This window comes from Oryctolagus cuniculus, chromosome 5 (genome assembly GCF_051225735.1).
Source record: "Oryctolagus cuniculus isolate XC-2025 breed Fujian yellow rabbit chromosome 5, ASM5122573v1, whole genome shotgun sequence".
In the NCBI taxonomy this organism is placed as follows: Eukaryota; Metazoa; Chordata; class Mammalia; order Lagomorpha; family Leporidae; genus Oryctolagus; species Oryctolagus cuniculus.
This window is the reverse complement of record NC_142871.1, coordinates 147,003,985-147,076,073: the sequence shown is the minus strand read 5'-3', so window position 1 is coordinate 147,076,073 and position 72,089 is coordinate 147,003,985. Positions and strand designations below refer to the sequence as shown.

General features: G+C 38.6%; 1 long non-coding RNA gene across 2 annotated transcripts; it reads left to right on the top strand.

Moving 5' to 3' along the window:
* The first annotated feature begins 20,305 nt into the window (after positions 1-20,305).
* Positions 20,306-70,953, top strand: LOC149126781 (uncharacterized). Of its 2 annotated transcripts, none has more exons than XR_016233481.1 (4): positions 20,306-20,888; positions 22,351-22,386; positions 60,608-60,701; positions 70,869-70,953. It is a non-coding gene; the product is annotated as an uncharacterized LOC149126781 (long non-coding RNA). The 2 variants fall into 2 exon arrangements; XR_016233480.1 differs by lacking the exon at positions 20,306-20,888 and adding an exon at positions 20,942-21,611.
* Positions 70,954-72,089: the final 1,136 nt, after the last annotated feature.

The window sequence follows — 72,089 nt, the reverse complement described above, 5'->3', positions numbered from 1 at the left end:
AGTTTTAAGTTTTGCCAAACCGACAGTAGGAAAATATTATATCATTTTGGTTTTTATTTTTCTTGTCCTTGATTTTTAATGAGATTTATCCCTTTTCATATTTATTGAATCTTCATGTTTTTCTACAACTTCCTGCTCTATCAAGTTGTCTTGGTTCCCCCCTAATTATTAGGCATATTCTCATACTAATCCTCTGATGACTAAATGCTTTGCAAGTCATCTTCTATGGCTGGGATTTTCATTCTCTTTTAGATAAGCTCCAAGAAACAGAACTTTTTAGCATTTAATGACATATGTCATTTTCCTTATGGTTTTACTTTTTCTGCCTTAAGGAACCCTTCGATGTGTCAAAAAGACATCTTCACATTCTTTTTCTAAAAGAATCTGAAATTGCTTTTTCTATAAAATGTGAACAAGAGATCAAATTCTACTTTTCCTTTTTCTATAGGTTGACCAGTTATCCCAGCATGAATTATTAAGTGGGCACTGATATGCTCAAGCTGTCTTGTGGATCTCACTTGCGCTCCATTCAACTGACTGGATAATTACTAATTTTAAAACATCAATTAAAAATAGGCTTTTTGTCTTTGTATCCAGCAGAGGGTGGGTTCTCACTTGATTCTTCCTCAGGAGTGTCCTGACTATTCTTGGTCCCTTCGCTCTTTCAAATATATTTTAGAATCAGCTGTACAGATTCCATGTGAAGTCCTTTCTGTATCTTGGTTCCAATTGCCCTGGGTCTAAAGCTCAGTTTGGGGAAAGTTGACATATTTGTCAATGTTTCAATTTTGAAATTTTTTTTTTATTTGACAGATAGAGTTAGACAGTGAGAGAGAGACAGAGAGAAAGGTCTTCCTTCCATTGGTTCGCCCCCCAAATGGCCGCCACAGCTGGTGCACCGTGCTGATCCGAAGCCAGGAGCCAGGTGCTTCTCCTGGTCTCCCATGCGGGTGCAGGGCCCAAGGACCTGGGCCATCCTACACTGCCTTCCCGGGCCACAGCAGAGAGCTGGACTGGAAGAGGAGCAACAGGGACTAGAACCCAGCACCCATATGCGAGAATTAACCAAGTGAGCCACGGCGCCGGCCCCTCAATTTTGAAATTTTGAATACACGAATGTGATAAATTTGTTGATAAATTTTTACCTTCTTGAATTTCTTTAATTGATAATTTTATTCATAAAGATTTCATATGGTTTTTGCTCTGGATACTCACATACTGATAATATTATGAATAGCATGTTTCAAATCTGTTCAATGCTCTATTTGTTACTGTTGTACAGAAATGCAAATGTATATCAACCATATTTACTAACTTGGCTGAATTGTCATTCCATTTCATAATTTATCAATGTATTAATTTAGCTTACTTTTCAAAATGCATCACATGAAGTCAAAAAATAGTAGTTTTATTTTTTCTTTTCCTTATGCCTTTAATTTTTCTTTCCTTTTTCTTCTTTCTGTTTCTCACCCTCACTCCCCATTACTGTTTTCTTCCTCCTTTGGCTCTTTTTCCCATCTCCTTCTCATCTTGCTCTGACATCATCTTTCTGTACTAGTAGGACCTTCAGAATACTGTTAAAATAGAAGTGGTGATAGGGGCTGGCATGGTGGTGATGCAGGTTAAGCACCACCTCTGACATCCCATTTGAGCATTGGTTCAAGATCTGGCTGCTCCACTTCCTACCCAGCTTCCTGCTAATACACCTGGGAAAACAATGGAAGATTGCCCAAGTGCTCGGGCCCCTGCCACCCAGATTCTTGGCTTTGGCCAGCCCAGCCCCAGCCATTGCAGCCATAAATAAAATAAATAAATAAAATTTCTGATAACTAAAATAAATCTTTAAGGAAAACAGAAGGGTGAGAAGTACAACTGTACTCCTAAATGTGTATAAATTAAATCCATGACATTTTTTCACCTTATATAAATTTTAAAAATTGAAAGAAAAATAAAAGAAGAGGTGATAGAAGGCAATACCTTATTTGCAATTTTGAAAGGCGTCTTCTTAGTATCTTGCCATTAAGTATCATGCTTGTTAAGTTGTGTGTAGTGTGTGTGTGTGTGTAAATATTTAAATTGATACAGTGAATATACACATACAAACACACAATGGCCTTTAAAAAATCAGGAATGGATCTTTTATTAATGTTTTCTATCTTTAAATAAATAATCATGTTTACTTTTTAAGGTGGTGAGTTAATTTATTTTTTGAAATTGCAGAAACTTGTTTATTTCTGGGCTAGCTTAAAATTGGTATTTATAAACTTTTGTGATGATGAAAAACGTAACATAAAATTTATCATCTAAATGACTTCTAAGTATACAGCTCAGTAGTGTTAAATAAACTTATTTTTGGGGTGGAAATTTGACCTAGTAGTTAAGACTTCCAGGTCCCACTTAAGAGTACCTGAGTTTGAGTCCTGCCTCGATTCCAGTTCTGGCCTCTTGCTAAAGCAGACAGCAGGCAGCAGAATTGGCGTAAGTAGTTGAGTTCCTGTCACCTGTGGGGGAGACCTGGACTGAGTATGGAGCTCCTGGTTTTGCCTGACCTTTGCTGGCGTTTAGGGAGTGAAACAGAGGCTGGCGACTTTCTCTCTGTTTCTTCTCATTCTTTTATCTATCTTTCTGCCTCTAAAGAATGAAAAAAAAAGTATGTTTTTTTTTTGTGTGTGTGTGTATATTCACTTTTTTGTGCAACCAATTTCCAAAAACTTGATCGTCTTGCAAAACTGCACCTCTGTACCTGTTAAACAACAATTCCCTGTTCTCCCTGTTCCCCTGCCCCAGCCCCTGTAACCAGCACTCCACTTTTTGTTTTTATAAATTTGTCTACTCTAGGTAGTTCATTTGAGCACAATCAACAGTATTTGTCTTTTGTGACTGCCTTAATCCTTTAGCATAACGTTGTCAAGGTTCATTTAGGTTGTAGTATGTGTTGAAATTCCCTTCTTTCATAAGGCTGAATACAATTCCATTGTATGTTTTATTTATCCAGTTTCCATCAATGGGCATTTGGATTGCTTGCACCTCCTGATTGTTGTGAATAGTGTTGCTATGAACATGAATGTGCAAAATCTCTTTGAAATCCCATCTTCCATTCTTTTAGACATACACTCAAGTATGTATCTAATCACTTGATCACATGGAAATTCTAACTTTAATTATTTGAAGAATCTCTATACTGTTTTCCACAGTGGCTGTACCATTTCACATTCCTTTTGAGAATGCTCAAGGGGTCCTATTTTTTTCACACACTTACTCAATTTTCTACTTTCTGTTTCTTTGATAGTAGCCATCCAAATAGGTATGAGGTGATGTCTCATTTTGGCTTTGCTTTGTATTTCTCTAAAGATCCATCATGTAGCATTTTCATATGCTTATTGGCCATTTGTATATTCTTTTTATGAAAAATCTATTCAAGTTGTTTTTTCATTTGCAAAATTAGGTTATTTGTCTTATTGTTGACTTGTAGGAGCTCTTTATATATTCTGGATATTAATTTATTTCAAATAATATTTTGTTTATTTCAAATAAATGATTTTAAATATTTTCTCCCACTTATAATTTGTCTTTTTATTCTGTTAATTATGCTTCTGATGCAGATAAGTTTTAAATTATGACATAGTCCCATTTGCCTATTTTTACTTTTTAATACATGTAGTCTTATTGTAAAATTGGTGTTTTTAAATTGTTGTCATTGTCTTGTTAAGGAATATTATGTATATGCCTTTTTCCCCAGAAACCTTTTATTTAAGGAATACAAACTTCATGCTTTTCATAAATACAATTTTAGTAATATAGTGATTCTTCCCACTGTACCCAGCTTCCAATACACACTCCCACCCCTCTTCCTCCTCCTTCTCCTATTCCCATTCTTGTTTTTTATCAAGATCTATTTTCAATTAAGTTTTTACACATACAATTAACTCTATACTAAGTAAAGAGTTCAGCAAATTGTATGGGAAAAATATTTTCAAACAGTCAAGATAAGGGCTTTTGAAAATCATTGCATCTTGAAGTGTTAATTTCATTTCTGTAGATTACCTTTTAGGTGCTGTATTAGTTGGGAGAACATATGGTATTTGCCCTTTGGGGATTGGCTTATTTCACTGAGTGGAGCAGCCAGGACTCGAACTGGCATTCATTTGGGATACCACACTGCAGGTGGAAGCTTTACCCGCTATACCACACACTGGCCCTGTCCTTTCCAGGATTTGTATCAAAATTATACTAGCTTCATAGAATGAGTTGAGAATGTTTTTCCTTTAAACTTCCTGAAACATTAGGGAGTATTTCAAAGAGTTTATGTAAAAAAATGAAATTAAAAGGTAAACTTATTTTGAGACAAAAATATTTTTGAAATCCATGGGTAATTTTTTTATAATGCATATTTTTTCGTGAACGTTTTGAAGGCCCCTTGTGTGCATGGGTTGATTTTTTTTATCACTGAACATTAAAAAATGCAAATTAAAGCCACAGGGAGAAACCATCTCACATCTCTAGATTGTCTTTGGTGAAAAAGATGAAAGATCACAAGTGCTGGGCAAGATGGGGAAAAAAAGAATTCTTGTGCACTCTTGACGAGACTGTCAGCACAGCCATTATGGGAAAAAATGAGGAGCCACTCCAAAACACATATAATAAACATAAACAAGTTTTGCCAATGAAAAATAAACATTTGAAAACAATTAAAAGAGAAAAGTAAAGAGAACATGACAGTTATAATTGCCTACTTCATCCCATCCCTCTAAAGATGGAAGGGACCAAAGTCTACCAACAAGGTTATCAGCCTGCCCAGTCCATCTTCTAGCCCTCAGATCTATTTATGGATTTTATTTGGGTCTGATTCTGTGGAGGGGACATGAGGGGAAAATCATGTTTGCTACTTTCCACCCCAGTGCAAAGATCAGTGTTACTTCTAATGCCCATATGTGAAAGAGTTGGGTTCCCGTGCATTTCATTAATTTCTGTTCTTGTTTTTATTATTTCAATCTTTAATTTACATTAATTAGGTCCATTCTCCTTTTTTCTTAACATCTTAAGTTTTCTGCCTAGTTCAGTATTTTCAGTCTTTCCTTACGTGTCATATAAACATGTACTACATAATTTTCTGCCTAAATATAATTTTATCAGCATTCCTGAGTTACCTAGGATCATATTTTAAATTTCCAGGTGACTGAGCATTTTAACAGGGTTTCTGTTACTATTGATTTTTGCAATCATTCTGTTTCCATGAAATGGTATTTTATATTTTTGCAAATGATCTACATGTGATTTAAGAAAATATTTTCCTGTTATTAGTAATAATTGTATATAATCATAAGGATATCAATTGTGTCCTGTATTCCTATTCCTATTAATTGCTTTTGTTTTCAGCTTTCTCTTTCTGGCTATTTAATAAACTTATTTAGTTTTATATTTAATTACTAAATATTTTATTTGTAGCATAATCATATGATTATTTTAAAAATATACTTCATTTTGATAGACCCCCACTCTTTTTTTTTTTTTTTGAAAGTCAGAGTTACACAGAGAGAGGAGAGAGATAGAGATAGAGATAGAAATAGAGAGAGAGAGAGAGAGAAAGAGAAAGAGAGGGGTCCTCCATCTGCTGGTTCACTTCACAATTGGCCGCAACGGCTGGAGCTGTGCTGATCCGAAGCCAGGAGCCAGGAGCCAGGAGCCAGGAGCCAGGAGCTTCTTCCAGGTCTTCCACGTGGGTGCAGTGGCCCAAGTGCAGGGGCCCATCCTCTACTGCTTTCCCAGGCTATAGCAGAGAGCTGGATCGGAAGTGGAGCAGCCGGGACTTGAACTGGCGCTCACATGGGATGCCTGCACTTCAGGCCAGGGAGTTAATCCACTGTGCCACAGCGCTGGCCCCTACACCCACTCTTTTGAAACAGTTTCAATACCCTTCTATTATTTAAATGTATTAGATGTAATTAATTTATTCTATTACCTGTCTTAAAGTTCCAAAGTCTATAGTTTTTTTATCTTTTCAGAATAGATTTTTTTTTTTTTTTTGACAGGCAGAGTGGACAGTGAGAGAGAGAGACAGAGAGAAAGGTCTTCCTTTGCCGTTGGTTCACCCTCCAATGGCCGCCGCGGCCGGCGTGCTGTGGCCGGCGCACCGCGCTGATCCGATGGCAGGAGCCAGGAACCAGGTGCTTTTCCTGGTCTCAGAATAGATTTTTAAAACATTTTTATTTGTATAAAGTGAACAAATTTCATGTATTTTACATATACAGTCTTAAGAGCATAATGATACCTCCCATGGTGCCCGCACTTCCTCCTTCACTCAATATCTGTAGTTTTTTTGTGGACTTGATTTGCCATTCTTTTCTCTCCTAGCTGCAGTGAATGGTGAATACAATGTTCATTTTTCTTTTAACTGTAGACATTTAATTTTTGATTGTGGGTGTTCTTGAAGACCTGGTCTGAAAGTTGTTCCTCTAAATGTGAATTCACTTTCGTTTTTGCCAGATTCCTGGAGTCACTACCAGTGAGGGGCCAATTAAAAATCATTCTCACCTCAGAATTTCTAGGAGCATACAAACGACCTCTAGTGCCAACATTATATGAACACTGGTTTAGGATTATGAAATCCTGATGGAGACTCTCCCGTTTTATCCCAAGTGAAGGAAGAAATGGGCAAATTTCTACATCTCCCTCTATATGCTTGTGTGTGTTTCCCTGTTTCACACTTTTTCTCCTATTCACAAGAGAAGTCAATTTGGCTTCTATTCTGGGACCAACTCTAGGCTGGATCTCCTTAACCACCACGAGAAAATGGGCCATTAGTACTGACACTGTGTGATGTCATGGTTTGGCAGGTATTCTCAAGATCACTGCTGATTTCAAGATGTGTAAATGTTTACAGCTCTCAGCAATATCTACTACGCGCACACACATGGACAGACATGATTTGGAAGCTCAGTTATATATTCAAATACGTAGAAATGTATCACAGTTCTTCAGCATCTACAGTGTTTTTCATGACATTTAATTCTACCATACTTTCACACAAAATTTACTTTTTTTTCATTAAAGATTTATTTGAAAGGCAGAGTGACAGAAAGTAATAGTGAGAGTAAGAGCAAGAACAAGCGAGAGAGTGAGAGAGTGAGAGAGTGAGGGAGAGAGTTCCTCTACCCACTGGTTCACTCTCCAAGTGCCCACAACAGTCAGGGCTATGCCATGTTGAAGCCAGGAGCCTGAAACTCCATCCAGGTCTCCTACATGGTTGAAAGGGACTCAAATACTCGAGCCATCATCTGCTGCTTCCCAACCCATTATCACGGGACTGGATCATAAGTGCAGCAGCCAGGAACTGTGATACAGGATTTGTGTGTTCCAAGCAGCAGCATAACCTGCTGTCCCAAAATCTCACCCCTTGTTTTGCTTTTTAATGCAATGGCCACAAAATAAAACAAAAACAAACAAACAAACAAAACCCCAAAAAACAGTGTTAAGGCTTGTATTTGGTTGTGTTATATTATTTTTTTTCTTCTTCTTTAAAGATTTATTTATTTGAAAGGCCGAGTTACAGAGAGGCAGAGGCAGAGAGAGAGAGAGAGAGAGGTCTTCCATCTGCTGTTTCACTCTCCAGATGGCTCCAACAGTCGGAGCTAGGCTGATCCAAAGCCAGGAGCCAGGAGCTTCTTCCTGGTCTCCCACGTGGGTGCAGGGGCCCAAGGACTTTGGGCCATCTTCTATTGCTTTCCCAGGCCATAGCAGCGAGCTGGCTCGGAAGTGGAGCAGCTAGGACTCAAACTTGCGCCCATATGGGATGCTGGCACTGCAGGTGGTGGCTTTACCCACCACGCCACAGTGCCGGCCCCCAGGTTGTGTTATATTATTCAAAGAAATTTACTGGCTCCCAGCTACTAGTTTATACAATCATACAAGGACAAAAACATTTTATTGTAAGATGAAGACTATTTTATAAACACTGCTATTATTTCCATTTAGGGGTATAAAGAAGTATGACAAATTGTTTTCAAGTATTTTAAAGAAAACCCTTAAGAATCCCAAATATAGCTGGAAAAAAAGTTTTTCCAATTTGCTGACAACAAGGTAGACCATGTACTTAGTGTTCTAAATTGGCTAGAGGAAATCAAGTCCGTGTTCTCATTCTGAGAATCAATTTGTTTTATCTTGAGTTTTTTTGACCTCTTAAAATGGCTTGGATTTAGTATATTTAATACATGCAACAGGGAAAGGGCATGAAATTGACTTCCTGTAAACTTAAATGGGTTGTTTCTTTAAAAGTGATATTATTTACTACAAAGCGTGTGTATTGGTGCACTTGTTTGTGCATATTTCCAAGTGTTTCTATTTATTTCTCTATTGTGATAAAGGGCTTTGACAATAAAGAAGTCAGATTTTATCCTGGGGAAATGTGTAGATCTTGAAAATTCCTTTCAAGCAATTTTAGATTACTGGATATATGTATAATGGGTGGCGATTTTTAATCATTGAGGGTAATAACCTCATGTTTTCTAATAATTCCTTGGCTTTAATAGGCCATTCAAATAGAGCTCTAGTTAATAGTTTTGTTGTTTTCAGTGGGAAGGAAACAACATTTTGTTATTATTCAAGAAAAGCACATTGCCTCTTAATGATCTATTATCAATGAATTTCTCATGTTCTTATTCTGCATAGTATCTGTCATTTAGCATTCAGAAGATTAATTATTATTATTATTATAGAATTGATCATACAGTTCTAGTTTGGTTATATGGCAATTATTTGATGCTTTGTTTTTTATAGTCTTTTAGAATGGCCATTTTAGCTCATGCTAATTTAATAAAAACTGCCATTTGGTCTAGTAGGAAATATTTATAGTTATTATTTGAAAAGTAAGGGGCAAAGTTATAGTGCATTACATTATAGTTCAAATCTAGAAGTTTGTTTTTCTTATTACTACATCTTTAGCACTGGAAATATCTTTGCCCATCTTCGAGTGCTTAGGCTGGGGTTGAGATGGACAAGACAGAGGATCATTGTTATGCTCTGGGTTAGTCTTGCCAGTATGTCTGGAAGTCACTGAGTCTTGGTTGTTTTGAATAAAGTGTGTAACTTGGATTCCAATTTTACTTTGCTTGGTAACAAATATTGATTGTCTCTCCTAGCCAAATTTTGATAATTTTCAGGGCTGCTAAAATATGCAGACTTTTATTTAAATTTCTTTCTTGCACTATTCCAGTTTTAGTAGAGCATACAGTAATATTTTTCTTAAAGAAGTATGTCAAAATTTATTGTGGTTTTGGAAAAACTAACATTTGACCAATTTCGTTCCTCAGTTCTTTCACCTTTTTGAGTGCACAGATGCTTGTATATAATGGCGAAAACAGAATAAAATTGTAACAAAGTATGTGGGGCCCAGTTAATATTCCCTCACAAATAAGGTCCCACACATTCCAGGAAAGGGCACGGTGAGCTCAACTGAAATGCAGTCCCTGTGAACAGATATAGGATTCAGAGAGACAAGATCATGATCATATTTTCTTTTTCTTTCTTTTTTTTATTATTTATTTGCCAGGTAGAGTTGCAGACAGTGAAAGAGAGAGACAGAGAGAAAGGTCTTCCCTCTGTTGGTTCACGCCCCAAAGGGCCGCCATGGCAGGAGCTGCGCCAATCCCAAGCCAGGAGCCAGGTGCTTCCTCCTGGTCTCCCACGTGGATGCAGGGGTCCAAGCACTTGGGCCAGCCTCCACTGCCCTCCCGGGCCACAGCAGAGAGCTGGACTGGAAGAGGAGCAATCAGGACTAGAACCTGGTGCCCATATGGGATGCTGGCATGGCAGGTGGAGGATTAACCAAATGAGCCAAGTGCCGGCCCCGTATTTTCTTATTATAGTGATTGAGAAGGGAAGAGAGGCGACAGGAGAACCCTAGATGTACCATACCAGGAATTTGACATAGTCCAATAGGAATAACCTTCAAAAATATCTCAAGTGTGAGATTGGTCATGTTGACATTTTATTTTTTTGAGTTTCTTCTTCCTCCTTATTTCTTTATTATTATTATTATTATTGACAGGCAGAGTAAGAGAGAGAGACAGAGAGAAAGGTCTTCCTTTGCCGTTGGTTCACCCTCCATTGGCCACTGCGGCCGGCGTGCTGTGGCCAGCGTACCACAGCTGGCAGGAGCCAGGTGCTTCTCCTGGTCGCCCATGGAGGTGCAGGGCCCAAGGACTTGGGCCATCCTCCACTGCATTTCCCTGGCCACAGCAAAGAGCTGGCCTGGAAGAGGGGCAACTGGGACAGAATCCGGCGCCCCAACCGGGACTAGAACCCGGTGTGCCGGTGCCATAGGCGGAGGATTAGCTTCCTCCTTATTTCATTGATTGTTAACATTGACTAGGGTTTTGAATTACCAGGGTAGTTTTTAAAAATATACATGATACTCCAGTACTATGGGACCAAAATTTTTAGCATATCCTTATTTTAAAAAATCCATTAGGTGAATATAATAATTACAAACCACCGGCCCATCTCCTATTATTGCCATCTAAGACCTTTTCCTTGTATTTGTAAATAAGTTCCTGTGAGAAAAGCAATATATTCAAAATATTTTCTCTCCCACTTAACTATTGATGCAACATATGCATTGTAGAATCTTGTGAAAGAAATGAAATACACAATAGTAAGTAATTGCCAAAAGAATAAATAATTTTTTATTTCTTCTGATGTCTAACTAGACTTAGGTCAGGAAATACATGGTTCTGTTTTGGAAAGCCTGTAATTCAAATACTTCATCTAGGATTACAGTGGTATCCATTGGTGATATCAAGTTTCTATGCCTCTTCATGAAAACTGTTCCTTTCAGTTTTCTAACTAGAAACAAGGGAAGTGTTTAGGAAATGTGTTTGGAATGCATGTAGAGCCCTGTTCAACAAAACCTTGTGATGAAAATGCCCATTTGGGGTACAGTTTTCTTTATATGGAATTCAGTCACATGAGAATTATGTTCTTGGAAAAATACTAACTCACTCACATTCAAATAATTTTCAGTTTTCTTTTTTAGTATATTCAACTGGAACTTGTCAGCGTTTTAAGAAAAAGAAGTCACTCACTAAATAGTGCTGGAGGTGCTGAGTGTGTGTGTGTATGTGTGCGTGTGTTGAAGATGGAAATTGAGGGAGAGTACACTTTTCCTTTCAATTCTCACATTCCCACACTTTTCTCAGATTTATTTTTCTTTGTAATTAACTTTATGAGACACAATAATATTTTTGTATAATTGCATATTTATTTGATTTATAGATAACACAGAATTGCTTTGCTCTTTTCTTATCTTAGTGATAGGTCTACTGGATTGTTGATAAATTTAGTCTCTTTTCTCTGGATTTTTTTCTCCAAAATTAGCTATATTTTTTTTAAAAAGATTTATTTATTTATTTATTTTAAAGATTTATTTATTTATTTGAGAGGCAGAGTTTCAGACAGAGAGAGGGAGAGATAGAGAGAGAAGTCTTCCATCCATTGATTTACTCCCCAAATGACCACAGTAGCTGGAGCTGGACCAATCTGAAGCCAGGAGCCAGAGGCTTCTTCTGGGTCTCCCATGTGAGTTCAGGGGCCCAAGCACTTGGGCCATCTTCTACTGCTTTCCCAGGCCATTAGCAGGGAGCTGGATAGGAAGTAGAGCAGTAGAGGCTCAAGTTGGCCCCCATATAGGATGCTGGCACCATAGGAGGAGGCTTAATTTACTATGCCGCAGCACCAGGCCCCTATTTATTTTATTTGAAAAGCATAGTTAAGAGAGAGGGAGAGACAGAGAAATCTTCTTTAGGCTGGTTCACTCCTCAAATGATTTCAACATACAAGGCTGCACCAGGCCAAAGCCAGGAGCCAGGAGCTCCATCTGGATCTCCCAACATGGTTGACTGGCCTAAGTACTTGGACCACTGCCTTCTCAGATGTATTAGCAGAGACCTGAATTGGAAGCCAAGGAGCTGGGGCTCAAGCCAGCACTCTGATATGAGCTGCTGCATCACATGTGTTGGTCTTAGCCATTGTGCCATACTGCTAACGCCTTTCCCCATATCTGGTAAATCATAATAGTTTCTTTGGAATTAACATAATGTATGATAAGTGCACACTTAGCAAGATATGAGAAGTCTAGATGGCCTTTAGGATGGGTTGGGTCAGTGATTGTGGATTATAAAAGGTTCAGAAGGCCCAAGGACGGCTTCCACTCAGTCTGTTCTGCTCAAAAAGGAACAAGGCACCAGCCAGGTCAGCAGAAAACTTGGAAAGGACTAAACACACCAAGAAAAAAAAAACCACAACTCTAAATGTTGTTGGGAGGGTGAAGTAACAAGCATTCCCAGGCATCACTTGTGGGTTGGAAATAGGGACAGTTTAGCAGCGTCTTGTAAAGCTAAACATGTTTCCCTATAAAAAAGATTTATTTATTGATATATTTGAAAGACAGAGTGGAGGCACAGAGAAAGGAAGTGTCAGGGAGAGAGAGAGAGAGAAAGAATGAGAGAGAGAGAGAGAGAGATCTTTCATCTGCTGGTTTACTCCCTAAATGGCTACGGCAACCAGGTCTGGGCCAGGACAACATCAGGAGCCTGGAACTTCATCCTGGTCTTCCACTTGGGTGGCAGGGGCCCAAGTACTTGCACTATCCTCTGCTGCCTTTGAAGCCGCATTGGCAGGAAGCTGGACTGGAAGCTAAGCAACTGGGCCTTGAAACTGCATTCCAATACGGGATGCTAGTGTTGCAAGATGTGGCTTAATAGGCCACACCGCAACATTGCCCCCTAAACATACTTTGTGTATGGTCCAGTGATTCTTCTGTATATGTCCACTATAAATTCCTGCTGAAATATACCAGAGCATATCTAAGACTTGTCTAAGCATCATTGCAATAGAATATAATGTGTGTGCATGAAAAATTGGTCCAGATGCCCATCGACAATAATGTAAATAAGTCGATTTTTCATACTCATGTATTGGAATAATATGCAACAATAAAATGAGCAAGTGCAAGTGCACAAAAGAATATGGATTAATCTTAAAATCATCATGCCAGACATGATGGAATATACTCCAAGTGGATTGAATTACATCATTAAAAGACATCATTCAACCACATTGTAGGTGTGCATAATTGTATAATAAAACCTTAGAAAGGTATAATGTGCTTCATGGACACTGTGTACAGCTGCAGGAAGGGAGGCATTTCTTTTCAAGAAGTGGCAAGTCTGGGATTGTGTTATATTATGTCTTGCCACAAGTGCAGGCTATGCTTCTGTTCAGGTCAATAGTTCATTAAGGTGTCTTTGTTTCATGCTGTTTTCTCTGTGCATTGTATTTCGTAATTTAAAATAAAGCACTTGGACTATTTTTACAGAGGAAATTAAGACACAATCCCAGGTGTTGACTTAAGGGAGTTTCAAGGTCTGACTTAAATTTGCAAAAGCAAGGATAGCCTCTGCTAATTGCATTTTGTTCCTCACTCATCCTACTGCACCTTGTTACTGGGGGCACAAGAGGCGAGCTGTGGCAAGCAGAGTGCCCCTGCCACGGTTTCAGGGGATGAAATAGGGTTGGAGTGGAAGCTGTACATCTGAATCTCATTACTTGGGTGAGGTTAAGTCAGACACTCCATATTACTATAGCATAGCTTTGTGTGTGTGTGTGGGGGGGGGGGCACACACGTTCATATGTTAATTCCATTCTCATGTAATGAGGGAAGTGCTGGAATTCAGCACCAGCCAAGTACCCAGTGGAGCCTTCAACCCTTGACCATAATGAACACAAAATGCTGATAGTAATAGATTGAAATGAAACACCCCTTCATCTTGGCATGTGAGAGATCTTGCAATCACATTTGGATTCTCAAAGTGCTGCTTGATTGGAGATTAACCTGTGGGTGGACTGACCTTTCTTGCAGGAGCTGTTGTTTTTGCACTAAATGTGTGAAAAACAAATTTCAAATAGCTGCCCTGTTGCACTTCTCTTGTGATTCATATTATCACCCTTTTAGATTTCTCAGCAATAATGGCACTTCCTCAACTCGCTGGTGCTTTTCTTCCTTACCCCTCACCTAACACCTTTCTTTTTCCTTCATGGGGGTGGAATTTTCTACCAACAGGAAGGTTAGTTTTTTCACATCTCTTACATTGTCAACAAAGAATTTCTTGATTGATTCTGTTTGAATCCCAAGAATGTTCTAGACAGTAAAGAAAACTGGTGTGTACTTTGTAGAGAAGTCGTTCACTAATTCCTTGGGGAATTATTTTCTCAGCTTTAGGATTTATTGGTTATACATTTTCTATATATAGATCTTCCTCCAGTCTTGGTTTTTCTGCCTGACAAATGTTTCCTCTGTGTTGCCTTGTACATGAGTATGGCAGTTTTTCTCGTTGAAACTGCCAGCAGACTAGATCTGGGTTCTTGTCAAATTTTCATTAGTTACAAAAACAAAACCAGTGATCAAAACCTATCTATACGTTTAGAATCTCTGAGGAAAATGATGATCTGAAACTGCTTTTTACTTTCTCGTATGTTCCCAGCATGCTTACTTTATTGTGCACTGTTTTGAGTTGGGGCGGGACAGGGGTTTGGGAAAGGAAATAGTCTCTCAAATCAGGGGCAAGTAATTATACCACTCTATGTTATTGTACTGCTCTTTATGTTATAACACTCCTTATGTTCTGGTCTTTATATGGAGCCTAGGATGTAAGTAATTCTAATTTCATCACATGCACTGTTTTTGATCACACATACAATTTTTGTACTTGAACATATTTTAAATATTTGGAAGATATTTAGAGAGTATTGGAAGCTTCTACTCAATAATAATGAATACCAACACATAAATATAAATAAGAAATCTTTTACCTAATCTACTTAATCAATAAATAATAAAACAAAGGGGCATCAAAGCATTCATGAAAAATTGGATTAAAAGATAAATTTAAGGATGAGCATTTAGCCTAGCAGTTGAAACACCTGCTTTCCACATCAGAGCATTTTGGATCAACGTCTGGCTGCAGCTCCTGACTCCAGTTTCCTGTTGGTATAGAAGCTGAGAGGCAGCAATGAAGGCTCAGATGGGAAAGCTGGATTGAGTTCCCAAAACGAGGTTTCACTCTGGTCCTGCCCCGTCCCCACCATTGCAGGCATTTGGTAAGTGAATCAGTGAATGAGAGCGTCTCTCTCTTTCTCTCTCTGTCTCTCTCCTCTTGAAATAAATAAAAATTTTAAAAACACAAGTTTATTTAGTGCAAGAAATTTTGAAATATATGCATAGTTTTTTCAAAATACACATTTCCATGAACTTTTTATGATTTATTTTATGTATTTGAAAACAGAGTTACACACACATACACACACAGACAGAAAGACAGAGACGGAGTGTAGTCTTCCATCCCCAGGTTCACTCCCCATATGGCTGCAGAAACCAGTACTGGGCTGAGCTGAAGCCAGGAGACTGGAACTCCATCTGGTTCTCTCTTGTGGGTGTCAGAGACCAAGCACTTGGGCCATCTTCAACTACATTCACAGGTGTGTCAGCAGGGAGCTGGATCAGAAGTGGAGCAGCTGGACTCAAACCGTTGTTCAAGTGGGATATCTCCATTGAAGGGTGGCAACTTAACCTGCTGTGCCACAGTGCCAGTTCCTCCATGAACTTTTTGAAGATACATTGTATATCTCTTAGAGTCAATTTAGACTTTTTTTTTAATGGTAAATGGTATCTTTTGTCTTTTTTGAAGATTGGATTAGGGCAGAAGGAAATGTAAAAGGCATCAGCATTTTAACTCTGGGATTCCAAGTTCTTAAACTGCATTCACAAAGGAAGGCTTCCTGTGTAATGTTTGTCTGTATTAGTCATATCATTTAAGAAGCACACTACAAAATGTGTCATTTCAATATCTATGTAGTGAGTTTATTTGAGGAGAAACTTTATTTTTGAGAATGAATGTGCTTGGTCTTGTTTTCCTAAAGCTAAAAGGGAATATTCCCTTATTTGATTCTCTTTCTTTCATATGCCACTTGGGAAGAGATTCTATGAGTCACTTTGCATTGAAAAATGACCCCATGTTTCTAAAGAGTCTTATGGATGTGAGCACATACTGACTTCTTAGGAGCAGATTGAAGGTGTATTGATATCATTGGAAGCTGTCTCACTGGGATATGTAGAGCCTCTTATTCAGAAAGCAAGAAGAAGTATTCATATCCTCCCTGGTCATTGGGGAGTCAAATTAAAATATCATCCAACCAGCCAGGGGTTGCCAGGGGCAATCCACTCTGTTGCCATCTGGTAGAGGATGAGACAAAGCTGAAGAGACCAGCTTCCTGTGCTCCTCTTGCTGCCGTCAAAAAGTGACTCCCCTTTCGTTGCAGTCTTTGTCATCTGTAAATACGGTTTACTGGGGAGAGGTGACCTGCCACTAACATCAGGTTGGAGTTCATCCTGGCTTCATCAAGACTTTTTAAAGTCAAAAGTTACATGCTGAATGATGTACTCGAAATAGTCTCAGCAGAAACAAGAAGGGTAAAATTTGGAGGAACAAGATCAAAGAGAATCCATGTGCATTTTATTATCAATTGAACCACATCTGAAATGTATACAAAACCCTAGTCCTAGGCTGAATGAACACCAGACAATGGCGATGTGAAGTGATATGTTGGGTAGAGTGCGGAGTTAAGAGGGACGTAGGGAGAGAATCATCTTCTCACCCTGCTAACATCAGCTTTCTTACTGGGAGCTTAAAGGTGGCCATGATGCCTCCTGTGGCTTGCTTCAGTCTGGCTTCTGTAGGCACTGATGTGGATGTTCAAGATGCTAAAGACAAACGGGCAGAAAATACATTCTACTTCCTATTTGTCTGTGGTAGGTTTCCCAAGGTGCTGGGGCTGCTCTACTCCTGGATGCACTTTGCGTGGTCTTTCTGAGGTGAGAGGCGGGGGTTGACCATCCCAGCCTGTGTTGCTGACTAAGAAGCAATTGTCTTCTAACCAGGTGTTGAATTCCATCCAAGTCTTCAGAAGGCCAGCCCATATGCCCTCCAGCATTCAAGGCTCAGACAAGTTTCCTTTTGCTTTCTATGATGCATAAAGGCATTAAAAATATAAAGCAATTCTGAGAGCTTATTGGCACCTTTATCTGGAAGGAGATGTAGCAGGTTTTTAGGAAGATGCTTTCTCTCTCATGTTCTCTGTGAAGGTGAGAGATCTGGCTCAGCAGAGGGGCAGTGTGGCACGAAAGGGAGCTTTGGCAATGTGGGTGTCAATGATTGGATGGAGATTATATGTCTTGATCCCTCTGTCACATGCCTGGTCTCCCTGCTAGCATTTCCAGAATGTCTTTTTTCTCTTGTTCTGTGGCTGCAAAACTAAGAATGGGAGCAGTCCCATTCTTTCCCCTACTTTTAAGACTAGCAGGAGAAAGTTGAGCATGCCTACTGGGGCTCCTTGGATGGTGTTTTTTTTTTTTTTTTGAGGAATGCTTTTTTTTTTTATTTTTATTTTTTTTTGACAGGCAGAGTGGATAGTGAGAGAGAGAGACAGAGAGGAAGGTCTTCCTTTTGCCGTTGGTTCACCCCCCAGTGGCCGCCACGGCTGGTGTGCTGCGGCCGGCGCACCGCGCTGATCTGAAGCCAGGAGCCAGGTGCTTCTCCTGGTCTCCCATGGGGTGCAGGGCCCAAGCACTTGGGCCATCCTCCACTGCCTTCCTGGGCCACAGCAGAGAGCTGGCCTGGAAGAGGGGCAACCGGGACAGAATCCGGCGCCCCGACCGGGACTAGCACCCAGTGTGCCGGTGCCGCTAGGTAGAGGATTAGCCTATTGAGCCGCGGTGCCGGCCTGGATGGTGTTTTACATGAGGCTGTAGAAGGTGCTTTATTTCCAGTCCTGAATATTCAAGCACTGGATCTGTAGAACAACCCAGGGTTAACCAGTTTTAAGCAAAATCTTAAAGTGAATGACTTTTGTTTTTGGAGCTGGCTGCTCCCTTTCATGTTTTAATTTTTAAGATGCCTTTTACTCTACTTGGTGCCACAGCAATTTTCTGTATCACTAATCATTCTATATAGCCAGGGATCACTCCTCTGAGAGGTCGAAAATATCAGATAACAAAACCATAGATATTTTTAGTATGTGAAAATAGCTGAATTTCTTGATAAAATCCAGAGGCATCTGTATTTCAAAAATGGAGCTGTGGTTGCTGAGAAATCTAGAGGAATAGACTTTCAATGACAGATTGTTGGATATTTTTATGTCTGGGCAAGGGAGATATTTGGGGGCAAGGAAAGCTTCTGGAATTACACCACTCTGGCACACTGCCGTTATCTACTTATAAGATTAGTTGTAGTCGGGGATGGGATATCTCAAAATGAGGGTATTGAACATGTCTGCGATTTTTCCTTGGTAAGATGAAAGTTACTCTTAATCATTTAATTTTACTTTTCATTTTATCAGCAGCCTCCAAAGTGCTTTCCAGAATTACTCAAAATGATGATGAATTAAAACACAGGTTAATGAGGGTTGGAAAGTGCTTGGACCTCAGTGAGGCAGACTGTTCCAGCTAAGGGGTTTCTGCACTGTCATCTGCATCACCACCAGCACCCTGGGTAATGGCAGTTTGAGGTTTAATGGTAACTCTTTCCAGAGCTGTCAGCGTCTGGCAGATCATTTGTCTGCTCTCACAATACCTTTGATGACAGAGGGTGGTTGTGGGTTAAGAAAGCATGGTGATCAACACTGTGGATTCTGGTTCTCCCTCTGTGACTTCTCTGTCCACTGGAGCAGGGTAGCGACAGTTCAGTGAAGGGGAAGGACCGTGTTCCCTGAGTGCTGGGTGAGCGGAACTGCACGTCCTCCCTCAGCTGCCACTCCCGCTCATCTAGGGAACATTCCGCTTGATTTCAGCTCACTGGGCCCGTCTGCTGCCTCAGGAATTCTTTTTCTCTTTCTCTTTTCTAGCATTCTACTGCCTACCCATCTCGATTTTCTATTTTCTTTCTGTGTTCATAGGCCAGTTCTGATCTCCACTGTTACTTAGTTTGTCTTGTCAGTTTATACAAGATAACCCTGGGGACCTAGATATGCATGTGCTTCAGGGAGTTCTTGGAACATGGAATTAGGGGCATGTGTTCAGCCTAGTGGTTAAGACACTAGGCTGACAGATGCATCCATATTACAGTGCCTGGGTATGATATCTATCCCTTGTTCCTGATGTCAGCCTCTGTCCCAGCCAAATCCCCAAGCTTTTGGGGTGTGAACCAGAAGATGAGAGCCACCTGTCTCTCTCTCACTGCCTCTCAAATAAAATGAAAAGGAAATTGGAATTAAGTTGATTATGGTGTAAAAAAAGAAACACATTAAATCCATACCTACAAAAGTCTTCAAAAAGTTCATGGAGAATACATATTATGGAAAAACTATAACAGATTTCATTTTTTTCACCAAAATATTTCAAAAATATTTATTTATTTACTTGAAAGGCAGAGTGATGGAGAGAGAGAGAGGGAGAGGTGGACATTCTCCCGACATTGGCAACAGCTGAGTCTGGACCAGGTCAAGGCAAGAATCCAGGTCTTTCACTGGAGTGGAAGGAGCCCAAGAACTTGGGCCATCTCCCACTGCTTTCTCAGGCACCTTAGCAGAAAGTTGGATCAGAAGTGGAGTAGCCAGGACTCAAACTGGCACTGTGATATGAGATGCCAGTGTTGCAAGCAATGGCTTAATAAACTGTGACAGAATGCCAGACTCTAAACTTACCTTTGAATTCCATTCTTCCAAAAAGAAATTCTGAGGTATCAGTGTACATGTAGGAAAACATGCTCTTTATCAAAAGCAGAAGAAGGAGCATCTGCTGGGTTTCTAGTGCATGTACTTTTTTATGCTGTGGCTCTGTGCCTTCGGTGACCATTGGCATGTGATTAGTCATTCTGTGCATGGAAATAACTGATTTCGTTCATATTTTAGTTCCCTTGTTCTCTTTCCATTAAGATTCCAAAGAAATTGGCGTGAGAGGAGATTGTGAGGGCTTCAAAGCAGAGCTTCTGGGGCGCAGGCACTCGAGTGGGTAGTGTGGAGCGAGGGTCAGTGTGAATCAAAGTCAAAAGAACAGCAGCCAATACATTGCTCATACTCGCTGAGCACATGCTATTTGCCAAGCATTGTAGTAAGCTCCTTCCATATACTGTGTGATTAAATTACCTGTATCAACTCCTTAGATCCCACTTTCTTGTATTTGTTTGATTTTCTCCTGGGTTCATGCTAAGAATTTCTTTTCCATAATTTTTTCAAAGATTTATTTATTTATTTGAAAGAGTTACACACAGAGAGAAGACAGAGAGAGGTCTTCCATCCACTGGTTCACTCCCCAATTAGCCACAAAGGCTGGAGCTGCACCGATCCGAAGCCAGGAGCCAGGAGCTTCTTCAGGGTCTTCCCACCCAGGTGCAGGGGCCCAAGGACTCCGGTCATCTTCCATTCCTTTCCTAGGCCATAGCAGAGAGCTTGATCGGAACTGGAGCCCCTGGGACTCGAACCGGCACCCTTATGGGATGCTGGCACTGCAGTTGGTGGCTTTATTCACTACGCCTCAGGAATGGCTCCTCTTTTCCATAATTTTTAACTCATCTCACCAGAAATATAAGGATGATGTTGCCTCATCCTCACCTGTGGTGGGATGGAGGCAGTCACTCAGGGCAGTGTGATTATCAGCTTGGGAAGGGCAGCGTAACTGCAGCAGGAACCAATTAAATTCAGAAATAAAAACAAGCTTTTCTCTATTCAAAGTTTTTTTTGTAGTTGATCGTTTCTGTATTTCTGAAGTTGTAAAAAGAATCTTTTTTTTTTGGAAAAAACTGAATTTATCTAAGCTCTGATAGCCCCAGAGAAAGTAGGAAGAATCGGTAAGTCATTCTGGCAGCGTGCTTTCTAGAGCTTTCTTAATGGGGGTGCTGGAGGGAGGGTATAGATAATCAAATAGCTCTGCTCTTGGCTGGCTTATTGTGGCCACTTTCAAACCAAACTACTTCTCTTTATGCATGTATTTTGTAGGTAGATTCATTTGTGAGGAAGAAAAACATTTTTTGAGATGGTCAGAAGTTGTAACAACCTCCTGTTTTAGAGATGTGACATAAAATACAAAGCAAAACATCCAGACACTGAGGTGCCTTTAAAAACGAGAATTTTTTTTTTCCCGTGATAGAAACTTGTTGTCTTGGCCTCTACTGGGGAGATGTTTTGATGTTCCCCTCTTTACTTCTTTTTAAAAATAACCTTTTATATTCTGGTGCTTGTAAAAAATACCTTTGATTCTCACTTGGCCTGTTCCACTGAATTGGAAAATTTGGTTCCATTCTCTTAGCAGGTAAATAGCCTTAAAACCATTCATGGCTTTGTCAGGGTAGAGGAGAGATGAAAAGCATTACATATGTTCCAAGTTAAGAGAGGCCAATCGTTTGCTGTTTTCAAGTGGTTCCTTCCCCTCCCTTCTTCTATTAAGGGCTCAACCACAATGGAGCTTTAATCAGCTTCATTGATTTAAAGCTAATTTGCACTTGGCTTCAAGGTTAAGGTCCATAGCACAAGCTGAAGACCTTTAAATCAGAAGTCAGAATGAAAGGACTTAGGTATATCATATTGTCTGCTGTGCATAGGAATGACAGCTCTTGATGGCTGTGAATTAACTACTGGGAAAAAAGGCACAAAGCCAGTTTCTCTTCTGTGTTAATATAACCTCTGCTAGCCGAGTTGCACAGCACTGCTATCAACATTTCTGCTTCATCATGTAAATTGATGGAGTTGGCTGAAAATACTTTGGTATTGTGATGTTTGTAGCTGTCAATTTCTGCTTGGTTTCAGTTGGATTTCGATCTAATTGCCAAACTGATTCCATCTGTAATAACTTTTAACATTTATTTTTCCCAAAGGGAAAAAATGTCTTGTCTGAATTCTGCAATTAAGAAGGTGATGAAATATTCAGTGTATGCCTCTACTCTGACTAAATTCTTTTGTTAACTTTATCAGATAAACTATAAAATATTAACCAGGCTCACTGTTTGAGCATGTGCAGATGGCATAATATTTACCAGGCATATTTTAATACACATTTAATTTTATAAATTGAATTAACTATTGCATGGCTAATTCTTTCCCTTCTTTTCCAAATTGATGCAACAAGCGTCCATGGTGTTGGCTATATGTGCTACACTAGAACATTTGGGGATAATTACATAAGCTTAGCTGTGTATATAATAAATAACATTTCCTCCATACTTAACCACATGAAATCAAATCAAGCAGAAATAATGCTATTTTCTAAGCAAAATTATGCTGAGTAGTAATGTGTGGGTTCTTTTTTTTTGACAGCTCAGTTTTCCACATTCTTCTGGAACATTTAAATAGGTAAGTTAATTTCACCCACCTCTGGCATCCTTCATACAATTTACCTTAAATATTCATGGCCATATCCTCTCTGCCATTTCCCAAATATGCTAATTTAATAGCCACATAATGCTTCACTTTAAGCAAATTTCCTCAGAATATGGTTTGGACTAACTCAAGGTCAAATTCTAAATCATAATATAAAGCTCATTTTAATTAAGAGACATAAATACATTTTTTGTTGTTGGTTTGTTGATTATTGGTGAGCTGCTAAAATGCATACAACAGTCTGTCCCTCAGACTCTCAGAAGACTGCTCTTTAGAAAGCCATGGTGGGAATCAGCTACCACCCCGTAGGATGTGTGCTGTATTGGAGGTAAACGGTAGGATTGGAGATGGGGCTATTGTTAGGGAGGAGAGAGCAATTCATCAGAGGTTTAAATGGTGGCCAAAGGGTATTCAGAGCAGGAAGGACATTCTAGCAGAGGGAACAGCATATGTGAAGAGAAGATGTGAATGCCATGGCAGAAATGGGTAGAGTATGAAGCAGGTGGGAGAGCTGAAGGGGATGGTTCCAGCCTAGACCCCAGAGGTGTGATGAGTGGGATGGGCTACTGTCGTGGTTCAGTGATCCACGCAGCCACAGGAGCGAGGTGTGCTGGAAACGATGTGATAGGGGACAAGTGGGCAAGCTGTGGAAAGGGCAGAGCCAGGAAAGATGACTGACTTCCTTGAGGTTCCCCTAAACTACTGAGAACATTGCATTTTGGAAAAGAGTGGAATTTAGCTGGGGGCACGACAGGGAAGTTTGAGTATTCCAATTAATTCCCTTTGAATACGGGAACTTATCTTGTACTACAAGTTGGTTAGCAGAAGCTCATGTGTCATATTCAAGTTTACACGGTCGTCAAAGTTGTGGGATCTGATTGAATCTTGCTTCGCTATGCTCTCAAAAGTGGTTTTGAGAGTCCCTCATCATCTCATTGATTGATTATAAACAATTACTTGCAGTATCATGCAATGTAAAATCACCAGTCCCTAAAAAGAGGGGGCAATTACACCCACAATGACTTGTGTAGGGAAGCCCCAAAAATATGAGTCTTGTCCTCCATCAAGAGACCCCTGTTGGGTGTAGAGGGGTAGAGGACAATGAAGCTTCTAAGAGTTTTTGCTGGCATTGAGAACAGAGAGCAAAGCTATCTCACATTCTAAATAATAAGTATTACATTATTCGAAAGAACACAATTCAGCATGACATGGGATGGCTGCAGATACAGTCAGGATGGTTACAACACTGAGGCATTATCACAAAATCTACCTAGTTTAGTAGCAGTCATAGTAATGTTGATGACCTGTTCAGATAAGTTAACATAAAACATGTTTCATGGATAAGCTGAGACATCATGATGGGCTATGTCAAGTAAAGGAGGCCAGACCATATGACACTAAGCATGCTTAGGAGACATTTGTGTAATGGAAGTCCAGGGTCAAGGTGATTTTAAAGTGTGTTCACACAAAGGGACAGTGGCATGCGCAATGGTTGAAATCCCCTGAAAGGCAAAAGAGTGAGTTTGGGAAAATATTGTTTTTTATTTGTTTGGATTTTGAAAGATTTATTCATTTGAAATGCAGAGAGACAGAGAGAGATTGTGTGTGTGTGTGAGAGAGAGAGAGAGAGAATCTTCCATCCATTAGTCCCTTCCTTAGGTGGCCACTATAGCCATGTCAGGGCCAGTCCGAAGCCAGGAGCCAGGAGCTCCATCTGGGTCTTCCACATGGGTGGCAGGTGCCCAAGCATCTGGGTCATTTTCCACTGCCTTCCCAGGCACATCAGCTGAAAACTGAATAGGAAGTGAACCTATAGGACTCAAACTGGCCCTTAGATATGGGATGCCAGCATTGCAAGCACAGCTTAATCTGCTTGGCCACAATACCCACCCCAGAAACATTGTTTTAACATCACCATTGATTTACATCACCTAAACATCAAAACATTAGTTTCTACTTCCCAGAGTAAGTAATATACTCTCCTTGTGCCACATTTACGTATTCGGAGCTTATTGGCACTACCATTATTATCAACCATGAGGGCATACCCAGGCAAAACTGTGAGGGACATCAGTGTCATCTTCCGATGCCTTTCTCTGCCTTAGAGATGGCTGTCACCCACTTAAGGCCTCAGAGCTCTTCCTACCTACCTGACAATGCCCCTGGACATTGGCCTTAAGAATAATAAACAAGCAAATGTGTTTACATTGAAGTACTAACATGTGAGAAGTTTAACACTCTATGGGGCATTTCCATTATTGCTATGGACAGGGCCTTCAGCCACAGGCAGGGCGTTGACTTGTGTTCTGGGTGGGCGTCCAGCTAGCAGGTGTTGTGTCTCCTTCACCCCTGAGCTCCCATGATGCACACAGTCACCTGCTGCACCTACCACCTCCTGGCCTCTTCCCTGTTTTTTGATAACAGCCTTGTGTTTGGGCTCTTTGTTTTTAAAAGACTTTTCCTATAATAGGACCTAGTGAGCTAACACACTATACAAGCAGGTGTTGGGGCTCAGGACACACTAATCTCATAGGTTTAACACTGGAAGAATTTGAGAAACCACAAAAGCAGGAAAGACTCTTGCCTTCTCCTCCCCTTCTCTCCTAACCTACCCCTAGAGCAGGCCATAAGACCCTCAAGTGAGAGGTGCTCTCCCTACACTCAGAGGAAAGGAGCAACCTTGTTTCTGAAACTCAGATCACAGAGAAGAATCTGAGCACACAGGCCTTGCGAGGTTTCTCCCAGTGCATTACCATTATATCATATCACCTTTGCTCTATCCTATTTCTCCCCAACTGTCCATTCTTCATCAAATCCGGAATACAATACACAGATTTAGCCATTTCTTAAGGTCTTCATTTCCTTATGAAGATTCCTGTGCCATCAAAGCTTAAATAAATTTATATGCTTTTCTCTTATTAATATTCTTTAAAGAAAGATTTATTTATTTGTTTGAAAGAGCTACAGAGAGAGAGACAGACAGAGAAAGAAGACTGTCTTCCATACGCTGGTTCACTCCCCAGATGACCACAATACTCTGGGCTGAAAGCCAAAGCTTCATCCAGGTCCCCCATGTGGGTGCAGAGGGCCCAAACACTTGGGCTCTCTTCCCCTGCTTTCCTAGGCCATTAGCAGGTTGCTGGACTGGGAGTGTAACAGTCAGGACATACACCAGCGCCCATAGGGGATACTAGCATTGTAGGCAGAAGCTTTAACTTCTGTAATGTCAGCCCCGCCTGTTAATCTTGGGTTAGAATATGCTCAACCAGGACTAGATGGGTGAGGAAAAGATATTTTTCCTCTTTGATATGTGTCAGAATGATAGTCAAATTATTGCCTTACTCCATGGTTCACTTAACCATCTTTTCTTTCTAAGCCTGCTTACCTTGATTTCTCGTCTTCTCTATACAGTAATATTATTTTTTTTAAGTTTAATGGCTTTTAGCTAGGCATTTCCTGCTGTGTTTATTCAGAGGTACAATTTATTTTAAATATTACTGTTGGGTTGTTGTTCGTGGTGAACAAGGAATAAAGAACATCGTCATCACACTTCTGTTTACCTACATGGTAGATATTATTCACATTTTATTAAACATCTCACCAGGCAGGGATTCCTCCCACTTTGTAGATGAGGAAACTAAGGCCAAGAGAAGTTCAGAAACTTGACCAAGTTTAGCCAGTCAGTGACAGAACCATGGCTGGGACTCCTGCACTCCATATCAGAGGTCAAGTCCTGGCTCTGCTTTTAACTTTGGTTTCCTGCTACGCACACCCTAGGAGACAACAGATGTTGGTGCAAGCAGTTGGGTCCCTTTCACCCATGTGGGAGACATAAACGGAGTACCAGGCTGCTAGCTTCAGCCTGCCCCAGACCTGTTAACAGGCTTTTGGGAAATGAATGAGCAGATGGAAGATCTCTGTCTGTCTCTTACCCTTTCAAATAAACAAAAATAAACATAAAAATTTTAAATAAAAATTCACATGACAGAATAGGTATTTTTGTCCCATGTCTTTCTTGAAACATTGCCCGTCACTATCATTTTATGCATCTTGTACTGGGCTACATGGAGAGATGCTTACTTTTGTTGTCAAAGCTTTCTTCTGTGAGACTTGAAAGCCTAGTAAACATGACTTTCGTTGGATCTGCCCTTTAAAACTAAAGACAGAAGATTTAGGTACTTTTAATGTGACAGGCATTTGCAAGCACTGCTTAATTCACCTCACTCCAGTCCCTGGTCACATGACAGTAATATAATTTCAGCCGATTACAGCCGCGCGAGAAACTGACAACCTGATGCCCTGGGAACAGAGTCTACAGTTAAATTCCCCAACCCCCATTTTGTAGATTGATGTTATAATATGAAAATTTATCCCATAGCATCAAAATAAAGAAATTGTTTGCAGTAGTTATAATATACTTCTATCCATTGATCACATATTGACATACAGTCAGACTTGTCTGGGTTAAACCAAGGATAGACTGGGAGATGAAATTAAAAGGAATAAAATATAACACTTTAATTGCATTTGTGGCCAAGGGACCTGCATTATACAGCAACCAGCGTGTAACAGTGTACTTCATGTTCCATGATTTACCTTGCTGATAATTGCTTTGCACTCCTAATAAATTAACCCACAGAAAATCCATTCATCTGCATCTTCTTTTTATGCAGAGCTGGAGGAAAAAGGACCAGTATAGCAATTTGAGTGGCAATCATGCACTGATTGTAGCAAAGAAAGTAGCATGGTGAGAGTCTTAAGTATTCTGAAAGCATTTCTTTCTAAGAAAAGAGGAAGGAAAAAAGGAGAGAAGGCTTTTTCTAATTAAGTTCTGTTTTTGGTCTTATTTGCTATGGAGAATATCTTATATTCTACATCAAAAATCCTTAATATCGTGTATTTCTGGTCAGATATTTTATTTTAATATCATTAATTTATTTCCTTTAAATATTCATAGAAAATTCTCATTGTCATGCTTAAAATTCCTGGAAAGGAGGGATGTGTAAATATGTTACTGTAGTCTTACAAGTTCCTTCCATAAATATGTTTCCATAGTGAATCTCACGTTATAAGCTGCCCATTTTTTGTTAACTCTGTAATCAAAATAATTTTTATGCTTTACTTTTATTCTACTGTTGCATGTACATTTAATGCTTTATGTTCTGCCTCCTGCTGTGATCTCGTTTAGCTTTATTTGATCCTCACAGACATCATGGTAGAGTGGCAAAATGAGGAGTGAGTGAGTGAGGAGGCAGGATTTCTTGGCCACAAAACTGGGTGTAATATTGACCTTATTATTTTACTTATCTGAGCCTCGATGTTTTTAAATTTATTTTTAACATAAGATCCTTTCCAAATTCTAGGATACAGAGATAAAATATTGTGGGTACTGATGTTCCAGAGGAAAGTGATGTCCGCAGTTTCACAAGCTGAGCGAGGGACAGGGGAAGGGCACGCATGTGTCTGCTTCCAGCAACCTGCAAACTTGATCTTCTGACAGCCCCCCTGCAGAAAACAACTAGAAATGCTCTTTAATATGGTTTTTAAGGGGATCCTTACATACATCATTCCTTGACACAGTGTTGACAGAAAAAAAAAAAAAAACTACAGGAAATTAAATCAAATTTGAGTTTCAGATAAGGAAAGGATAATTTTTTAAACAAAATATTTATTTATTTATTTGAAAGGCAGAGTTACAGAGAGGCAAGGCACAGAGAGAGAGAGAGGGGTCTTTCATCTGCTGGTTCACTCCCCAGATGGCCTCAATGGCTGGAGCTGCGCCAATCCAAAGCCAGGAACCAGGAGCTTCTTTCTGGGTCTCCCACAGAGTGCAGGAGCCCAAGCATGTGGGTCATCTTCTACTGCTTTCCCAGGCTATAGCAGAGACCTGAATGGAAGTAGAGCAGCCAGGGCTCGAATCAGCACCCATATGTGATGGCGGCACTGCAGGTGGCGCTTTTACCTGCTATGCTCAGTGCCGGCTCCAGGCAATGATACTTTTTTTAAAAAAAGATTTATTTATATTTTTACTTGAAGTCTGAGTTACACACACACACACACACACAGAGAGGGAGAGAGAGAGAGAGAGAGAGAGAGGTCTTCCATCTGCTGGTTCCCTCCCCACTTGGCTGCAATGGCTGGAGCTGTGCTGATCCAAAGCTAGGAGCCAGGAGCTTCTTCCAGGTCTCCCACATGATTGCAGGGGCCCAAGAACTTGGGCCATCTTCCACTGCTTTCCCAGGCCATAGCAAAGAGCTGGATTGGAAGTGGAGCAGCCAAGACTTGAACCGGTGACCATATGGGATGCCGGCACTACAAGGCGGCAGCTTTACCCGCTAAACCACAGTGGTGGCCTCCTAGGATAATTTTTAAAAGTATGAGTATGCCCCCAATGGTGCACAGAATATGAACGCTTCTGTAAAATTGTTGCTTAGCTGAAATTCAAATGTAATTAAACTTTCTGTATTTTTGTCTGCAGAGTCTGAGGACCCACACAGAGGCAAACAACTTAGTAAAAGCAGGCTTCTGGAGTGGGAACTGGCACTAAAGCTGCTGTCAGGGTGAAGGCATTTTCTGGATGCAGATGGACTTTGAGCTTTGGGACATTCTTAGATGTGGGCTCTAGTCTCATTGAATAGGTATCTAGAATTAGACCTGATCTCTTTCCTACACTGTTAGCATCAATAACAATTTCCTCTCTCAAACCTCGGTGCTACCCAGTTGGGAGACTTGAATGGAGTTCCTGGCTCAGGCTTTTTTGTGACCCTGGCTGTTTCACGTATTTGGGGAGTGAACCAGCAGGTGTAACATCTCTCTCTCTCTCTCTGTCTTTCCCTCTCTTCCTCCCTCCCTCTCTCTCTTTCTCTTTTGGTCTCTGCCTTTCAACTAAAAAAAAAAAAACAAAACATTAGAACTAGGCACCAAGGAGAAGCAAAAACAAATCCTTTGGGAAAATCCTACATTCAACTCAATTCCCAAAGAATTCCCCTATATGAACATGCAAGAAAGATAAACTCATGAGATGGGGAGAGATTTCTCACCTATCATAAGGTTTGTGATTGAGATGCTGTAACAAAAGGCTGACTGACAACAGTAAAGCATATGAATTAATTTAATATAAGTTAACATGTTCAATATAGTGTCCTGTGTAAGTGTACTTGACATAGCAGTCTTCAGAAAGGAAAGCCCAAAGAAACAGGAAAATCTGTAAGTTTTTGTGGATTGTCATGTGGAAGTATGATCAGAGGGCAAAGGGGTGTGATCCAATGGTAATAAACTGGGTGGAAGTTAGTAAGACCTGTTTATTCAGATTCTTCCAGGCATTTCTCTGTCTTAACAGAGGACCTTTATGATATGAGGTCTTGTGTTCTACTTTAGAGCAAGTTCAAGTCATTCTCTTTAAAATATTTTATTTATTATTTATTTGACAGGCATAAGGCAGAGAGAGAGGTAGAGAGAGATAGGTAGGGAGAGAGGGAAGGAGAGAGGAGAGAGAAGAGAGGAGAGTGGAGAGTGGAGAGTGGAGAGAGGAGAGAGGAGAGAGAGAGAGAGAGAGAGAGAGAGAAAGACTGCTACCTGCTGTTTCACTCCCCAAATGCCTGGAATGGCCCCTGGCTGTGGTCAAAGCCAGGAGCCTGAAACTCAGTGCAGGTATCCCACCTAAGTAGCAAGGACCCAAATACTTGATCCATCACCTGCTGCCTCCCAGGGTGTGCATTAACAGGAAGTTGGAATCTGGAGCTGGAGCTGAGACTTGAACCCAGGTGCTATGACACAGATGTAGACATCCCAAGTAGCATCTTAACAACTAGGACACATGCCAGCCCCCAGAGAGATTCTTTTATGGTCTGCTGCAGAGGAGAAGCATGGGTAAAGGTCTAGGAACTCTTTCTGCCTCTACTGTTGTCTCAAATGCCATATTTTGGGGTAGCCTGTACTCAACTCTGGTGCTCATACAAATATAACCACCCAAAAGGAAATATGGCACTGTGGATGATACTTGGTGTAACCAAGGTTTGATAGAGTCTCAAAGACTTCAGATCTTGCATTTCCGTACAGGCACTATAACATATATATTATCAATATGCTTAAAGAGATAAAAAGGAATTGCTAATGAGTTGGAGACTTAATAGTGAATAAGTAGATTTTTAAAAAATCAAGTATAACTATAGAAATAAAAAAATATTTGAAATAAAATATGCAACAAATGGTACACACAGGTCTACACATGTCAGTATGTATAGAGTTACCACTATGGTAAATGAATATTCAAAGAGTGTTTATAATACAGAATGAGGGAAAGGAGATGAAAAATAAGAGAGATGAAAAGAAATTGTGGCTCTTTAAAAAAGGAGAAAGACAACCAAGGAGAAGCGATCATTAAACAAACAGCAGTTGAGAACTTTCCACAAGTGTTTAAGGTGGGCAACACTGCAATACATAGCACTGCTCGGGACAGTGCTAGGCACTTGAGAGCTGGGCAGACATCAGGTGGCTGTGGGCCTTGTTGACAACTGGCTAAACATGGGCACAGCAGATCCTAAGACGCCAAGTGGCCTAAGGTTATCATTTGCATTCTCTGTGCAGACTTGCCAGGGGAGCCCAAGAAGCATCCCCAGTGCTTCTGCCATCTTCTCAGAAGTCTGCAGGAAGTGCTCAGAGATGCTGGAGGACCATTCTGCCACCAAGAAAAGAAATTTCAAGATGGGGCCAAGACAGGGGTTGTTATGAAACTGAAATAAAAATGTATATTCCTTCTAAAGGGGAAACACAAAAGGACTTCAAGGATCCCGATGCACCCAAGAGGCCACCCTTGGCCTTTGGCTTGTTCTGCTCTAAGCTTTGCCCCAAAGTCAAACAAGACTATCTTGGCCTGTCCATGGGTGATGTTAAATAGATTGACAGTGATTTGGAGTGACAGTGCTTCAGATAACAAGCTGCTTCAGTGAAAGCTGGCTGCTGAGCTGGAGGACAAATATGAAAAGGAGTTGGCTGTACACTGACAGAAAGGAAAGCCTCCACAGCAAGCATGGGGGTCAGCAAGGCAGAAAAGAGCAAGAGGAAGAAGGAAGAGGATGACGAGGAGGAGGAGGAGGAAGATGAAGAAACAGATGATTAATGAATTGGTTCTAGGGCGGTCTTTTCTCTTGACTGTAGCACATTGAACCTCCTGTTCAGAGATCACATCTATTGTATTATTTTAATATTTATTTACTTATTTTTGAAAGGCCGGGAGAGGTAGAAGGAGAGGGAGAGGGAGATCCTTCATCCACTGTTTTACTCTCCAATGCACACGACAGCCAGAGCAGTGCCAGGCTTCGGCTAGGATCCAGGAACTCTATCCAAGTCTCCCACAGTGGGTGGCAGGGACCCAAATACTTGCTTCACACCTGTTTCCTCCCAGGGTGTCCATTAGCAGGAAGCTGGATCAGAAGCCAAGTGCGACTTGAATCAAGGCACTTTTATACAGGATGCTGGCAACCCAAGAGGTTTCTTAACTGCTGTACCATAGTGCCCATCCCAGCTCACCCCTTTTAAATAAAATAATAGTAACGATGTGTAAAATTTGTTTTTACACTGTACAGTGTATTCTTTTTGGGTATGATTAATGCACTGTTAAGTGTGTCTTTATTTTATTTATTTATATATTTATTTATTTATTTTTATTTAGTAAATACAAATTTCCAAAGTACAGTTTATGGATTACAATGGCTTCCCCCCTCCCATAATTTCCCTCCCACTCGCACCCATACCATCTCCCCCTCCCTCTCCCATTCCATTCACATCAAGATTCATTTTCAATTATCTTTATATACAGAAGATCAATTAAGAATATATTAAGCAAAGATTTCATCAGTTGGCACCCACACAGAAACACAAAGTGTAAAATACTGTTTCTGTACTAGTTATAGCATTACTTCACTTTGGACAACACACAAAGGACAGATCCCGCATGAGAAGTAAGTACACAGTGACTCCTGTTGTTGACTTAACAATTTGACACTCTTGTTTATGGCGGCAGTAATCTCCCTAGGCTCTAGTCATGAGTTGCCAAGGCTATGGAAGCCTTTTAAGTTCGTTGACTTCGATCTTATTCCGACAGGGTCATAGTCAAAGTGGAAGTTCTCTCCTCCCTTCAGAGAAAGGTACCTCCTTCTTTGATGGCCCTGTTCTTTCCACTGGGATCTCACTCGCAGAGGTCTTTCATTTAGTTTTTTTTTTTTTTTTTTTTTTTCCTAGAGTGTCTTGGCTTTCCATGCCTAAAATACTCTCATGGGCTCTTCAGCCAGATCCGAATGCCTTAAGGGCTGATTCTGAGGCCAGAGTGCTGTTTAGGACATCTGCATTCTATGGGTCTGCTGTGTATCCCACTTCCCATGATGGACCGTTCTCTCCCTTTTTGATTCTATCGGTTAGTATTAGCAGACACTAGTCTTGTTTGCGTGATCCCTTTGACTCTTATACCTATCAGTGTGATCAATTGTGAACTGAAATTGATCACTTGGACTAGTGAGATGGCATTGGTACATGCCACCTTGATGGGATTGAATTGGAATCCCCTGGCACGTTTCTAACTCCACCATTTGGGGCAAGTCCGATTGAGCATGTCCCAAATTGTACATCTCCTCCCTCTCTTATTCCCACTCTTATATTTAACAGGGATCACTTTTCAGTTAAAATTTAAACACCTAAGAATAATTGTGTGTTAATTACAAGTTCAACCAATAGTACTAGAACAAACAAAACAAAAAAATACTAAAATGGATAAAGTATTACATTGTACATTAACAGTCAGGACAAGAGCTGATCAAGTCACTGTTTCTCATAGTGTCCATTTCGCTTCAATGGGTTTCCCGTTTGGTGCTCAGTTAGTTGTCGCCGATCAGGGAGAACATATGATATTTGTCCCTTTGGGACTGGCTTAATTCACTCAGCATAATGTTTTCCAGATTCCTCCATCTTATTGCAAATGACCAGGTTTCATTGTTTTTGACTGCTGTATAGTATTCTATAGAGTACATGTCCCATAATTTCTTTATCCAGTCTACTGTTGATGGGCATTTGGGTTGGTTCCAGGTCTTAGCTATTGTGAATTGAGCTGCAATAAACATTAATGTGCAGACAGCTTTTTTGTTTGCCAATTTAATTTCCTTTGGGTAAATTCCAAGGAGTGGGATGGCTGGGTTGTATGGTAGGGTTATATTCAGATTTCTGAGGAATCTCCAGACTGACTTCCATAGTGGCTTAACCAGTTTGCATTCCCACCAACAGTGGGTTAGTGTCCCTTTTCCCCCACATCCTCTCCAGCATCTATTGTTGGTAGATTTCTGTATGTGAGCCATTCTAACCAGGGTGAGGTGAAACCTCATTGTGGTTTTGATTTGCATTTCCCTGATTGCTAGTGATCTTGAACATTTTTTCATGTGCCTGTTGGCCATTTGGATTTCTTCTTTTGAAAAATGTCTATTGAGGTCCTTGGCCCATCTCTTAAGTGGGTTGTTTCTTTTGATGTTGTGGAGTTTCTTGATTTCTTTGTAGATTCTGGTTATCAACCCTTTATCTGTTGCGTAGTTTGCAAATATTTTTTCCCATTCAGTCGGTTGCCTCTTCACTCTCCTGACTGTTTCTTTTGCAGTACAGAAACTTCTTAATTTGATGCAATCCCAATAGTTGATTTTGGCTTTGACTGCCTGCGCCTCCAGGGTCTTTTCTAGGAAGTCTTTGCTGGTACCTATATCTTGCAGGGTGTCTCCAATGCTCTCTAATAATTTGGTGGTGTCAGGTCATAGATTTAAGTCTTTAATCCATGTTGAGTGAATTTTTGTGTAAGGTGAAAGGTAGGGGTCTTGCTTCATGCACGTGGAAATCCAATTTTCCCAGCATCATTTATTGAATAGACTGTCCTTACTCCAGGGATTGGTTTTGGATCCTTGATCAAATGTAAGTTGGCTGTTGTTTGGATTGATTTCTGGTGTTTCTATTTTGTTCCATTGGTCTATCCATCTGTTTCTGTACCAGTACCATGCTGTTTTGATAACAACTGCCCTGTAGTATGTTCTGAAATCTGGTATTGTGATGCCTCCGGCTTTGTTTTTGTTGTACAAGATTGCTTTAGCTATTCGAAGTCTCCTGTGTCTCCATATGAATTTCAGCATCATTTTTTCCAGGTCTGAGAAGAATGTCTTTGGTATCTTGATTGGTATTGCATTGAATCTGTAAATTGCTTTTGGGAGAATGGACATTTTGATGATATTGATTCTTCCAATCCATGAACATGGAAGATTTTTCCATTTTTTGATATCCTCTTCTATTTCTTTCTTTAAGGTTTTATAATTTTCATCGTAGAGATTTTTAACTTCCTTGGTTAAGTTTATTCCAAGGTATTTGATTGTTTTTGTAGCTATTGTGAATGGGATTGATCTTAGAAGTTCTTCCTCAAACAGCCCTGTCCTGGTGATATTTTCAGCCAATAATCTTGCCTGGTACAGAATGAGAGTTATAAGTTGTCAAGGACCTCTGCAGCACAGGTTAGTGCTATTTCAGGACAGTAGTTTTTCACTGTTAATTGTCTTTGATGCACCTTATAGGAAATAGTTGCTGTTCTCCTAATACCACTCCATAATTGCTAAAAAAGTTGTAGCTATTTGATAATATTCTGAGTGCTTCTGAGTAAAAATATTTTTTAATAAAAAGATGTTTAAGGTAACCAATTTTCAGAACCACTGACCATTGCAGATGCCATAGGATGATTAAAAAAAAATTCACACATATTAGAGTGCAAATTCAGGACACCAAAGCCAAACAGAGGATGTTAAAAGTAGACAGGATTGGGGCTGGTGCTGTGGTGTAGTGGTGAGTGAACCATTGGATGGAAGACCTCTCTCTTTCTCTGCATCTCCTCTCTCTGTGTAACTGACTTTCAAATAAATAAATAATTCTTTAAAATAAAAAGTGGACAGGATAAAAAAATCTCATATATATATGTAAACAATAAAAACATTTATACAAATACATATTCAGACAATATAGATACATTTTATATATACATATAAATTCAAACATTTTAGCATTTAATTACATATGTACATATATTTATACACTATGCACACTTATATAATAAAATAATCAGAAAAATACTCATCAAAAGAAAGTTGAATTACATTGATATGACAAAAGTGATATTAAGTCAAATGGCTAAGTAGAGATAAAGAGGAATTATATGATTTAAACTTCTGACTTTCAAAATAAATGTTAATAAATCATATGACAAATAAAAATTATAATAAAAACTAGAAAATATTTATGAGAACAAAAATGTTACATTTTGTAACTCAGAGAAGTTTGTAGCTTTAACTGCTTACATTAGAAAAGAAAAAAGAATATTAATTAGGTAAAATTTTACCTTATGACATTTAAAGAAAAACCCAACAGACTATAACCCCAAAATGTAGATTGAGTGGAAATTATTATAAAATGGAAGGAAAAAGTGTAATAAAATCTGTAAGGTCAAGAGTTTGTTGTTTGTAAAAAACAACTCACTGGCCAAATTGATCATGAATGAAAGAGAAAACAAAAATAATCATTTTGGCATGAAAAATGCCTTGGCTGCAGAGTGTGCATACATTCAAAGATTAATGAACCATATTACACCAAAACTGAAATCTTATTAGATCTAGAAATGTTTCTCAAAATATAACTTATCAAAAGTAATACAATAGAAATATATAATCACAGTAATCCTATAACCATTAAATGAATTGATTCAGTAGTTAAAAACTTCCCTTTCTACAGAAACCAGACAAACCAAAATGTTAATGCCAGCTGCTTAAACCAATGAAGATTACGTAACAGCCAAGGAATTTTTTATTCCAATTTCATACAAACTAGTTTGGAAATTAGAAAGTATCATCTTGCGCATAAGGAGAGAGGAGCATCTCCTAAGCAGGATACTAACAAGATGAAATACTTAATTTATAAAACGGAAAATAACAGACTACATTGGCATTCTTCCAGGAATGCAAGGACCTTACTTAGAACAAAAGCCAATTTCTAATTTATCATATTAATAAAAGAAAAAAGAAATATACATCATCATTTCAACAGATGGAGAAAAAAGCTTTTGGTAAAATTCAGGATCTGTCTAAATTATTATAAACATTTTTAGCAAGCTAAAAGTAGATGATATTCATATTCAAGAAATGTGTAACATTTTAGTGGAATAATTCAGTTAACAGAAAAATATTGGGATGATTTCCTTTAAGCTGGGGTACATGACAAATCTGTATACTATTAATATTGCTTGTTTACATTGTGCTAGAGATTCTAACCAACACATTGATACAAAAACAAATTGAAAAGTAAACTACATAAGTATCTGGACCTTAAAAGAAGAGATTGTTTGCAACAAATTTTTTTCTATAGAAAACAACATATTATGCAAATTTAATTAACAAGAGAAATTAGCAAGGTGGCTAGATATAAAATTAATACATCAGTATATTTCCATGCAGAATTTAGTAAGAGAATATGATTTATAAGAACTTGGAATTATAGAACATTTAGGGGAAAGCGTCTACAAAAGATAAGAATGAGTTTTACAAAGAAAATAATAAGCCTTTGCCAAACTACACTGGAAAAAGCCCATATAAATGGAAGACTCCATGATATTTGTGGACTAGAAGATTCAATGATAATGCAGGTTTACATTTTGCCAAAATTACAAGATTAAATATAATCTCAATAGCAATCATAACATAATTTTCTTTGTAAGTGAATCTTAATATTTATGTGGAGAGTCAAAAGCCAAGTAGAGCCCAGGCACTGGCTCAGAACAAAAAACTTAAGTGAAGAAACTTTCTATCCAGACCCCAATAATTAATACAAGTGTAGAGTAATTAAAACAATATGATGCTGGCAAATGGGCTAATGAAAAGAGTAATGGAGTTGCATAGAGGGCTCCCAGACAGATTCTCACATGTCTGGAAATTTGATTTATGATTCAGATGGCACTGCCGAGAACTAAGGAAAACTGATTTTTCCACAAATGACATTGGGGACATAATCATCTAGTAAAATAATGAAATTAGACCTCATGTTTTACACAACACAGATATCTGTTCCTAGTATACTGAAGACCTAGGTATGAAGACAAACTGTGAAACTTTTGCTGGACAATGTGGGAGACAGTCTTTATGACCTCAGTGTAGGGATAGATTTATTTAAAAAGAGGCAAATATGCAAAGTATAAGCAAAAAAATTTGATTTCAATACAATTTAGAACTTTTGTTTATTCAAAGACCTCACAGAGAATGTGAAAATATAAGCCTCTGAGGATCTTTTTAACACACAGGGCTGAAAATAGGTTAGTATTCAGAACACATAAGAATGCAAACAAGTCCGAATGAAAAAGACAGCCCAGCATAGAAATGGACAAAAGACTTGAACAGGTACTTCACAGAACAATAAACTTGAATGTTCAATAGTCAGACGAAAAGAAGTTCAATCTCATTGGTTTTCAAGGAAATCAAATCTAAACCACAGTAATATAGAATTTTCACAGGCTAAAATTATTGTTGGTAATTATTCACACATTGCAGGAGGCAGATACACTTTTACAAGCCCTTTTGAACATCATGGGCACTATCTGGAAAAGTTGACTATAAGCACATCCTATGAGCCAGTATGTCTACTTGTACATGTGTACTCTAGAGAAATTCTTGCACCAAAAGAAATGTAGAAAAATCTTCAGAGTGGTAGCTTTTATGCTATTGAAAAACTAGAAGCATGCAGGTACCCATTAAAATTAGCATGGTTAAAAATTTTGGTATGAGATAAATGTATCCACATACATAATGCAATTTAAAAATAATTATACAATGTACATATACTTCAAAACATAATATTGTATAGATAAATACATGCAATGCTATGTGTCAAATTAAAATAAATAATGTAGTGATTAAGATGCCTCTTGGGACACCTGTATCATGTATGGGAATGCCTGGGTTCAATTCCTGGCTCTGCTTCTAATCCAGCTGCCGGCTAACACACACTCTTAGGAGGCAGTAGGTGATGGCTCAAGTACTTGGGTTCTTGCCACCCGTGTGGGAGACTTGGACTGAGTTTCCAATTCCTGGCTTTGGCCTGGTCCAGCCATAGATGTATGGGCATTTGAGAAATGAAACAGCAGGTGGAAGATCTCTCTCTGCCTCTCTCTCCAAGAAAATAAAATAAGTAAAACATTAAAGAAAAAGGAGTGAATAAATAAATAATTGTTAAGGAAAAAAGAATGAACTGCAATTATAAGCAACAGGAACCCAACTCATGACTATATCTCAGAATTCTCATATTGAGTGGAAAAATGCAGGTCATGAAGGAAAGCAGCTGAATACAGAAGAGCCCATGACCTACAATATGCACAACTGGGCAATACATAGTTTACTGTGTGGTAGCACTATGAAAAAACAAGGGGAATGAGAAACCTGAAATTCAGGAAAACAGTGTAAGAGAAGCTGGGGCTCCACAAGTAACAACAGAATTCTCTATTAACTGGATATGCCTAGACAGGTGTGGAATTTACTGTGATTCTTTTTGTTATTGGTATTTATAGATGTTTCTTTGCATCTATTCAATACTTGTTACAGACATTAAAAATCAACTAAAAATCAAGTTTCTTATCCTTGTTAAAGTTCTCTTTCTAGTGAACCATGCACTTGGTCTCTGGCTTTTCTCTGTTTTGTGTATGCTACAGCAGCTAACCCCATACACATATACCCATGTCACTGTGGGAAACCTGCCTCTAAGTTCCCTATCATCCTTTGACTTACCTTGCCTTCTGAAGGCAAACGTTTTATTGCTTTGCAAATTCACTTTCACTGTGTTCCCTGAGAAGGCAAAACATGAATTAAAGCTGGAGTTATGAAAAAAATAACCCATAATACCAATGGAAAGAGAATCTTCTGAAAAAATCTGAGAGTTGGCAGTTGGGACAGTATGCTGTAGTGGTTACAGATGCAAATTTAGAAACTGGGAACATGGGAGTTTTAATCTTCATTCTAATATGTACTAAATTATCTTGATCTTAGATTTCAGAACCTTAGATTTTTCATAATGTCTATGATGTTCAGAGGAGTATATGGGATGGTTTAGGAAAAGCATTTTGGTTGGCCCTGTGGCTCACTTAGCTAATCCTCTGCCTGCGGCGCTGGCACCCTGGGTTCTAGTCCTGGTTGGGGTGCCAGATTCTGTCCCAGTTGCTCCTCTTCCAGTCCAGCTCTCTGCTGTGGCCCGGGAAGGCAGTGGAGGATGGCCCAGGTGTTTGGGCCCTGCACCCGCATGGGAGACCAGGAGGAGGCACCTGGCTCCTGGCTTCGGATGTGCGCAGCTCGCTGGCTGCAGTGGCCATTTTGGGGGTGAACCAATGGAAGGAAGACCTTTCTCTCTGTCTCTCTCTCTCTCTCACTGTCTAACTCTGCCTGTCAAAAAAAAAAAAAAAAGCATTTATCTGGCTACCTAGTAAACTCAGTGTGATAATTGATAGCTATCAACACTATTATTAAATACTATTCAAAAATAAGAAATATGCAAATATAGCATATTGAGCTACAGTAAGCCAAAATATACCTTTAAATTAGCTTTTATTACATGTGTTAAGACATCTACTTTTGATATTTTCTGGATAAGAAGTCAAATGAATCAAACACATTTCCCATCACTGCCGTGTATCTACCTTTAGCCTGAAGTTCATAATCTCATTTCTCTCTCCTGAAACGTGGTGCTGATGATGGTGATGACTCTAATACTGCCCCCCCCATATTCACAAAGACCCAATGAATAATGAAATTGGGTAATCCACAGAAAAATTTATTTAATAATTAGTGATATCGTTATTGTTACATTCACACAATTTTTTTTTTTTTTGTAGTTTAGGTGGAACACATAGTCAAGTGCTTCAGTTCTCAGTGCATGGTTTTATGTTTTCATGACCTCTGGCCATTACCATTGAGGCTGCATGGAAGTGGTTGTATAAAATGTCACATAACAACGTGTCCCATCTGCTTAGCAACAGAAGGAGGACAGGTAACAAAACAAATCAAAACAGAAAACTTGTAGAATACTAGAGTCAAAAAAGCCTTAAACTTTAAAACTACACAAACTTTTTCCCTGAAAACAAAACAGAACAAAAAGCAACCCTGAAACCATTGTCTGAAAAACAGCCTACCAAGCTTCCTAACGGCATTTAATTTGGTTCATTTTTTGTTGTTGGTTTCATGGTGTATTTCATTTAAATGGCCAACCTCTAAAGCATCACAGTAATCAAGATGACTTCCTTAGCCTCTACATGATCGATGTAAGGTAGGAGGAATAAAATACCCTGTAGGAGAAAAGTTCTTCTGTGTGGCAAATTAACTTCCCAGAACATCAGGGTACAATTTAGTACTCTGTAAGAAGCGATTTATTAAATGGTGTCTGGAAGAGTTAATTTACCTCATAACAGCAAGCAGTTTGCTACAAGAGAATTGCTTACTCACCTTATGTACTTCGGAGTAAATTCATTATGGGTTTACTCATCTCAGGGCTAAAGGCACATGTTTGCTGTAATGATGGATAATTACACTGCACAATTTCTGCATTATTCTGTTTACCAGCTGATGGGCTACTGTTTTAGCAGATTTTCCATCTGTTTTGATAGGGATTAAGGGGTTTTGAAAGCATTTAAAGGTATTTTCTGTTAGTGCTTATTTCATTGACTGTAAAACGTATTCATTGTAAGACGTACCATTGTGTTAGTCACCAATTCAGAAAAAAATACTGCTAATTAAACCTCAACACAATGTATTCTTATCACTTTAAGAATTTTTATTTCATACTTGTTGACAGAACCCTTTTAAATACATTCAGATATCATACATGATTTAATCACCTGTTCCTCAAATATTCATAAAAAGGAAACTAGAAGGGAAGAATATTAGGATTGTTCTAACATATCTTTAAATTCAGAATTTGACTCTTCTGGCTTATTTTCCAACACTGAATCATTTATGTTCATTCTTTCCCACAAAATGCTTTACTCTGTACATGAAGAGGACTGTTGAATAGGGTTAGCACCAAGCTTGTTCCACAGATGTCTCCAGCATGACTTTCTAGGAAACCAACAACCTCTGATTGTTTTTAATGTGGACTTCATCTTCTCAGAAAATGTTGGCGGGAAGATTTTAAGCAGCACTCAGAGTTCCTATTTTCTCTAATGGCCTTCAATTGTTTTGTTAGCTGAAAATTAAGTTGTAGTTCCCTAATTAAGCCACAAGGAAGATCATCCAACTTTGCCTAGCATAAGTAGACATTAAGTCAGTAGTGTTTTCAGATTACAGTGATTTTTAAGGTGTCATTGACTCAAAGACACTTCAATTTCAAAGACATGAACATGAAAGGAAGGACATGTCTGTATCAATGAAACATGGAATGGAGTTAAAACAAATTTTTACTTGAATCTACCACAGATATGAATCTATCACACACAGAAGAATCTTCAAAAAGTTCATGAAAAATGCATACTGTGAAAAGCTATGCATGGTTTCAAATGTTTTTGCACCTAAATACATTTTTTAAGTTCCATTTCCATGAACTTTTTAACGTACCTCCCTATATGTGCTTACATGAGTCTATCAACGTATTACTCATATTATCATTATTGGCAATCTTGTTAATCTCATTGTTAAGTTGGTAAAAGGATTAGCAGTTTGGGTACCTTTTTTTTTCTACCATTGTATATTATCACAATTGGAGTTTTAATTCTGAGCCTTCCTAGAACCATTATCTACAGTTACAAGCATTGTTTATTGACTATTTTCCAGTTCTGGATGGTGATGGCCCACTGAAAGTTCACCTGGGTATATGTTTACCAGCTACTCCCTGCCCCGCTGCTCTCTCCTGGCAAGGATGCATCTCTTACTCTTTTTGCTTTTCTAAATCTCTACACAAGGACCCAGTTGATTTCTCTACCTCCATCAAGTTTCACATAATAAGTCAGCTCAAAGTGATCATTACTTACTACTCCTTGAGCTCCCTTCAGATGCTGTGGCCTTTTTGCATTTAACAATGAGGAAAACCAATGGTTAGGTATAGTGTGAAGAGCTTTGAATGCCATGCCAAGGAACCTATGCCTGCTCAAGTAACCATGGGCAAGCTTGCTAATTCCTTGGATCTAACTGTGAGCCTGTCCTGTAGTAGTTACTTAATAAATCATGGTAATTATTATTATTTTCTTTAGGCCATAGTAGGGGGAGCATATTGGGAGATTTTTTTACTCTAAAAAAGTAAGAAGACAAACAGATCTAGATGGGGTTCACAGAATATATAGCATTCCCAACAAATCCTAAGTAAACGATGATAGCAAAAAAATCTGAGTTGAATTGATAGGACCACTAGTGGATTATGGGGCTTTTCTCTTGAAGTTAGTTTTTTTTTTTTTTTTGGAATGGAAGAAATATCTGTTATATGTTTGTCTTGTGAATACTCATTTAAGCCTGATTGGGCACAGCTGTGTCTCCTTTAGAAACTCAGAAGGACCAGCTCCTGTTTTTATTTTTTAAAAAAGATTTATTTATTTATTTGAAAAGCAGAGCGACAGAGGGAGAGGGAGAGACAGAATGAGAAAGATCTTCCATCCACAGGTGTCTTCCCCAAGTTTCCTCAACAACTGAGGCTGGGCCAGGCTGGAGCCAGGAGCCAGCAACTCCACTGGGGTCTCTGGTATGAGAAGGTAGGAACCCAAGCACTTGGGCTGTCACCCACTGCCTTCCCAGGGGCTTTAGCAGGGAGCTGTATAGGAAGTAAAGGAGCCAGGACACTAAATAGTACTCTGATACAGGGTGCAGGCATCCCGAGCTGTGGCTTAACCATCTGTGCCACAGCATCTGTCCCTGACTTCTGATTTTCAAGGTGGTGATAATAATCTCTGATGCTTTACACATGCCCATTCTATACACAGAGGAGGGCAAAGACTTTGACACACACCATCTAGCATCTATAATCTTCATGGGGTTTTCTGTAGAGTGCCATCTTCATCTTATCAAGCCTGAAGAGGGAGGGTGAGAGAGCTGGGGTCTGACCAGGAGACCCTGTGAGGATGGCCCTCTCTTTGTTCTTTGTCAACTCTCCTTGATTTCTCTTTTCTAATAGTTTGCTTCAGGTCATCCTCCATAGCCTTTTTCACACTATTGGCCATTTGTGAGGATATTGAAGTTATGAAACATTTGAATAATATCCTTACCCATGTGTTCCTTAAACTTGGGTGAAATAAATGCTGGACCATTTTCAAAACATCTATTTTCTGTCATATTTTTCAAGGAATAAGCATGGGGATACTGATTTTACAGCAGAATTTTGAATCAAAACTAGGAGAAATATGCGGCCATCCAAGTATTCATATATTGCAACTAGTCCTGCAATGTCAATAGAAATGGAGGCACAAAAGACAAAAATAGAAACTAGGATTTTACTTAGAACCTTATCATAAATATTGTTATAGTTCATATGTTAATTAGCTTTAAAAATGATTTTAATAACATTTCTGAAAGTAGAATCCAGTCATTTTTAAGGCCTTTAGTATATTGTATTACACTGACTCTGAGAGAAATTTCAAAGTATTTCCAAGATAGACTTGCTTCCCAAAATCCTTGCCAATAGAAAATTTTATTATTTTTATGTTTCTAATTATATAAATGAAAATAGCAGCCTTTTGCTTAAAGTGTATTTCATCCATGGGAAGTGAAATTGTTTTTTAATATACAAACTGCATTTCTTCTGCATATTTTAATTCATGACTTTTTCTCATTTTTTCAATTTGTATATTCGTACTTTTATTATTGACTAAATTAAGTATTTGCAATGCATAGTCTAAATATTTCCCCATTTGTTACTTACTTTTAAATTATATTTAAGTTATTCTTAGAGTTATTTCCTTCCCTTTTCTCCTTTAATTAATATAGAGAATTAGGCAAGGATTCTAGATTATTTTTTCATGGAAAGAAATGTCTTTGATAAATTTCATTTATAAAAATAGATTAAATTTGCTATTATAATCTTCAAAATCAGAATTAGGTCAAAGTCACTAACCCAGAGTCTTCTATCCAGAATATATTTTTATCTAAAATGTGTATTATTCTCAAAGAACAGCAGCTTTCTGTAATGACATTGTGATTCACCAAGTAATCACTAAGGTATTATGTTCTAGGTACATATTACATTCTAGGTTTTGGCTCTTAAGCTTTCCTTAGACAATTTTACCTGTGTCTGGATCATACTGTGTCATTTTCTCAATCTGGTGTTGCACACAAATAGATTACATTTCATCATATCATGTACTGTACCTAGTGTAGAACATTACTCAATCAGGGATTGCACATAGATAAATGGTTCATATTGCATCATATCCTAACTGCACCTAGAATAGAATCTTACCAGAATGAAATCTTAGTTTGTGAATAACTAATCCAGAGACAATTAGTTTGGAAAAAGAAAAAGCCTTTGTTTTAGTTTTGAATAATAAAACTGAAGACACAAGCCTGGCAGTGTATCTAAAATGTATCAAAGGATTAGAGCTCTAAATGAATTTCCAATTGGCATTACAAGATAGATCATGACAATGAAATATGATCAAGTGACTAACTCCAAGTTACCTAGAATTCTGTCTGGTGTCCTGAACCAGAGTAGCAGTAGGTTGAAGAATGGATTTGACCTATTCCTTGGTTCAGAGTGTGGTAGCCATGGTGCCTTGATGACCTCCAATTGCAGTGAAGTAGCTAAAGGCAAGGCTGCTGGACTGTGAACTCTGTTGCCATGTTTGGGCCAAGGCTGCTCTTCTTATCAATTTCTCCAAGATAGAATATAGCAGAGATAACAAGACAGGTAGGTACCTGCTAGATCCCGGACTCCCCGGTGACCATGTTGGCTCAAGACTTGCCTTCAGTCTTCCCCAACCTCCTCTAGAATGTACGACAGCCTAGGGGGCTCCTTCTCTGCAGTTCAGACTGATGTCGTGGTCTGACAGTTCTCCCCGTCTTCCCCAGCTCCTATGCCATTTTCTGTCATGGGCATTTCCTCTGATAACATGTTTAATTTTTTTCTTGTCATCTGCTCCTTAGAGGACCAAAATTAACTTGAAAAGAAATTTCTGGCCAATTTTCTCATTGGAGTTCTTAGATTTTTTTTTTTGAAAACTCTTAGAATCTTATTTTAAAGACTTCTTTCTCCAGCGAAGGTCAACAGGATATATGGAAACTCTTGAAATCATCCTAGGGCCCTTGGGAAACCTGCTGGACAGTAGGCCAAGTATACCCACAGTATTTCCTGGAGACACTGATAATCAGTACTGATGGAGACTAGTTATGCTTCATGGGCTTTTGTTTTCCCTTCATAATGCAGGCTGCTTCCCTCTTCACAGCCTGTGGTCATATTCAAATATTTTAACATCCAACCAGAACAATATCAGCCATTTCCCACTCAGTTCTCTCCTATGTTCTTTTTTTCATGAAATCAACAATAATGCTTACCTTACATATTCTTTATTTTATTAGGAAATGTTGAGTAACTTTTGTTGATATCAGCAATGTATGTGGCCTTGAGTAGGGGAAAATATCAGAAAAAATATCCACAAATACGAAAAGATAAGAAAACTAGCAGTAAAGGGTTCCTCTTTTACTTAAGAATTAAATACAAGCATCGATTCTGTGGTTTAAGTTTGAGCCATGGTTTGCAAACCACTATTCTTTAAACAGCTAACAAAAGGTTTTCGAGGCAGCCATTTTTAATTGGTCCAATCCTCATTCATATCTTTAGAAAAACCCTAACAATTTGTGTTGAACTGCATGTCTACCTTCTTGTATTCTAACTCTTTGGTTCACTTTGTCTCTTGCCTTTCCCATATGGTTCAAAAAAGCACTATGCATAATGCTTTTCTCTAGCATGCCCTTTTGATTCCCAACATTCTTCAGAGGGCCTTAACTCTATAACCATTACCTGATCACGTTGCTTTCATCTGGGATTAGGTTTTGCACTTCTATTGATCTTCTTCTATGGGGTTGAATGTAGTAAATGAACCTCCTAGCTCCCAACAAATTTGCATGTAATTGCCTGTCCAGTCTTGAACACTGAATACTGGGCTGGAAGAATACACTAGCATTAACGGAGCCAAAAATGTTTTTCTTTCAAAGGCTCTGCTTCTTTGTAAAAGTGGCATATATGGAAAGACTCAAAAGGCTTTCTCAAGGTTTGGGAAAATGGTGAGGAGGGAGGGCAATGTCCGGAAATTATTACCATACTATCAAAATCATTATAACCTCAAATGCACCTTTTAACTAAATCTAGAGCTGGCATTAACCTCTTTCTGACCACTGGAATGTACTGACCTACATTTATATATCCCACAAGGAGAAATGAAATACTTTAATCATCTCTTCTTTTCATTTTAGTTTCTTTAGATGGATTTTGCTATGTAGTGATAAAAATTTTAGTCATGTACTGTGACTTTGATGGATTTAATGATCAATCATAATTGAAGGGTTATTATTGAATTCTTTTGAATAAAAAAATTTTTATTTGAAGCCAGACAGTTTTTATCTTTAATAGGTTATATATACCCCTGAACCTCTCTTCTGATCTGATACAATGGCCAAGATCTGGGATTTTTAAGGAAATTCAAAATTTACTGCAGAGAAATGTCTGATTACTTATTTTATCACTATTAATTACTGAACTTCAGTACTTCTTTGTTTCTCGGTTAGTTTTAAAAATTTCTTTGAAGTGATGACTTCATCAGTGTTGCTGTGGCATGCCCTTCATTTACTCACCCGCAGACAACCATATTATATGTCATATATCCTATTTACATAAAAAAAGTTAAGTGGTGGATTTAACATAAATTAAATGAAATAAAGCTTAATCAACTGTGTAACAAGTGGAGTCCTACACAGGTGTCTCATATCAAAGGGCTTGGGGATAATTTATTCCAAGTAAACCTCCTGGCTTCTTTTGGGAGAATACAGTTCTCTGGTGTGTGACTGGCAGGGGGTGAAGGTTGCTCTTCTTGTTTGTCCTACTCAATCTGAGTTGCTGAGAAAGTTGTTGGATGAAAACTTGCTTTGGAGAGATCAAGATGAATTACTTAGGAGGAGGTGTAGCTTGAGGAAGTGTTGAAAAGTTTTCTAAATTGCACTAAAACCTGAAGTTCAAGCATTATCAACATTGAGAGGAATTTTGCTGAGTCTTTAGTAGCATCATAACTTTTTACGCCATCCCTGGGATAGTGGCACCACTAAATGTGGATTTCAGTTGCATCCTTAAGCATCCTACTTTTGAGTAGTTCAAAATGTAAAATAATAGCATTGTATCATAAACTTCTGTGAGATATGAGAAATGGTAACATTTAAATCCATTTGGAAGAAAGATCTCAGTAAATAGAACACATCCTATTGTTTTACACCAGATCATCATACTAAGAGTTATTTCTCTCATTGTGATACTATTAGTCATGTTAATGGAACATCATCTGAGCAGTAATAATACTACCAAGCTCTGGGTTAAACTCTATAATTAACTTGATTCTACAAAAAAATTAGGGAAAGTATGATGTGTGGAATACTTGAAAAAGAGGAGACTGAGTTTTAGGGAGGACAGGGGTCCTTGTCCAAAGTCACTCAACGAGTAGAGGATATTCTCCAGCTTTGGACTTTCATCATCAGACACAGTTTTACTAACTTATGAAATGCTCACATTTACGTTATGTTTGCCTCTTGCCTTCTAGACCATGTGATAAAGTGAGAAGGATGCCAAACTAAGAATTAGAAGATTTGTGTTCTACTTCTGATACTGATCTCACTGTGTCCATAGAATACTTTTCTCTCTCTCTCTCTCTTTTTTTAAACATTTAGTTATTATTTGAAAGAGTTACAGAGAGGCAGAGGCAGAGAGAGAGAGAGAGAGAGAGAGAAAGGTTTTCATCCACTGGCCCCAGTGGCCAGATCCGTGCTGATCTGAAGCCAGAAGCCAGAAGCCAGAAGCTTCCTCTGGATCTCTCACATAGGTGCTGGGGCCGAATGATCTGGGCCATCCTCTGCTGCTTTCCCAGGCCATAGCAGAGAGCGGGATTGGAAGTGGAGTAGCTGGGACTTAAACCAGTCCCCATATGGGATGCTGGCACCGCAGGTGGTGGCTTTATTCGCTACACCATGGCGCTGGCCCTGTAATACTTTCTTTTTAAACTAACAATTTTATCAAATTGGTATCACGTAGTCTAAAGGAAGTGAAGCACTGACCATATAGACTATGCCTTTCCACACTCATGAGAAATACTCCTTCCCTCCGATGGTGCTTTTGTCTGAATTGTTAATTCTCCAGGAGGTTTACATGAAGAAATGTGTTTAAAAATAAAATATGAATAAGCAGTGTACTCAAGTCAACATAAAATAGCATTAGTAAATCATCAGTTTTGGAAGAATAAGACAGCATTATTTTTCCATCATGTGCATTTTCTATGAACTTTTTGAAGACCTCTGTGTGCACAGACTTCAAATTTCCTTTGCATTAAAATAAGCTTAGCTTTTAATTCCATTTTCCATGAACTTTTGGAAGTACCCTGATGTATGTGTTTCTGGACTTGAGTAGAAATAACAATGTCTGATTAAAATCCCCAGAAGTTTTGTGTACATTTTAAACTAATGCTACTTTAGCTTTTGGGATGCTGATACAGTAGATCATGGCCAGGGCCGGGAATGTGTATTGGATGCACCACTCCCTTCCCACCAGCATGTCCTGATCATCTGCCATGTCTGGAAACCTCTGTGCTGAGAAATCAATTTGCTTTTCATAATATAAATACATTTTCTTCGACTTCCACCCCCAACCCATAGATTTAACATCTGTTTTTGAACCTTATAAGATTTTGACCAAAAACAGGAAAATGAGAAGAAAGCAAAGCTCCTTCCCTGGGAGCATATGCTGATTCCAAGGTCAAGTGCATGTACATGGGGCTGATTTTCCACAGGCAAAGCCTGTCTCTACATGTTACTTTACCTCACTGTGCTTTAATTTTTTACATGTAAAATAGTAATATTGCCACCTCATTGGTTGTTTTGATGATTAATTTATTGAGATACCAACACAGTACAGGTGCCCCTTGGCTTATTGTGGAGTTAAATCTCAATAAAGCCCTTCGTTAAGTGATAAATGCATTGAATGAACCTGATCTACTGAGTATTTTAGCTCAGTACCAGAATGCACTGCAGAGCCACATCTGTGGCTTCCTCTTGTGACCACTGAGTTGACGGCAAGCTGTGCTCCCTGCAGCTGCCTGGCGGTGCACAAGAGCTAGCCCAGGAATGACCAAAATCCAGAATTTGCAGTACAATTTTTACTAAAGATGTTATCACCATTGTAGAGGACCACTTGTATAACAGTGTCAATGTCTATCATGTTCTCAACTGGTGTTGGCTATTACTATTAATTATAATAATGCAGGTATATTTTAGTAAATAGTACATGTTATTATTAATACTGCAGGCAGTGAAACCACCAAGATAAAAAGACTCAACAACTTCACAGTTTATTATGGGAGTCACATATGCAAATAAACAATTGCCATGTAATTTGAGAGACACAATTGTAAAAGTATGCAGGAATTTTATTGTGCAGATACCAGTGACAGCTTCTCGGCTGTGTGTTCACCTGAGCTGTATATTTAAGTGAATTGTCTAGGCATGTAACTAGAGGAAAGGTCATTCCAGGTGAACAGAGGTGCATAGACAAGATACAGAGGCCTGGAAGAACATAACTTTTCCAAGATTGAATGTACTTTAGTGGACAGTGGAAAGAGACAGTGAAGGGAGATACATTCACACGTGCCTTTAGGGACTTAGTGCTTGCTAGATCCTGAAGAATCTTGCATGTCATTTCAAGGAAGCTGGCTTCATCCACCTTCATGGTTCCCATGAAAAGATTTTAAGCAGAGAAATGATGCAAAAGATTTTTATACAGGATTTTAGGAGGGAGTTAGCAGAGATGAGACTAGAGTCAGGCATACCAGTAAAAAGGTTGTTATTGTAATTTGGGCAAGGCTTGGTAAAGGCCAAAGTCAGAATAACAATGGGGTGGAGAGAAATCGCTAATAGCTGCAGAAGGAAGACCACCCTCTCCACCCTGCCATGCCCCCCCCCAACATCCCCCCCCCCCACCCCCCGCCCGGCTCCACCCTGCCTGCTTTAGAGGACAGATGCTGGTTATTGGCAGGTGATGAATGAATGGCAGGAAAAAATATTTCCTGGACAGTTCACTCTGTTTTCAGACATTTCACTTTGTAAATAAATGGATAGAGTTCCTTCAAAAGGAGCAAGGAAAAGCAGAATAGAGAGCATGTTTTGGAAGCAATACAAGCTTTTATTATTGTTAAGTTTTTTTTGGTCTGGAGAGGCCTTATATATCCGACTAAAGCTATACAGTGAGTAGCTAGATGTTTAGGTGACAAGCTTTGGGGAGAAAGCAGGGTCTAGGGTTGTGATTGTGGAATTACTTTCTATAGCTACATTTAGAGGTTCCCACATGTACTATATAGAACAGTGACTTAGTGATGACAAGAATGTATTTCTGTCTTATCAAAAAGAATTCTTGAGATATCCAGTTCAGAAAGACAGTGATAGCTCTACAAAGATTCTGTCTCCTTTGGCTCACTTCTCAACTGTCTGCAATGTGATGAGCTTCTGCTAGAGTTGTAATTCAGATCCTCATATATTGTTTACACAGTTTATCACAGTTAGAAGGAAGAAAGTAAAAAGGCTATAGCAGAAGTTTCTTGGAAGTATCACACTTCTGCTTATATTGCTTTGGCTAGAATATAGTCACATGGATTAGGTTAGGCTCAAGGAACCCTGGGTAATGTAGTAATTTAGATAGTTGGATATGTGCCTCGTTGATTGAAGTTTTGTTTAAAATGATGGAGAAGAATGAAAATCTGGAGGCAGCTCTGATCTCTGCTCTAGCAGGGAAGTGGACGCGTTCATCTAGGGAAAGGAAATACAGTGAGGAAGGTAAGAGGCTAAAGAGGGAACTTTGGAGAACATTAAAGCATCCCATCCTTTCATAGAGACACCTTGAAGACTCTGCCCATCTGTTCATCCACATCTGTTTCCGTTTCTCTTCAATGCCTGCTCTGTGTTTCTCCTGATGCCTGGTTTCGGAACCCAAAATCTCTCTACACATTGCCAAAGACATGGCTGGGCAATACCAAAAGTGTATTAAAACATCTAAACTTTTTTCTATATATTCTTCAAATGAAGTCTGTATCTTTGAATACAATTTTCACTTTATGTATTTATACATTTTCTCTTTAAGAATAATATGAGCACTTTAGATTGCAAATGATTAAAAATGTGTTCCCCTAACTTGATTGTCGTGAGTTCTGAGGATGCTATCTTAAGCTTTCAGTAATCTCCAGCTGGATGCCATGTTAATGAATATTGTTCAGACTTTGAAAAGTACACCAACAGTTGGAAAACCCATGTACTAATTTTAAAGATTTTATTTATTTACTTGAGACAGGGAGAGAGAAAGAGAGAGGGAAGACAGAGATTGATCCCACTCACTGATTGACTTTCCAAAATGCACACTTCCAAAATGCTGAAGCTGGGAGCTAGGAACCCAGTTCAGGTCTCCCATGTGGGTGGTGTGGACCCAGTACTTGAACCATTACTTCCAGCTTCCAGGGTCTGCATTTACAGGACACGAGAGTCAGAAGCTGGGGTCTGGAATCGAACCCGGGAATCCCAATGTAGGAATGGGCATCTCAGCTGTTAGGGAAAAGGCCCACCCCTATCCTCATGTTCTTTTTTTTTTTTAAATCAAGTGAAGAAAATCCAGAGTTTAAAAAGTTAAGTAAATTCACACCCATGATGCAATTATCAAATTAAGTTCACATAGAAAGTTCATTTTTGTTTGTTTTAAACTTTTGGGCACTTCTGTTTCGTTGAGAGGAATTTTTCCTTCATTTGATCTGGAATTATGAATTCAGAAAAGGTACTATGGAAGGGCTATTATGGAGGATATTTTTACTTGTTTCAAATTAGTATTTTTATTGTTACAACATCTGGTACAAATTGGCCATAGATGATAACAGAGGTTTTCATAAGTCTTCCATCCCATTGATCATATGCGTTGGCTTTGGACAAGACCTATTATAATAGACTTCATATGTACAGTATATTCATATCAAAGCTTACCACCAGGAATTTCAAAGTAAGCTGACTCCAAGGCAATCAATTAATATACTTTAAACAGCGCACCACAGAATCTTCAGTAACCAGATTTATTATAACATCATGTGCATTACAATGAAATCTCATAAGATAACTGTCAATTATGTTTTTCCTTCATTTCATTAGCAGGGAGACCAGATATTTTGGAGAACTAACTGAGAATTCATGGCACTTAATGTACAATTGTACTGTAAATGACTGAATTTTAAAATGTGCCTGTTTGTGTCATGACATGACTGACACTTTGGCAGAACTATATAGACCTCTGAAGTAATGTTTATTACTTAACTGCTACATTTACAGGAATGGTTTAAACATGGAGCATATTTCTTATAGAAAAGAATGGTAATGGTAGTTGCTTTTGAGACTGTACAACTTCATAGTTAGAGCTGGAGAGCTCTGGATAGTGGCTGAACTATCCCTTTCTATATTTTTGTACATAAGAAAAACCACGTGTTCATGTTCATGAAACAGTGTGTGAATGCCTATTTTGTGTATGGTGAGTACATCAGACCTCGTTCATGCCATCAGTGAACAAATAGAGGAATCAGAAATAAACACGGAGATACACTTAGGCATATACATATATATCCATGAGTAGAAAGGACGTTTTAGACACCCAATTCCAAAATGAGGTAGTGTCAAACCAACATTTGAAAAGTTGGTGGCAAAAGCCACTTAGGAAACTTCTGACTCTTTCTGTCAAATAAGGTATATAAAAGGGTGCAGAAAGGAAAGGATGTAGAGAGAGAACTGTGGGGAGTCCAGCATGTGTTCCATGAGGTCTCCATTCCCACTTCAGTTCAACAAGAGGTCAGTTCCTCAACTTAACAAACAAGGCCTCACCGGGTACTCCTGACAGTCAATACATGTTATCCAGTGAGCAGTCTGACTCCTGCCCAAGAAATGTAACAAGCATGAGATCTACTTATTGGCGGCATCCCATTGCACAAATTGACCAAGAAGTGACTGCAGTGTTAAAGATCATGCATTATCAAATGTTGCCACGACAAGTGTGCTTCTTGTGGATTCAGTTTGGGATGAGTGAAAGAACATCATTTGGGAAGCATCTGAGGTTCTGAGTTCAGATCATCCTGGAAGAGGTAACACATTCCATTTGTCGAGTTTCTTGATTGCAGGGACAGAGGCAATGATAATCAAAGAGCCAGTGCGTTGCTAGCTTCTTGGGAACTCCTGGTGAAAGCTCCCCCGGTGATGAGAGTCTCCTCAGAACCCAGAAAGGACCTTTCAGTATCAGCTGAATGAAAACTTACACTTCTCCTGGCCTGTGTTCCCTGGACAAGACAGAAAGCATAGAAATCAAAATACATCAGAAAGAGTGCAAGTGAAATGTTACTTAAATGTCCCTAATTAAATTTCCTCATCTCTAAAGATGGAGTTCTAGAATTACATCATTGAGTTGTTGAGAGGATGGTATGGGATACATAAAATACTCTTGGAACAGTCACTGACACACAGTAGGTACTATGCCCAGGTCATTTTAAAAAGAAGCCGAAGTATCCAGATTCAGAGTCAAGGAAACCAAGGGAGATGGTTTCAAGAAGAGTGTCAAACACTACAGTCCACACAAAGGAGGAAACATTATACACGGTGTTTCAGAACGTTTGCATTTATTTAATTTGCACAGTGATTTCAGCTCTGCACCATTTTTCTTCTGGAAATGTTTGCTGCAGATCTGACCTGACGGAAAACAAGTGCTGCCAACTCTATCTGATTATTTGGCTTACAAATTATTCCCCCATTTTATTGTAAACATTTACCTGTATGAAACAAAGTCAAACATTGCTAAGGAGTAAGAAAGAATGGTTTGTTTTTGTAAAATGAGAAGCGTGGCAGCTATGTTTCCTTAAATAAATCTATATGAAATGTTGACTGCTCCGGTTTGTTGTTGTTAGCACTCTACTGATATCATCACTCAAAGAAGACATTTTCAACCACCTTTTTTAGGTAGAAGAGTCATCACCACTTCCATCACCATTCAAAGCTTCCACATGGTGCAGTGACACGTGGGTAGTGACTGCAAAGTGATTCTTCTAGGGGCTACCTCCTCCCAGCCCTTCCCACCTGCCCCTCCACACACACATCTGATACCAAGTGTCCAAGGTGACATAATCAATTAATATGCCTTTTTTTTTAAAGAAATGAAGTTGGCTATGACAACTTATTTTTCCAGAACAGATTTATTGTTAGAATTCACAGATGATATAATTTACCCCTTGAAACTGGACATATCAATGGGTTTTAGTGTAGGTAAGACATGCATAACCATCCCCGCAGCCAGTCTAGAATAGAGAAATCATATGTCCTTTTCCTCCTCTCCCCACCCCATCTCCACATCCTAAATAACCTCTAATCTATTCCTTGTCTGTATAGATTTGCCTACTGTGGACATTTCATATAAATGGAGTCATATCATATGGCTTTTTGATACTGCTTTCTTTCATGTAGGATAATGCTTTCAATTTTCCATCTATGTTGCACACTATGAATCAGTACATTGCTCCTTTTCATTGCTAAAAAATATGCCATTTCACGGATGTGCTATATTTGTTTATCCATTCAGCTGTCAGTGGACATTTGGGTTCCTCCTATAATTTCTCTGTCTCTTTCTCCTTCTTAAGTCATTTTGTCTCCAACTATGTGGTGCATAAAATCATGCAATTAATTTTATTGTGGGTCCAATTAATGGATCATTGATATCCATCCATATACTAAAATAACTCAAGACAGTAATATAACTTATAGAATTGTAGACAATCGTAGAGATGTCACTATAACCAACAATATGTAGGACTAATCAGTTGCAATATTTTAAAGTTCATGCAGAACCAGCAAAACTGGAATAAGTATTCTTTCAGTAGGGAAGTGTCCAGGCTTCTCTGAATGGTGAGGTCAGTTGGCCTGTTCTTACCTCTAATAAGGTACTGGCACTTTTCTTGTAGATTGAAAAATAGGTGAGGATTAAATTATCAAGAGTTTTTAAAAATGGATTCTTTACTTATTTATAACAATCATTTTCAACTTGAGCAAACACTTCTTGAAGAACATAGCAGCTTTTAAATCACTGCCAAAATATTAGGGTGAATAGGCTTATTTTTTTTGTCTCAGCAGAGTGTACATAAACATACAATGCCTTGCTTAAATATTCATAGACTCCCAGCTCGCAGTACAGTAACTTAATAATAAAAAATTTTTGAAGAGGGAATGGTGCTGTGGAGCTTGTGATACCACTAATGGATTTGAAGAGGATGCTAATGCATTGTAGGAGGAAGTGAATTGAGCTCTCGTGTGTAAAGGAGGATTATAAAATATAATTATGAAAAAGCAATAGTAGCGGGCTTGAGGAAGTTCTGTTGATGTGTGGGTACTACAAACAGCATGTTTTGTTGATGAGAAAGAAGGCTTAGATGGATATTTACTGTGCTAGCAATCTCCTCTATCCGGAAACATGGAATGCATTATAGAAATGGCCATTTTGTGAACTCCGAAGTGAATTAAATAGGGTAAGATGGAGGCTGACAAGACCTTGCAGCTTTTCATTTCAAATAACAGGTGTCTGGGAAGGCTTAGCTTTCATATCAAGAACTTCATGAAGGCATTGGAAGGGAGAAAAAAAGGTGATATAACTGTCAAAATAGAGGAGGAAAGAAGAACTTTTTTTTTTTTGTGAAAAGAAGCTTTGGGAATTTCTGGAAATTAAATAATTCATGCTATCCTGCTGAGAGTTGAGAGGATCTTTCTGAATGTTAAATTCTGGGTGCAGCTTTGACAATTGTTTATAAATGGTGGCTATCAGTGGGAGTAACTAGACAGAGCATACGATGAGTCTTCTGGTACTAATCTCACTTATTTACCTGAGGTTCTGCCCCTCAAGCAAATTAAGAAATGGCTTTAGGATTTTAATCTGATATTTATTGAAAAAAAATGCACAATGCACAATAATTCAAGAGGTGTAAGAACACTGAACAGACAGATCTTTTTTTTTTGATTTCCTATTTTTAAACTTTTATTTAATAAATATAAATTTCCAAAGTACAACTTTTGGAATATAGCTGCTTATTCCCCCCATGACCTCCCTCCCACCCACAACCATCTCATTTTCCACTCCCTCTCCCATCCCATTCACATTAAGATTCATTTTCAATTATCTTTATATACAGAAGATCAATTTAGTATATACTAAGTAAAGATTTCAACAGTTTGCACCCACACAAAAACACAAAGTATAAAGTACTTGTTTGAGTACTAGTTATACCATTAATTCGCATAGTACAACACATTAAGGACAGAGGTCCTACATGGGGAGTAAGTGCACAGTGACTCCTGTTGTTGATATAACAGTTGACACTCTTATTTATGGTGTCAGTAATCACCCTAGGCTCTTGTCATGAGCTGCAAGGCTATGGAAGCCTCTTGAGTTCACCAACTCCGACTTACTTAGACAAGGCCATAGTCAAAGTGGAAGTTCTCTCCTCCCTTCAGAGAAAGGTACCTCCTTCTTTGATGGCCCGTCCTTTCCGCTGGGATCTCACTCACAGAGATCTTTCATTTAGGTGTGTTTTTTTTTTTTTTTTTTTTTTTCCCACAGTGTCTTGGCTTTCCATGCAGAACAGACAGATCTTTACTTGCTATAACTTTAATCCCAAATCATCACCCCGTCCCTTCATGGAAAATTCTTCAGGATCTGCTTAAAGCTCAGTGTTTTATTCCAAGGGTTATATATGAAATAGCAATAAATCTTATTTTTCAGAAGCGTATAACTAAATGAATGTTGCCCTTTAATGGAGCTATTTGGGAGGATGAATGTGTGTTCTCATAATCTTGACATTGTTTAAAACAGTTATAAAATGCTATGTTTCTGTAAAGAAATTGTTTAAAAATTATGAAAAAAATCAAACACTCAGGAAATACAGCCAACACTAAATTTAAGTAGTTGTCAACATTTGCCACATTTAGTTCAACCCATTCCTCTCTCTCCCTTTCATTTTATACAAATGGTTGTCTACTGATCTATCTAAATTCTCACCGCCATTTATTCTCTCTCCCTACTCAGAGTAATCGGCTTAGAGATTCTAGTGTGAACACTTCCCGTAGGTGTTGTGGTTTTTGATACTTATGAATGTGTGCATCTATGTTACATATTTATAATATGACTTAAAAGTTTATATTTTAGTGCTCCTGTAAAAGTGTCCTTTGAAACTTGCTTTCTTCGCTCAACAATATGTTGTATGGTTTGTGTTGTTATAAATGCCAGTATGCTCAGATTTCAATTTTTTTAAGATTTATTTATTTATTTGAAAGTCACAGTTATACACAGAGAGAAGGAGAGGCAGAGGCAGAGGCAGAGGCAGAGAGAGAGAGAGAGAGAGAGAGAGAGAGAAAGTCTTCCATCTTCTGGTTCACTCTCCAATTGGCCAAAATGGCCTTAACTGCGCCAATTCGAAGCTAGGAGCCAGGAGCATCTTCTGGGTCTACCATGCGGGTTCAGGGGCCCAAGGACTTGGACCATCTTCTACTGCTTTCCCAGGCCATAGTAGAGAGCTGGATGGTAAGTGGAGCAGCTGGAACTCAAACTGGTGCCCATATGGGATGCCAGCACTGCATGCGGTGGCTTTATCTGCTATGCCACAGCACTGGCCCCTCAATTAAAAAAAAAAAGATTTTATTAATTTATTTGAGAAGTAGAGTTACATATAGACAGAGAAAGGGAGAGACTAAGGGAAATGTCTTTCACCTACTGGTTCACTCTCCAAATGGCTGCAACGGCCAGAGCTGGGCCAATCCAAAGCCAGGATCCAGGAGCTTCTTCTGGGTCTCCCACACAGGTGCAGCGGCCCAAACACTTGGGCCATCTTCCACTGCTTTCCTAGGCCATAGGAGAGAGCTGGATTGGAAGAGGAGCAGCCAAGACTGGAACTGGCACCCATATGGGATGTGGGCACAGGAGGCAGAGGCTTAGCCTATTATGCCAGAGTGCCAGCGCCCTCAAATTTTTTTAACACAAACATCACTTATCTTTTAATTTAATTTAGCTTTCCACAAACTTTTTGAATTGGTGTTTATATTCATCTACTTAAGCTGTTACATACTATTTTGTTATACTAGTAAACCAGTTTCTTCCCTAAATTTACCTCCTGAAGGATGAAATATAAATATGAATATATTCCATAAGATGAAATCCATATACTTTATGTATTCTACAAAGTAAAAAAGGGGGTTGTACAATCTTTTATTTATACTCTTTGTTCAGTTTTTTAAAAATATGTAATTTATTTATTTGAAAGGCAAAGTGATAGAGATTGAGAAGGAGAAACAGACAAAGAGAGAGAGTGTTTGAGATCTTTCATCCCCTGGTTCACTCTCTCAATGGCCATAAAGGCTGGGGATATGCCAGGCTGAAGGTAGGAGCCTGGCACTCTCCCGTGTTTCACATGTGGGAGTCAGGGGCCCGAGCAACTGGGGCATCTTCTGCTGCTTTCCCAGGAGTATTGTTAGGAAGCTGGGTGGGAAATGGAGGAGTCAGAAATCCAGCTGGCAGTCAGGCAAGAGATGCAGGTGGCTTAACACATTGTGCCACATGCTAGCCCCTCGTTGCCCACTTTCTAGTTCAAAGTTTTAGTTCTTGATTTTTAAAAGGAATTCTTTTTTTATATTCTGGATAGAAGTCGGCAGTTACAAGTACTACAAAAATCTTGTAGTTCTTTTTTTGTTTGCTTCTTTTTTTAAAAAAAATATATATTTGAAAGAGTTATAGAGAGGCAGAAGGAGAGAGAGAGAGAGAGAGAGAGAGAATCTTCCATCACTGGTTTACTCCCCAAATGGCTGCAACGGCCCAAGCTGCACCGATCCGAAGCCAGGAGCCAGGAGCCTCTTCCGGGTCTCCCACATGGGTGCAGGTGCCCAAGGACTTGGGCCATCTTCTGCTGCTTTCCCAGGCCATGCAGAGAGCTGGCTCGGTAGTGGAGCAGCTGGGACTCAAACCAGTGCCCAAATGGGATGCTGGCACTGCAGGTGGCAATTTTACCTGCTAAGCCACAGTGCTGGCCACTTGCTTCTTTGTTTGAAGTTTTCTTTTTTTTTTCACATTGAAGTTTTTAACTGCAATGTTTTCAGATTAAGCATCATTGCCTTTATATGTTTAGTGTGGTATTTGAAAGTTGACTTCTGGCCGGCATTGCGGCTCAATAGGCTAATCCTCCACCTTTGGCGCCGGCACACCGGGTTCTAGTCCTGGTCGGAGTGCTGGGTTCTGTCCCGGTTGCTCCTCTTCCAATCCAGCTCTCTGCTGTGTCCCTGGAGAGCAGTGGAGGATGTCCCAAGTCCTTGGGCCCTGCACCCGCATGGAGACCAGGAGAGGCACCTAGCTCCTGGCTTCGGATCGGCGCGGTGCACTGGCCACAGCGGCCACTGTGGGGTGAACCAACAGAAAAAAGGAAGACATTTCTCTCTGTTTCTCTCTCTCTCACTGTCCATTCTGCCTGTCACAAAAAAAAAAAAAAAAAAAAAAAAAGTTGTCTTCTACCCTGATAATCATGGATCTATTCTTTATTTATTATTCTAAATATTTCAAAGTTACCTATTCACATTTAGGTTGTGATCCGTGTGTTTGTGTGAGTGTGTGTGTGTGTGTGTGTGTATGCAATGCAAGTTTTGGATCTATTATGCCTCTTACTATTCATCAATAATTATTCCCTTACCATTTAATTGAATGGTCCATCATGTCCCCAGGGATTTATAAGGCAGCCACCTCTGTCACATACTAAGTTCATGTACATTCAATAATCTTCTAGTTGGTCAAGAGGAGAGGGATTGCTTAGCAATATAACATCTCAAACAGCTTTGTATGGTGACTGTACAGTTTTGCATTCTTACAGGCAAAATGACGGTTCCATCTTCTCAGCTTCCCTGCCAGCACTCAGTGTGGCCAATTACCAGTTCTTCGGTGTTGGATGTTAGCTGTTCTAATAGGTGTGCTGTGGCATAGTTCATTGTGCTTCATGTGTTTGTTTACCATCTGTATATCTTTTCTGATTGTGTGTCTGCTCAAATTTTTGTAGGCTTTTTATTGGTTTGTTTGCTTCTTGTTGTTGAATTTGAAAGTTTTTGGTATAGTCTAGATCCAAATCCTTTGTCAGAATGTGATTGACAGACATTTTCTCTCAGCTGGCAGTCTGTCTTTCATTCTCCTAGCTGTGTATTCCACAAAGTAAGAAATTTCGTTTATTTTAAAAATCAAAATTACACTTTACCCCCCTGTCTTTTCCCTTTATGCTTTTGTATCTTTTATCCTTTCTTTTTCATACCTTTTTTTGAACATGTGGTATTGTGCTTAAGAATTCTCTGCCTAAACCCAGGTTTATTTTATTCCTAAAATTTTATAGCTTTATAATCAGTCCCACGATCTGTTCTGATTCAATTACTGTGATAGGAAAAGGGTATGGATTGATCAGATTTTTTTAAATTATAGGTTAGTCAATTATTCTAGCAACATTTGTTGAGAAGAGTATATTTTCCATGAGTTGCCTTTGGACTTTTGTCAAAATCAATTTACCATATCTGGATTTTTTTTATATTTAAGTTTTATAGTTGACCATGAAATCACACAGTGCATCTTCTAACTTTGTTCATTGTCCAAATTGTTTTGACTTCTAATTCCTTCAATTCTGGCTAGAATTTTTTTTCATCTTTTCTACGAGTTTGAATGAGCTCATATTGGGTCTATAGGTCAACCTGTGAAAAGTTTTCTTTCTGATATTGGCTCTTCAAATACATGAAGGGGTGATGGTTAACCAGTGATGCCAGTTAACACATCCACATCCCATACTGGAGTACTGGTTCAATACTTGGCTCCAGCTCCTAACTCCAGCTTCCTGCTAATGCTGACTCTGGGAGATAGTGGCAATGGCTCAAGTGGTTCTAGTCCTGTCACACACATGGGACTCCTAGATTTCATTACCAGCTGCCAGCTTTGGCCTGCCCCAGCCCTGGCTTTTGCAGGAATCTGGGGAGTGAGACAGCAGATTGGAGTTCTTTCCCTCTTTCTGTTTCTCTCTGTCTCTTGTGTATTGTCTCTCTCTCTCTCAAATAAAACAAAAACAGACAGGATATTTTCATAGGATTTTGAAAATTTTACCAGTACTTGTAATTTTAATATACAGATCTTCTATGTGTTTTTGTTATAATTACATGTAAGTTGTACTAGTTTTTAATTTCTTCTTGCAAGCGTTCAAATGTAGAAATGAAACTGCATTGCACTAAATTTATATATTTGGAGTGAACCATCATCTTTATGATGTTTAAAGTTTTAATTAATTAATGTGGAATATTTTTCTTTTTGTCTAGGTACACTTTTTGCCTTTCAGTACTTTGTCTCATAGTTCTTTGGAATTTTGTAGCAATGCAAATTGTTTCATAATTAAATTTTATTCATAATTATTTCTTGTTGTGTAAAAATGTTACTACATTTCACATGTTGACCTTGTTCCCATTAATGCTGCCAAACTCATAAACTTAATAATATGGTTTGCTTGATACATTCAAAGAGTTAGCATTTGAATGTGTAATCAATATATAAATTACTGAAGATTTATTTCATTCATTTTTTATACTATGTTTCCAAAATCTGGTATGTATTTTGCACGTAAGATCTCTAATTGGAACATTAATTTTCAATTGTTAAAGTAAAAAGCAGTTCAGCTAAAACAGTGAAGTCCTACAAAAGCAGAAATATTTAATGAAAAAATCACTTCATATTGCTTCCATTTAAAAATTTACATTTTGGCTGGCGCCACTGCTCTCTAGGCTAATCCTCCACCTGCAGCGCTGGCACCCCGGGTTCTAGTCCCAGTTGGGGCACCGGTTCTGTCCCAGTTGCTCCTCTTCCAGTCTAGCTCTCTGCTGTGGCCCGGGAAGGCAGTGGAGGATGGCCCAAGTGCTTGGGCCCTGCACCCGCTTGGGAGACCAGGAGGAAGCACCTGGCTTCTGGCTTCAGATTGGCGCAGTGTGCGGCTGTGGAGGCCATTTGGGGGGGTGAACCAATGGAAAAGGAAGACCTTTCTCTCTGTCTCTCTCTCTCTCACTGTCTAACTCTGCCTGTCAAAAAAAAATTACATTTAAATGAATTAAAATTAAATTAAAAATTCTGTTCCACATTCAAAGGGACCAATAGACACACAAAACTGCTGAATTCAGGACCAATAGACACGTGAAACTGCTGAATTCAGGACAATTTAAAATTGTAATTTTAAAGAGTTCTAATAATTTTCCAGTTTTTCTATGTAACTATTTTGAAATACCTTATCTTCATTTTTTCCTTTCTTCTGTTTTCTTTTATGTTGCTACAATAAATTTAAATTATAATTTTCTTCACAACATTGCTTTACACGTATCTCATTGTCATCCAGTTTTTTTTATTCTTATTTTATTTTTGCCTCTTCTATGACTCAGGAATAATTTAAGTGTGTTTTTTCAATTTCCAAAGGCTTTTTTAGTTAGTCTAATTTCATACAGTCAGCGCTTGCTTATCACTTTATTTGTTCAGCATGTTTCTTGAATCCCACTGATTCAATAATGAGCTGTTTCTTTGTTTATTAAGTATGTCGCTTAGTACCTCTTCCAGCGAACATTAGTAACTGGTAAATTTTCTTAGCTCTCCCCCCTACCTTTTTGGCAAAATAATATTTCTCTCACTCTTAAAAAATGTTAGTTTATTCAATTTCATGCTTAAGAATTATTTTTTAGACATTTTTCAGTGTGTTATTCCATTGTCATGTGGTGGTTCTCATCTGGTGTCTCATCTGATTTTTATCTTTTGCAATTCATTTACTTTTTTTCTTGCTGGCTTTCTTTTTGTAGTGGTTGTTGGTTTTGCAATAATGTGTCTGGGTATGGTCTTGTTTTTATTTGTGTTACTTCTAGAGTTACGGAATATACATCTCCAATATGAGCGCTTATGTCTCTGATCATTTCTGGAACATTTTTTTCCATTGTCTCCTTGCAAAATGCCTCTCTCTATTTTTTTGTTTTGGAACAGAACTCAACCATGTCTTGAAACACCTCACATTATTATCATTTCTCTGCTACTTCATTGTATCTTCTATCTCCATCATTTTCAGTGTCTTATTCTCTGTAATCTCCTCAGACTCACATTTCAGCTCACAAATTCTCTCAAATATTTCTAATCTATTCTTTGACTTATTCATTGAATTTTAAACTTTAGTGGCCATGATTTTTCATTTGTATGAGTTCTAACTGGTTTATTTCCAATTTTTCCTGTGTCTTATTTAAGCCTAAGCAATTTGGCAACTGGATTTTATACTTTCCATTTTTTTAAAAAATTCTTTCCTTTTTGATTGCTTTATCTTCCTACGTTCTTCCAGTTTTAAGCCTGTTTAGTGTTGACCTTGTTGGATTGATTGCTTCTAAGTGTGACAATTTTTCCTGTGACCATGCCTTTTAGTTGGTGGTGTTCCTTCCAATTGGTCTGAATTTGGAAAGTACACAGGTATCCCAGGACTACCAGTGGTTCGTGACTAAGCTTCTTATTCATCCTCAGCTTTGATTTTCACGGACAGTATGACATTGCCTGTCCATGAAGGGAGTGCACCTGGGTTTACATTTTCAAGGAGGCTCTTTTCTGTTTTACTTTTCCAATAGAGCTCCGAGAAGATCACCTCCCTCTGACTTTTCAATTCTCTTCCTGTGTGTGTTGGTGACTTCTTTGCCTTGTCTTCTCTACCTTTTATGCTTTCCAAAAATCTCACTTTTATGACCCCGTCTCTTTCCTAAGCCCCTCTCCCTGACCCACCCCCCCCTTTTTTAATAAAAAGAACAACTTTACCTTTGGTTATCACCTGGATATTAAAACCCAGTCCTTAAGTAACCAGGATAGAAGCCTTCCATTTCCCTAAACATGAAGATAGCCACAGAGATGCCCGCGTCCTACTATTCTGGTTTTCACATACTTTTTTTTCAATGCTGGCTTCTAGAGATTACCTTCTAGTTCCTGAAAGCTCAGCTAAGCATTCAGTAGATAATTCAGGCTGTTTATTACCCACTATTTCCAAAGGTTTTTATTGACGGAGTCTTCAGATTTAGTCTGCCATATTGCTGGACATGGAAATTCTGTAATACTTTTTTTGAGACAGATTTTTGGGAAACACTTATGACCTATAGACTAAATGATCTTATTAGTGAATAGTCATACATTACATGCCCAACCTTTCAGAGGCTCAAATAACAGCCCAGAGACAGTGCCACTAAATTTTCCTGTACTCTAAGACTTGAAATAGAGTTTCATGGGAATAAACTGAACAGAACATATATTTTTGTATATACATTATGCAATGCTGTCACATTATACAGACTTTGTGACATTAAGTGGACCAAACAGAAAATATTGGTGCACTTCTCACTGGGTTCAAGCGTATTGTTGATAATTCAGTGTAATAACAAAGAAAAAGAATCCATCACATTTTAAACTATAGTTTTTAGCTGGCCCACAGTTTTCAGAATTCTTGTCTTCTTTTTTTTATTTTTCCCTCGAGTATCCTCTTTTTGAGATAAAGTGACGTGTGGTTGACAATGATTTAAATAGGATTTAATCTGGTCAGAAAAAAAAGTAGGAACTTGTCTGATTCAAACTCTGAAATCCTGTATTTTCTATTCATGATGTTAACTTTGACACCTATGATTCAGGAATGGTCTCTGGTGTGTGTTTACTTGTCTGAAACTGCAAATAAAAAAAAAAGTCCAAGGTTTCCTATTGCATAATGCAGAATAGCCACTGTATAAATTTATTTTAAAACAGTTCCTAAAATGACTAAAAAAACCTCTGTGAAGACTGGGAAGCAATTCAAACTGCTAATATATTAAAATGCTAGCATTGGTTATTGCAAGATAACATAATTGGCTTTCTAAAAGACTCTCATAGAGCAATCACCCCTGAGAAACTGGTGGTGGTTCTGCTTGCCTGTAGAAGTGCAGGCCCTCTATGGGCAGGAAGGTTTTCTTAGAGTTTGTTTTGTTTTGTTTTATTTTTTCTATTACCATATAATTTATTTCTTTTTTAACCAGAAACCCTTTATTTAAGGAATACAAACTTCATGTATTTCATAAACACAACTCGTCCTCCCTCTCCTATTCCTATTCTTATTTTTTGCTGAGATCTATTTTCAATTAACTTTATACACATGCGATTAACTCTATACAAGTAAAGAGTTCAAAAATTGTATAAAAAAAAACCTGTTCCTCAACAGTAGAGGCAAGGGCTGGTCAAAGTCATTGCATCTCGAAGTGTTAATTTCACTTCTATAGACCTTTTACACGCTCTATTAGTTTCAGAGAACAGAGAGAACATATGGTATTCGTCTTTTTGGGACTGGATTATTTCACTAAGTATGATGTTTTGCAGTTTCATCCATTTTGTTGCAAATGACAGGATTTTTACCACTGTGTAGAATTCCGTGGTGTACATATCCCATAATTTCTTTTTTTTTTTTTTAAATATTTTTTTGTTTACTTGAAAGTCAGAGTTACAGAGAGGCAAGGGCAGAGAGAGAGAGAGACAGAGAGAGAAAGAGAGACAGAGAGAGAAAGAAGTCTTCCATCCGCTGGTTCAGTCCCCAGATTGAAGCAATGGCCAGAGCTGCACTGATCCAGAAGCAGGAGCCAGGAGATTCTTCCAGGTCTTCTATGCGGGTCCCGGGATCTAAGGACTTGGGTCATCTTCTACTGCTATCCCAGGCCATAGCAGAAAGCTGGATTGGAAATGGAGCAGCCAGGACTCAAACTGGCACTCATATGGGATGCCAGGACTGCAGGCAGCGACTTTACCTGCTATGCCACAGCGCTGGTCCCATACCCTAATTTCTTTATTCAGTATTCAGTTGATGGCATTGGTATTGATTCCATATCTTAGCTATTGTGAATTGAGCTGCAATAAACATGGGAGTACAGATAACTCTTTTATATGTTGATTTCGTTTCCCTTGGGTAAATTCCCAGGAGAGGGATAGCTGGATCATATGGTAGATCTATATTCAGATTTCTGAGGTGTCTCCTTATTGTCTTCCATAGTGGCTCTACCAGATTACATTCCCACCAACAGTGGATTAGGGTACCTTTTTCCCCACATCCTCACCAGCAGCTGTTGTTTGTTGATTTCTATAAGAAAGCCATTCTAACTGGGGTGAGGGAGAACATCCTGGTGGTTTTGATTTGAATCTCCCTGATGGCTAGTGATCCTGAGCATTTTTTTCAAGTATCTGTTGGCCATTTGAATTTCCTCTCTTGAAAAATTCCTGTTCAAGTACTTTGCCCATTCCTTAACTGAATTGTTTGATTTGTTGTTGAATTTCTTGAACTGTTTACAGATTCTGGATGTTAACCCTTCATCTGTTGCATAGTTTGCAAGTATTTTCTTCCATTCTGTCAGTTTCTTCTTCACTTTGCTGAGTGTTTCTTTTGCAGTGCAGAAACTTCTTGATTTGATGTAATCCTATTTGTCAATTTTGGCTTTGATTGCCTGTGCCTCTGGGGTCTTTTCCAAGAAGTCTTTGCCTATGCCGATGTCTTGCAGGGTTTCCTCAATATTCTCTAATAATTTGATGGTATCAAGTTGTAGAATTAGGTCTTTAATCCATTTTGAGTAGATTTTTGTGTAAGGTGTAAGGTAGGGGTCTTGCTTTATACTTCTGTATGTGGAGATCCAGTTTTCCCAGCACCACTTGTTGAAGAGACTCCTTGCTCCAGGGATTGATTTTAGCTGCTTTGTCAAAAATAAGACTGTAGATGTGTGGGTTGATTCCAGGTCTTTCTATTCTGTTCCATTGATCTATTCTTTTTTGTCCCGGTTCCAGGCTGTTTTGATTATAACTGTAGTATGTTTTGAAATCATGTATTGTGATGCCTACAGCTTTGTTTTTGTTGTATAGGATTGCTTTAGCTATTCAGGGTCTCCTGTGTTTCCATGTGAATTTTACATCCTTTTTTCTATATCTCAGAAGAATGTCCTTGATATTTTGATTGATATCACATTGAATCTGTTAATTGCTTTTAGTTGTATGGACATTTTGATGATATTGATTCTTCCAATCTATGAACATGGAAGATTTTTCCATTTTTTTGTGCCGTCTTATATTTCTTTCATTAATGTTTTGTAATTCTCATCAGAGATCTTTGATGTCCTTCACTATATTTATTCCAAGGTATTTGAATTTTTTTTAACTATTATGAATGGGATTTTAGAAGTTCTTTCTCAGTCATAGTATTGTCTGTAGACATAGGCTATCGATTTTTGTGTGTTGATTTTATATCCTGCTACTTTACCAAACTCTCCTATGAGTTCCAATAGTTTATTAGCAGGGTCTATTGAGTTCCCTAAATATAAAATCACGTCATCTGCAAATAGGGATAGTTTGACTTCCTCCTTCACAATTTGTATCCCTTGGATTTCTTTTTCTTGCCTAATGGCTCTGGCTAAAACTTCCAGAACTATATTGAACAGCAATGATGAGAGTAGGCATCCTTTTTGTGGTTCTGGATCTAAGTGAGAATGCGTTCAACTTTTCCCCATTCAATAGGAAGCTGGCCACGGGTTTGTCATAAAAAGAGTTTTTATTGTGTTGAGCAATGTTCCTTTTATACCCAATTTGCTTAAAGTTTTCATCATCAAAGTGTGCTGTATTTTATCAAATGCTTTCTCAGCATCTGTTGAGGTAATTATATGGTTTTTGTTCATCAGTTTGTTAATGTGTTCTTCAGTTTGTTAATGTGACCTGCTGCAGACTGGTCTCACCTGACTCCAGAGCTGGTACTGAGGCTCTTGTCTGCTGTGGTCCTGAGTTGTGCATGTCCACACCCTCCAAGTATGTCCACAGTGTCACTCTAATTTTCTTGACATTTCCTCTGCCATTTTCTACCTAATTCTTTCATGAGATTGCACTCTCTCTCTCCACTTTTTTTTGACTACCTTTCCCTAGACTACAGCTGTAATTCCTTCCCTACTGCAACATCTTGCTGCCCTTAGTGTCTTTTTTCAACAGGCCATGAAGGCAGGAGGTGTAGAAATGGAGAAAGAAGCATAAATCTTGTTGATTAAACATGAGTAACATCTTTCTAAACCTTTGAGAAGTAGGATGGAAAAAGAATGGTCAAGTTATGATAAGGTAGCAGCATACAACTAAGAAATGATGGACAGAGCCAGGTACTGGTTCAGTGGCTTCTAACCCTAGAATTGGAATATGTTTGTACCCACAGTGTGTCTTAAGGATGTTCCTTAAGAAAATTCTTTGAAGGCAGTCTATTTACTTTATTTCATGTTCTCATTTATGTCCAGAAGAGTGTTTTATATGCAGCAGAAACTAAATTTGCTTGATTGAATAAGTGGAAACAATCAGGTGGAGGCAAGGTCTCATCGTACTTAGATGTCATAATATATAGCCTTTAGATCTTGCTACCAAATGTATTGGTCCATATTATGTAGAATTGATTAAATATGTTGCTATTTTCATATTACCTCAAATGTCATCTTTTATTTTAAATAAATATATTTGGCTAGAGAATCTTCTTTAGCCTTTTTTTCTTAAAATTATCTACCACTGGATGAAATCTATCAGTTAAATTTTACTATCTTAAATAGGCACCACTGTTCTTCTGTATAAGTAACCTGAATTGTAGGAAGGTCACATTTTAAAACTCAGTTCTTTATCAGTGACAAATGTATCATCCTGATTTAGAACTTGTTTCTTTAAAATTTTATTTTGAAGACATGACCCTAATGTCAAGATGCTATAAGGAGAAAAGAGTTCACAGGAGAGACCTGGGCACTGACAAATCATCTATGCAAGACTATGTATAGATACAATTTAGTCTCATTTTCAAAGAGCTACATGTAGAATTAATAATGTCATCATCACCCTCTATTTATTAGACACCCATGGTGTTTTCAGTTGAATAGAAAGGTTCTTGGTTCTCCATTTACTACCTTCCTTTGAGGTCTAATTGGCATGATATACATTTTAAGTTATTTTTGCCAATGAATTGATATTTTGGACAAAATCATGCAAACACTTCTGTCCTGTTTTTGGTAAATTGCTGACCAATGTTAAAGCAAACAGCACATTACAAGGAAGAAGAAAAGTTTTCTCCTGTGACTATAATTGCTTACTAATGAATTAAATCTCCATCTTTGACCTCATTTTTCCATTGTACTTCCCATGTTTGTATATATCCATTTGTGCATGTTATGTAAATGTGTATAGCTATCCACCCATCTAACTTCTAGTTACCTATTGGCCTTACGCATGTAATATAAGCAATACTTTATGAATATAAAGTATAAATACATTTAGATAGTAAAGATAAATCTTAAAATGAGAAAAAGTAAATATATCAAAGATCCTTTAGAGAAATGGGGAATTTAACAGGAACATGTGATGAATTGGTTGCTACAGTGGAGACAAAATTATCTTCTATGTTTCACAAAGCACAAAGCACAATAAAGTCTTGGCACAAAAACAATATAGGAAACCCAGTGGGTTGGATGGTATTTATTGAATGGTAATTAGGGAGGCTACAACTTATTTTGGAAAGGCAATTGCAATAAATTTTGGAAGGAATTTATCACTTGGATCTCTATGTAAGGCATATTGGGCAACATGATAAACAATGTATTCAGTTATTTGGTAAGATACACAGATTCTTCCACAAATATAAAGTACTATCTATCTATCTATCTAGGCTGTGAATGCTGAAGTTTTAACATGGAATTGTAGCTCAGAGAAGGCTTTTTTCTAAAGTCTAGGCACTAGAGTTGATGCTATTGTTTTTGGCTAGCCCAGCTTAATTCACGGAGAGAGTTTCCACTTGCTCCTTTGATTCAAAAAGTGGAGTTGTGATGAATTTCAGTATTGCCATGGTTTGATTGTGTCCCTCAAAAGTTCACGTATTGGAAACAATATCTAAATTTATTTGTTAATGGTGTTTGGAGATGGAATTTTGGAAATATAATTAAGATTAGATGAGATCATGAGAATGGGCACCCCATGATGGCATTACTGTTTTTATAAGAGGGTGGGAGACCTGGGCTCACACACTTGCTCTGTCTCACTTTGTCATACTCTCCACCACATTCCAGTGCAGGAAGGAGGCCCTCATCAGGTGCCAAACAGATGCCAACACTGTGCTCTTGGACTGCCCAGTCTGCAGGACCATGAGCAATATAAGCCTTTTTAAAATTTTTATTTAATAAATATAAATTTCCAAAGTACAGCTTTTGGATTACGGTGCCCCCCCATAACTTCCCTCCCACCCACAACTCTCCCATCTCCTGCTCCCTCTCCCATTCCATTCACAACACTCCGTGTTGACCACAGGTTGGCAAACCAGAGTTCACCAACCACATGCAAGCTTCCTCCTGTTGTTGTGTGGCCTGTGAGCTAAGAATGGTTCTCACATTTTTAAGTGGTTGAAGAAAAGTCAAAAGAAAGATGATAGTGTGTGATACTTGATATGCCATAATTACACTCATGCTGAATAATGACATTTTAGTCCATGACAGCATATACAATGGATGGTGGTCCTGTGAGACTACAAGAGAGCTGAAAAAGTCCTATTGCCTAGTGTCATTGCAGCCAAAGTAATGCTGTAGTGCAATGCATTAATCACGTGTTTGTGGAATGCTAGTGTAAGCACACCTACTGTGCCACCTGTCATGTGAAAGTATAGCATATACATTGATGTACAATACATATCCTTGAAAATTATCATAAATGACTGTTAGTGATTTATGTATTGACTATACTATATTTTTAATCTTTCTTTTAGAGTGCACTACTTTTACTTATGTAAGAAGAAAGTTTACTTAAACCAAGCTGGCACATTACCACAGCAGCAGTCTCATGCATCCTATGGTTTTCAAGTCTTTTGATTGCATCCAGAGGCCATCTGGAATAGTCTAGCCCCAGATTTGAGTGTATGTACCCTGTCATATTCTCCCAACAGTGGAATCGCCTAAGGATGAATTTCTCAGAATGTATCCCTGTTGGTGATCTACACGTGACTATATATGAATTTCAAATTTCAGTGTCCAAAAATAAAGTTTTATTGGCACATTTATATGTACATCCCTTCACTCATTTACATACTGTTTATGGCTGTTTTGGTGCTGCAGTGGAAGTTGAATTGCAGCAGGGAACTGATAGCTCACTAAAACTAAAATATTTACTGTCTGTTCTTTTACAGAAAAGTGTGTTGAGTTGTCTTGTAGAGGGAAAATTGAAGACAAAAAAACAGTCTTCAACAGGCATTAGACAAAATCTACATGGTGAATTACAAATAGTTTATGAAGTGAATGAAT